Genomic DNA, 72,089 nt, shown 5'->3' with positions numbered 1-72,089 from the left:
TGACCAAAGACTTTCTTGGCTTCTATAGAGCTTAACATATACATGATTATTTCCAAATCTTTACATGACTTGACCTATATAGAGTAGCTCAGTCGCAATATTGACCAACTGACTCTACCTTATATATGACTAAGTGTTTAAGAATAATAGACAACAATACTTCGTGATATCAATAATATCACCCTTTGAATTAGTCGCAAAAAAACTATATCATGATTGCATATTTATAGTACAAAGATAATAGTACTCAAAAATTTTCCTTTACAATACAATACAAAATTTACATGACTCAAATAGTTTGATTGCAACTTTGTCATACCTTGTCTACTTTTTTTCTCTCTGAATCTCATCATTCCCTCATAATCATCTATCCCCCTTTATTCATTCATCATTAATCATCTATCCCCCTTGTTTTTGACACTTATGTCTACTACTTTGGTTGCTAGGGTTGTGAGGGTGCTAAAATCAAACCATATTTATCAATAAATGGTTTGTGAATTTGGTTGATCATAGAAAGTGCATGATCCCATGTGATTCTTGCTGATTTTAAAACATGAATCTTCAATTCCAAATTTATTATGAAGTTAATCAAGTTGTTAGCAATCAAAAGATTTTGATCTTTTTGTACTAGATCATTTGTTGAAGTTAGTTCTCGTTGCATAACCTCCAAATGAGGTATCAACATTAACTATATAGAGATCAATTTTGCTCTCATTCAATTATCTATTGTATTTAGCTTAGCCAATCTTCCTTAGGAAAACAACAATCTATTATAGTGCATTGAGCTTGATTCAACTAACTGAGAGATAGATGCTCCTGACTGCTTCGTGTCAGCTTGAATCCTCTGTATGTTTGCCTAAAATTCATTTGAAAATCTTGGCACATCACAAAGTATATTGTAGAGATCTTTTACTTACTTTACAAGTTCTTCAATGTTTTATACAAGTTATTATCATTCCACTTTTCTAACTGTAATGGTAGTAGAAACTTGTTCCAATACTCTCTTCTCAAATTTCTCTTCAAACTAGGCCATTAGTTTTTCATTTGCCTCAATATCTGTAGTGTTGTCCTTTTACATAATTTGTACCCACTAAGATATAATGGGGTCCTTCTCATCACTGTTATAAATGTTAAATGCATTAATAAATATGTCTTTGATATCATTCAACACTTTCTTCTACTTTTGTTCTCTTTTCATTTCTCCTTGCTTCTTTTTCTTTGCTAATCTATCCTATAAGGTGACAATTTTCTCAAAAGTGCTTGATTGGCTAGATCCCATTTTGGCATATCAATTACTTCATCTAGACTAAGATATTGTCCTTAACCTTATTTCCCTTTTTTTCTTTGGAGTGCTACTTCTTTGCACTGCTGGAGTAGGTGATGGGGTGTCACCACTCGGTCTTGCTTGAACTTCACTACTTGGGACAATAGCAGTAGCACTCAGCATGATATTCTCTTTTACTATTTCCTTTTTCCTAGTCTCCTTATCTCCCTCATATTAAGTTCTTGAGACATGTGGTCCTTCTTTACCTGTAGTATAATTTTCTACATTTGTTTCCTTGCTTGGTTCTTCTTGCTCTTTCTTCTCCCTTTCTAGTTCCTCTACTTTTGAGGTCCTTTTTGTTCAACAATGAGAGTTTTAGGTCTGGTGGCATGAATAGCTGATATTTTTCCTTATGGACTCAGTACACCTGATATTTCTTTATCACTTTGATCATATTCAATAGTCACTATTGCCACTTCTTTCTCCTATTCAACTACTTTATTAGCTAATCCAAAAATGCTCTTCCATCGTAACTCATTTTGTTGTACAACAACCTCAATCTTATTCTATAGAATCATGAATGTTCTAAATTTAGGAACAAATTTGTTCCTATGCTTCTCCAAAAAATTTACTTTTATTTGTTTGATAATTAGGCATAATCTTGGTCAATGTGCCTTCTCATATTTGTTTCTCTATTTCTGATGCCTATTCCCATCTTCTATCTAGTCTACTATACAAATCACTCGAAATATTATTTTCCAATTTAATAGGGACAAGATTATTATTAGCCATCATATTTATTATGGCATCCTATACTTTAATTCTATCAGCATTCCTCAATGTATCATACTTCACAAATCTAAAACTTGATGGACCTGTAGAGCTTCTGATGTTGAAACATGCCTTGTCAATATTTCTTGGCTTGGTAGGTATGATGACTCAGTGATTTCTAGGTAGATCAGACTTGGTCTTCTCTAAATCCTCATATTCAACTTCTTTCTTCTTTACTATCCTTCTTCTCTTTGGTTGGCCTTTAGTGTCTAGCACTTTCCTTTTCTCTACACTAGTGCCACTTGGTTTGGTGATTTTAATCACTCCTTTCTTCACTAGTGTCTTGACACTTATATCTATTGTTTCCATGGTCCTTGATGTTTGTGGTGCAAGAGGAGAGAGGGGATTGAGAGTTGTCTTCTTTGTAACCTACTTCACCTTAGGCTTTTTTATTTTCACTAATTTAGACTTCTTTGTTGGTGGAGTAGCTAGTGCTAGGTCTTTACCCTATTTCTCTATATTTTTGTCCTCTTCCTGATTACCATGGTCATCTTCTTCATCCTCTCCAAGACCTTGTGTTAACTTCAAAGGTTATTTTCCTTTTCCTTGTGTGCCTAGATTTTCTTCTAGGTCTTCAATCATTTCCTTTCTCTTTTTTCAGTAGAAGAAACTTTGATATCAACTATTATACTTGCCTTTGCTTCGTCAAACTTTCCAAGGGGCTTTGCCTCTATATCAATTTCTTCCTTGAGTAGTACAACAATGCTTATACTCACATCATCACTTTCAACTTCATAACCAAAATATTCAAGCCATGCTTTCATAGGCTTAACTCCCTGTACAAATGTATTATCTATGTCTACTAAAAAACATACATCATTATAATGTTTCATCACTAATGATGTTGGGACCTGCATTCTTTTTCTCAGATTTTGTTTGAATTCCTCAAAATACATATCCATAAAATTTTCAATTTTTTCTCCCAACTATGTTATGTACTCATTAATCTATTTTGTGATTGATTTTCCTTACTCCCAAATAACATTTCCAATAGTAGGAAAATAATTTTGACTATAGAATAAAATACACATAATTAATGATCCAAACTTACACATTGAGTTCTTCATCTTCTTGATAAATGTGAGGTTCTCTATTGGTTGAGACCTATACAATTTGGAAATATTATATTTTTAATCCTTCATTACAATCTTCCATGCTTGGTCAACTTCCATACATGACATGTTATTCAATCTACTTGACTGATATAGTTTGTGAGAGATGACTCTCACTACAAACTCAATCATAGGATCTGTGATGGTTGAAATAGACAATCCTCATCCATTCCACTTAGATTTTGTATTAGCCTCAATTTCTTCTCAACTTAGACAACACATAGTCTTCTTCTTATCTATAATTATATACCCAATCATATTATGAATCACTTACTCTGAAATCTTGATAGGTCCATTTTCTAACCACAACGTCATATCATGAATTTTGCTCAACGCAAATTTAATCCATTCAACCTTAAAATTTCTCAAGAAATCTAGGGCACAAGTTAACCCTTTCCTCTCAACAATTTTGAACTCATCCTTCAGTATACCTTCATCACATAATTTCTTGTATGGCACATGAATCTCATAATCACCAACTTTTCCAATTTTGCACATATAGAAACTTTGTACATCATGTATCATGATAACCTTATGTGGTATCGATGATAATGCACTCATTGAATCTTATTTCATAGCAATATCTAGAATAGGATGAAACATAGGTGAAGGAAAAGTGTCACTCATCACCAATTGAACATTTCTTACCTCTATTCCTTAATTCTTTATTACAAATGATGAAGATTCCACATTCTCATGTTAAGGTTTTGAAACTTTTCTTTATGAATTGTTCAACACAACTAAAGATCAATACTCAATCACTCTTTCATTGTTGCTTTCATTACTTTTGAAATCTCTTCACTAATTTCTCAAATAACTCTGTGCTCTCAAAATTTGAAAGCAAAGTGTGTGAAATACCTTTAAAAAATTGATATATGCCTCGATTCATTCAATTTAGGGTTTCCATAAATGTTGTAATCTATGTTAGGTAGAATCTAGTTGTCTTAGTTGATATAGACACTTTTTAACTCAGTCTCCATTATACAACTCAATTTATGCCATCTAACTCAACCTATACATCATTCTACCATTGGGGTACTTGGTCCATATTGCAATGCTCAGTCAATATAGAAAATTTTACTGATGTTTTACACCTATCATGTAAATGATTATTTTGCAATATTCTTTCCATAAATCTATTCTATTCTATCTTTTCTTATATAGATATGAACTTTTTCACATTTTATGTTAGGAACTTACGTAAGATAAATCATTAAGTACATAGTTCCTTACATACCTTTCTTGATCAATTTGAGGTGGTGTGATCACCTTCTCCATTGGATTAATCTCAAACTATCTCCACTACCTCCAATCTCCACCTTTTTCTTCTAAGTTTGATTCATCTCCATCTTTTTTTATTCAGCATCCACTTTTCCTTTACCCTTTTTGTGTTCATTTTTTGGTATTGGTGCTTGCATCTTGCAATTCTTATTCACAATTCCAATCTTGTGAAAATTAGAACAAGCTTTCATTTTTGTTCAATTCAATTTTTCGTATTATTTTCATTCTTATGCTCTATGTCCAAACTTTTAACAATTGTAACGATGACCTTCAAATCTAGGTGCAATAGATGTATTCTTCATTCTTGATCTATACTCATGTATTTGATGTTCTTGATTCTTGCAATTAAAACAATAACTAGTTAACTTAGCTTTAGGGTATTGCATACCATTCTTACTTCTACAAATGTGTGTCCAAGTTTACCATAATGATAGCATGTAGGTTTTCCTTTTGACTTTACATTCCTCATGTCTCCACTCTTAGATGATTCTCCTTCTTTAGTAGATGAATGCTTCTTTGTATGTCCTTGTTTAGGGATGTTGCTAGATGACCTTAGCAATTTCATTAGTTCTTCAAAGTATTTTAATGAGTCACTAGGTTTTTTCATCCTTTTAACAAGTTTTTTCTTTGATCTTAACTCATTCCTCAATAGTTCAATCTATGATATCATATTTTCTATCTCTATTTCTTTCCTATTCAATTCCTAATTTGCAAGCATCAATTGATTCATCATGTCTAGTTGAGTGTTTGTAAGATTTTGCACATCAGATGTCCTTTTTATTGATTTATGGAGGAGTAAACTAGATACTGTGAGGGGGAGTGAATCAAGATCTATAACAAATTATATATATTTTATCCAATTAATCTACATCTAATAATAACTTGTGCATGCAATACCATAAATGTAAACTTGTTGTAACATGTAAATCAATTCAGTCACATACATAAAATTAATAACACATAACACAATATTTGTTACCCAGAAATCCTCCAAGGTGAAGGTAAAACTGGGTTGGGGATGAAACTCACAAATCTTCACTACTAAAGTAATATACTTGACCAATTAAGGTTACAATGTTTAACCATAATATATGATCTACTTTGTGAGGAATCTGTCCTATTAAAGACTTAAGAAATAGTTAGGTTTCACCTAGTTAGAGGATTTAATACTTACAACTAAGTAAGAAATCTATTAGGAGATTTACAAAGATCTGCTAAGATCACTCTGTTAAGAGATTTACCATGATTCAAGTCTATTAAAACTAAGTCAGTACTTGACTCTCTGTTTGCTCTACAAGCTTATTTTGAGTCTTCTCCTTACTAACTAATCCTCTCCTCTGATCTGATACTCTTTTCTTTCCCTTCCCCTTTCACTTCTTTTGAATAAGTAACTTGTTCTGTTAGATGATAATAGACCCCTTGAATGACTCCTAATCTCCTTCTTTATTCTTCACATGTACGCATACGACCACTTTCTCAGTTCTCACATTCTCTCAATTTAGGTTAATATCATTGTTTTATAAAGATTCCAAGAAGATTCTTCTAGATGTTTCCATGTTTTTCCTCTTCATCTTGATTATTGAACATACACATGGGGATATGTAATCTACACCATGTGAATATTATGTAACAACCTCAACAAGTATTAAATGTATAACAACCTCTTCAAAACTTAAATATTCCTTCCAAGTCGGCCTAATAATCATTTTTCCTAGAACTCTATTCAATTCCTAACTTTTATAAAACCTCTACATTTCTGAGCCTCTATTGTTTCTAGTGCTTGGTATTTCCATTTCTTGGCCTTTATTAACTTCCTGATGCTCAACATATACTATGTATGAGACACTATATCACTTGGTACTTATATCTATACTTAGTCACTAATAACTTGATCGATCATTGAATGATCTTGGTCCATATACCATATAACTTTACTTGGCTTTTGTACAATTTCTCTATACATACTAGCTTATGTACATGACTTAGTCTATGTAAAGTGGTTTGGTCATAGTAATGACCATCTAACTCTTCCTTGTAAATAACTAAGTGATTGACACTAATAGACAATAGAGATTAGAGATACCAACAAACTCCCCCTTTGACATTAGTGGAAAAAACACTTTGTCATATCGATACAAAATGATCTCTCCCCCTAAGTCTTATGACTTGTGAAAAAAGAATAGAAAAATTCATTATAGCCTTTATTCATTACCTATACATGATTCTCCTATACTGTTCTCCCTTGTATAAATTTCTCCCTTTTTTGAACATGTAATGTCCTTACTTCTGGGGTTGAAATATTTGAAGTAATCCATATGTTTCAATCAATTCCTGGTGAACTCTGGTAATCATGGCCAGTGCATGATTCCATGTGATCCTTTTTGTCTCCAAATTTTGATTTTGTAGTGTAATCTTGTAGCTAAATCAATCAAACTCTTAGCCATTCATAATTTATGATATTCTAGAATAAGATCCTAGGCTATTTTTAGTTCTCTCTATGTTACCTCCAAATGAGGTATCAACATTGCCTAAATTGAGATCAACTTGGATTTCATGGTGTTATCAACTACCTAAAGCTTAGCCATTGTACCTTGATCATTCAATAGAATATTGCAGTGATCTATTCTAGATCCTATTGGCTCTGAGATGACACTATTAGATGCCTTCATCTCAGCCTAAGTCTTATCTACCTATGCCTAAATATCATATGTAAATCTTGGCACATCTAACAAAATTGTGTACACCTATTGTACCCTCTATACAATATCCATCATTACCTATGATTTTTATTGTAATAGCATCTTCTTCTCTACTATAGTTATGAAAACATTATCCATAACCTTTGTCTCAACTCTTCTTTTTGACCAATCCATCAACTTATCATAGGTCTCAAAGTTTTCTAAACTAACTTAATCAATGATATGTACAAGTTGATCAATAATAGATTTTTCTTCATCTACATTCTATATATCAAAAGCTTCAACAAAAATATGTTTTTTGTATCTTGCAATGTTTGTTGCTACTTTAGCTCTATCCTAATCTCTTCTTTTCTCTTTTTCTTTTTCAAAATTTCTTGTAGCAAGAAGTTTTTCTACAAGGTGATATTTTCTAGATCAAATTATAGCATCTCAATATGTTCATCTAGATGAGCTTCAATATCTAGTGACATGTCCTTTGTTTCTCTTCTCTTCCTTTTCAATGAAGAAGTGTTGCTACTCGGCAATGCTTAGGAGTTGGTGAAAGGGTATCACCACTTAGTCTTACTTTTGCATCTATGCTTGAGACAACAATAGTAGTACTTGGTTCAATCTTATTTGATTCTATGTTTACCTCAATTTTAGGTGCTGAAATAGTATTGTCATTTTTATTAGTTTCATTATCTTCACCATCTTCTTCTTCATTTGTGAGCCTTGACTACTCGACTTTTGGAGTTTTATGGGTGTTGGCATGTATAGGAGACATGTCATCTTGTGGACTTGGCACACCTAAGCTTTCTCCACTACTATGTTCATCATTAATATTCACAGTTTCTATCTTCTTATTTGTATGCCCAAAAATCCTTTTCCATAATAATTCACTCTTTTGTCATACAACTTCATCTTTATTTTGTAAAATCAAGAAAATTATGTATTTAGGAAAAAAAATTCTCCTATGTTGTTTCATAAATTTATCCTTTTGTTCTTGAGACAGATTAGGCATAACTCTGACTAGTGTGTTAGTTCTTATCTAATTTTTTGTTAATTTAGCCTGCTACCATTTCCTTTCTAATCTATCAAGTAGATCCTTTGGTATCTTGTTCTCTATTGCCTTAGGAGTTAGCCTTTGATTTGCAATCATTTATACCATAGCTTCCTCAAACTTTATTTTTATCATTATTGTCTAATGTATCATATTTCTCATATTTGAAACTAGTTAAACCTATAGATCTTCTTATGATGTCACATACCTCTTCAATAGTTTTGATCTATCTAAAAGGTGGTCCTCTAACCAATCTTCTCATGGTTGAAGGTTCACTTGGCTTAGTAGCCTTTTCTATTTCATCTTTATAGACTACTTGACAATAGCAATTACCATACTCCTTGCCTTAGTTGGTGGTGGAGGTGTTGTTTCCTTCTTCTTCTTCTTTGACCTTTGAGGCTATTTACTCAGTGGCATAACAAAAACTAGGGCTTAACCCTTGTAAAATTCTTCCTATTTTTCTTCTCCTTCCTCTTCACTATTCTTATGTTCTTAATCTTCACCAAGACCTTGAGTCAATTGCAATGGTTCTTTACTCTTTTTTGTGGTGCCTAATTTAGCTTCTAGGTCTTCAATCATCTTCTTCCTTTTCTTTTGTTTGGAAGAGTCTCTATCTTGATGTTTATTGTAATCCTTTTCTTTGCTTCTTCATATCTTCCAAATGCTTCTACCTTGGCATCCATTTCTTCCTTCAATAGTGCATCAATATATGTGGTCACATCATCACTCTCTATTTCATATCCAAAACTTTGTAGCCATGCCTTCCTTAGCTTTATAGCTTGCAAAAATGTGTTATCTATATCAACAAGAAAAAAAGTGTCATTGTAATATTTTGTGACCAATTCCTCTAGAATTCTCATTCTCCTTTTCATTCTCAACTTGAATTCATCAAAATATGTATTCATTGCATTATCAAAATTGTCTCCTAATTGAGTACTACACTCATTAATTTACCTTGTTATCAGTTTGTCTTGTTCCCATACAACATATCCTATTCTAGGAAAATAAATCTGAATATGAAAGAATGTATAGACAGTTAGGGAACTGAACTTACACATTGAATTCTTTGGTATTCTTATTCATGATAGGTTTTTTTCTAGTTGTATCATTTGTAGCTCGAAAAGATCATACTCATGATCTTTCATCACAATCTTCCATGCTTGGTCCACAGCCATACTTAGCACACTATTTAATCTGCTAGATTGATAGAATTTGTCAGCAATGACTCTCACTAAAAAATCTATAAGTGGATCAAAAATTATTTTAATGTAAAAACCATGTTCATTCCACTTGAGTCATGTATTAGCCTCAACTTCTTCTTGGCTCAAGCATCGCATCATTTTCTCCCTATCTAGGGTTGGATAGCTAGCAACCCTATGCATCATCATCTTATTTATTTCTAATGGTCCATCCTTTAGCTAGTAATTCATATCATGAATTCTACTTAAGATTAATTTGATCCATTCTATTGTAAAATTTCTTGGAAATTCTAGAGCTTGAGTTAACCCTTTCCTTTCAACAATTTTGAACTCATCCTTCAATGTTCCTTCATCACATAGCTTTTCATAAGCTTCTCTAATTTGATTGTCTCCTACTTCTCCAATTTCAAACTTGTAGTTGCTACTCACATCATGAATCATGATGACTTTAGGTGTTATCAAGGATAAAACACCCATTGAGTCTCCTTTAACAATTTTTTTTGGAATAGCATGAAATTTAGGTGGAGGATAGGTGTCATTCATCACCAATTGAATTTTACCTATCTTTTGGCTTATTCTAGTAGTCGATGAAGCTATCATGATTGTAACTAGGTTTTGATGTATTTTCTTCTTTGGATGCTCAACACTCTATCACACTTCCATTCAACCCTTTTGATCAATTCTCTTCTTGAGATCTTTGATAGTTTCTTGAATTTTTTTTATCACTTAATCATGTAATTACTCTAAGCTCTTCAAAAATATGTATGCAAGGTATGAAATAATGTATTTGAAATTTGTTATATACCTAGCCTTTTGATCAATTAGGTTCTCCATTAATTATTGTGTACTTCATTGAGTGGAATCCAACTAACATAACAACTCAACCTCTTCAATAGCCTTTAATCTCAATTGTAATGCTCAGTCAATACAGGAAAAATGCTGATGCTTGGAAACCTTTTATAAAATTTGTTCCTTTGAATCTTATATATGTAGATATGAATTTTTGGCATACATTTATGTAAGGAATTGATGCATGATGTACCACTTAGGCATTTAATTCCATACATACCTCTTTTTCTCAGTTAGAGATGATATGATCACCTTCTCCATTGGATTGGGTGGCCTCAACTCCATTAACTCTACTATTTCCATTTTCTAGTTTCTAATTTCATTTCTAGTTCATTTCATCCCTCACTTTCTCAATATGTACTTTTCCTTTTCCTTTATCCTCTTTTTGATTGTCTAAATGTACTTGAGTTTTGCAATTCTTGCTTTGATGTCCAAACTTGTGACATTTGGAACATCCATTGTCAGGTGCATAATTCTTCTTTCTTTGATTTGGCCCATAGGGTTTTTTCTTTGATATGTATTCAAATTCTCTTTGCCCATATTTATAATAGTTGTAGTAGTAACCTTCAAATCTAGGTGTAGTAGGTGCATTCCATAATCTTGACCTACACTTGTGTATTTGATGTCCCTTTTTCTCGCAGTAAAAATAGTAACCAATAAACTTAGGTTTATAGTTTTGCATACCATGTTTGCTTCTATAGATATTAGTAGTATGACCAATTTTTCCACAATGATAGCAAGTTGGCTTGTTCATTGGCTTTGAATTTCTCATTTCTTCATTCCTAGATGATTATCCTTTCTCAGTGCATGAGTGTCCTATCCCATTGGAATAGCTTGATGATTTCATAACTTCATCAAAATATTTCATTGCTTTCTTTGGTTTGTTAAACTACTCCATAGATTCCTTCTCATTCTTTAGTTCATTCTTTAGTATCTCATTCTAAGGTTTCAAGTATTGGAAGTACTAAGATAGGCTAAGTTACTAAGAGGGGAGGAGTGAATTAATAACTTATAAAACTTAATCCTTAATTAGCAATTAATCCTTCATGTGTATTATGATCTAATTGCATGCATGAGAAATTGAAAACATTAAAGCATTTTTGACACTCAATTTAGTGACCTAGAAACCTTCCAAATTGAAAATAAACTTGGGGTGGGGATGATACCCACAAGCTTTAGTACTATAGAAGTTGGCCTATTAAGGCTTACAATGATCACTTTCGATGATCTACCTCGTTAAGAACAATAAGGACTACTAGGTCCACCTTACAAAAGGATTTACAAATATACAATGAAGTATGCACTTGGTAAAGAGATTTACACAAGACTATTAGGTCTACCTTGTTAAAGGATTTAACTAGTCCACCTGTTAGCATGAAATAGTAGCTGATCTCTAATCTACAACTTGGTTTGTCAAATGATATTCCTTTGAGTATAGAAATCACCTTACTATGATAGATAAATTTTTGTTGCTCCTTATACTATTATAGCCTTTTTATTTTATTTATTGTGTTCCTCTACTTTTTATATTGCATAATACCATCATATTAGATGGGATACAATACATTACATATATACCAATCCAATTTATAACTTACAAAGTCGACCACAATACAAGTTTACACAAAATACACAAAGTTGTCCCAAATTAAAAAACTCAAGTTTTGAAGACTAGCTCGATGAGGTTCTAATACTCAACATCCACAATCAATGCTTAGCATTGTAATTCACTCAATATATGTAGTAGCTTAGTCCATACTGATCACTTCCAAGTAGTCTTGAACTCAATCTGCACTAATGACTTGGTGAATACTATGAAACTCAGCATATAAACTGAATCACTTGATTCATATTGCATAGCTTGATTAGTGCTATTACTATGAGCTTGATATTGTTGAAAATATAAGAAGAGTAACTAAGAGGGGAGAGGTGAATCAGTTACTACAAAAATAAAATGTAAATAGATAACTGAATACTACTAAAGCTTGGTAAACACAGAATGTTGTAACTCAGTAATAACTAGATTGTCTTGGTAAATGATTAACAAATAAATATTCAGGTGTTATATGTGATTACCATTACTTTAACTTAGTTCCAAACACATAAAATAAAATAGCATGAACACATTTGACACTAGGATTTAACATGGAAACCCAATTTGGGAAAAACCATCAATTGCAACTAGTTACTGTTTTTCACTCTTCTAAAGTGAGCCCTGTAAGGAACCAACCCTATTAAAGGTTAAAAAACACACTATTAGGTGTGAACCTATTAGAGGATTTAATCACCTTGTTAGGAGTGTCCCTATTAGAGTTCTTAATCTCAATTCAATGGAATTTCCACCTTATTAGAGGATTTGAAAATAGTTGTTAAGCCAACTCTGTTAGGAGATTTAGATCACTGCTACAATAGTTAAAAAGTAAAAATGAGATGACTTGATTTGAATGCAACTAATTTTCTGATTATAGATCTATGTTCTAGCTTGTACTTGATACTTCCTAGTCAAATATATCTTTATTGTTCCACAAGGATATTCTTCTTATCCTTCAAATTTTCTTCCTCTTCTCATCATTAGATCTTCAATCACATCACCATCACTTTCACTTTTTCTCATTCTTTGAAATCACAACTTGACCTTATAGTTATAATAAATCAGCTCAAATACAACTTAGAATAATCAATATTTATCACTTTAGTCGACTAGAATAAATAGATAAATCAATTAATCTTAATACAACAAAATAAGAAACTCCTTCGTTAGTTGACCCATCATTGATCTATATGTGGTCTTATCTACTTCTTTGGATTCATCATTTTTGGAAAGCTTATGTCCAATAGACATGGGGGTTCCAACAGGTTTTGAATCTTCCATTCCAAATTTCCTCAGTATCTCCTTGACATATTTGGATTAAGTGATGTAGGTTGTTGGAAATATAGATGTAGTAACTGAGAGGGGGGGTGAATTAATTACCTCAAAAACTATTCCATAGATCCCTTAGATGTCTTAAAAATTAATTACTATTATCACTCGGTAGCCACATAAAAAAATGTTGTAACTCAATAGATGTAATGTAAGTTAACTTATTAGTGATCTTTAAACATTCAGAAAGATTTAGCATGCATGCATAAAAGAAATAACATGAATACAAGAGACACCAAATTTAATGTGGAAACCCAATATGAGAAAAACCACCAAGTAAGTAGCTACCAATTTTTACTCTACTGAAGTGAGCCCTATTAGGAGCCAACCATGTTAAAGGTTATTAAAACACACTACAAGGTGTGACCTTGTTAGAGGATTTAATCACCCTACTAGGAGTGGCCTTTCTAGATGACTTTAGAACAATTCAGTGCAACTATCCACCTTGTTAGAGGATTTACAAAATGGCTATAAAACTAACTCTATTAAGAGATTTGGAAATCACTACTACAATTGTAAGAAAGTAACTGAAATGTCCCTTTTTCTGATTTTACATGGTATTTCCAACCTTTAATCAGATCTTTAAGATCAAACAACTGATATCACAAAGATCCACCAAATTTCTCCAGAAACCCCAAATCGGGTATGCCGAAAATAGTGCCAAAAAGCTTCACAGCTTCACCTGTTATTAATAAATCTGAAAGTAGACATTTTTACAGAAATTTGAGCAGCATAAAAGCCTATAAAATTTCATTTCCAGATCTATATAGCCTTTACAAAACAGCTCACAAATGTAGGACAAAAACTATGCTCATCGGGCTCCCGAAATTAACACAAAAATGCCCAGAAACACCACAAAAACACTAATAAACTATCTCAAAATTTTAATCACATCCCAATACATATATTCAGCTCTATTTTAACAGCTTAAAGTCTGAAATACAGCAGCAACCAAAACTGATATGAAATGCTCAACTAAAAACACCAAACTCATGCAAAAAACCACACCCAAAAACCCACAAATCTACATTGTTCAGCACAAAGGAAAACTCTGTATGAGCATGCACATGGAATGGCTTCAAACTCCTATCCTTAGCCTTCCTAGAAACCTACAAACTCCCATTCTTGGGTCTCCCTGGAAACCTACAAACTCCCGTTCTTGGGTCTCCTTCTTCACAGGTTTGGCAGCCTCTAAAGAATAACAAAGAATGAGCAAAAATCAAGTTCTGGAATGAGCCCAAAATGCCTCCAAACCCCTTAAAAGAGGGCATAACTGTAACTCACATCCAAGAGAGGTTAATGAAACTTATTTTAATAATAATTTTCATTTATTAGTCCAACAATTTCCAAAGATTGACCCCCTTTTTTCGAAACTTCACTTTCTTGGGCCTGCCTGCCTTAGCAAAGATTTTCTTTTTTAATTATTTGAAAAGGGGACATGACAGTAACAATGAGTTGACCTGAATGAGATGCAACTAAATTTGTTGATACAGATCTCTATTCTACTTTACTAATCCTCCTCTGATTAAATTACAACTTTTTTGTTCCTTAAGGATATCTGATCCTTCTTCAAGTTCACTCATGCTTTCCTCAACACACTTGCATGCTCACTCATTACACTCATCCATAAATTAGAATTCACGACTTGACCTCTTATTTATACCTTATAAATTATCTAGTCAACTCATTTACAAGTTACAATTACCAATAATCATAACATCAGTCGGCTATAATCATCACATGAAACAATTAAACTTTATTTCCCAAAACAATGAAATCCTTCATTGACTAAACCTACTCAGTAAACACTGCTCTAGAAATGATTTCCAGTGTTAACCAACTGAAGCTCGATAAACACTGTGAATTTACAAAACCTTTGGAGACCGAGTTAACTTGATAAGCACTAACTTTCCTTCATGAACCTTGTGAGCTTGGTAGAAATTGAGTTCTGCCACAAAAACCTTTGATGCCCGAGTGAGCTTGGTAGAAACTTTTTTCCACAAAGTAGCTTTTAGGAATGCTCGATAGACTCTAGAATTTTCTTTTTTGACCAACTGAGCTCGGTAGACTCTATCTAATAACTGATATGACATTTGTGTAACATTAAAGACAACAAACAATTGAACAATTATATCCAACAATCTCCCTCTTTGGCATTGATGGCAACACAACATGTCATAGTAGATGAAATTTGACAACAACTCTTTTCTTGACAAATAGAACATTTTTCCTTCTTAGATTTTATGCCACCAACTTCTCAAATATAGTAATCTCCCTCTATGAAAGAATTACAGCAAACTCTCCACAAACAAATTCAAATTTCAAAAAGATATGATAGTATACACTCCCTCTTTGACAAAACATGCCAAATACAACACAACACAAACCAAATGAGTAACAATATACCTTAAGAATTGATTCATATGAAATGTTTCCAAGACTATGCTACATTAACTAATAGTTCTTCAACTAGGTTTTTGTTGATGCATCACTAAATCTTCATTTTAGTGAACTTTAGATAGGGGAATGACCCCTAACTTACCTCTTAGATACAGGAATGCGTCCTTAGGTAATGGCTTAGTGAATATGTCACCAATTTGTTCTTTTGTATGGATATAATTCAATATGATGTTCTTATCTTGCACCAATTCTTTGATAAAGTGATACTTTATTGCTATGTGCTTGGTTTTGGAATGCATCATTGAATTTTTGGATATATTGATTGCACTTGTATTGTCACAAAACATAACAACTGGTTCTTTGATCTCAACCTTCATGCCTTCCAATAACTATTTAAACCAAACAATGTTAGAATGGCTCATTGCTACAACAACATACTCTACTTATGTTATAGATTGGGATGTACAATTTTACTTTTTACTTGTCCAAGAAACCAACCTCTTTCCAAGAAAGAATGCTCCTCCACCTGTACTTTTTTTGTCATCAATTTTTCCTACCCAATCAACATCAATAAGCACTTTCAAGTCTAAATTACCTCCAAATTTGTAATACAATCCATAATCTTCAGTTCCTTTCAAGTATCTTAAGATCCTTTTGATTGCCATCATGTGATTTTCTCTAGGTTTTGTTGAAAATCTTGCTACAATACCAACTGCAAGAGCAATATCAGGCCTTGTATGAACTACATACTGCAATTTTCCAATTATTGATCTATATAAGGTCTGATCTACCTCTTTTGATTCATCATCCTCGGTAAGCTTTAGTCCAGTACACATGGGAGTCCCAACTGGTTTACAATCTTTGATACCAAACTTTTTAAGTATCTCCTTGATGTATTTATAATGAGTGATGTAGATACCATTCTTGTTCTATTGAATTTGAAGACCAACAAAGAATTTGAACTCACCAAACATTGACATTTCAAATTCCTTGTTCATTTGCTCTAAAAATTCTTTGCATAAATCATCATTCCCTATAAACAAAGTATCATCCACAAATATTTCTTCCAAAACAATCTTGTTATATGGTCCTTCCTTGATATACAAGCTACTATTATCATTAGTTCTCTAAAAGCCAATCTCAATAAGAAAGTTATGCAATATTTCATACCATGCTCTAGGGTCTTGTTTCAGACCATACAATGCTTTGTGTAACTTGCAAACCATGTCCTTCTTGTTTGGATCAACAAAACCTTTAGGTTGTTTAATGTAGACTTCTTTATCTAGAATACCATTGAGAAATTCATATTTGATATCCATTTCGTATACCTTAAATCCTTTGTATGCAACATATGCAAGTAGGGTCTTGACACTTTCCAGTCTTGCAATAGGAGCAAAAGTCTCTCCATAGTCTATTCCTTCTTCTTGAGAGTAGTCTTTACATACCAGTCTAGCCTTTTTTCTTGATACCTTACCATCTTCATTTAACTTATTTCTAAATACCCACTTAGTTCTAATCACATTTTTATCTTTAGGCCTAGGTACAAGAGTCCAAGTTTTATTTTTCTCTATTTGCTCTATCTCTTCATTCATAGCCTCAATGCAAATTTCATTTTTCAATGCATCTTTAACATTCTTAGGTTCAAAATCAGCTAGTAAACAAGTACCTTTTAACTTACTTCTTGTCATATTACCTTCAGATTTGTCTCCAATAATCTGATCTAGTGCATGATGTCTGCTTACATATTTTGCTAATATAGATTCCTTACTTTTTGATTGAATTCCACTATCTTCATTTTAAATTTCAATTTCGAGCTCTGGCTATTTTGAATATTTCTCAAGTCCTTCAAACTCAATAGGTATTGGCTTGGTAGCATTTGAATGTGACTCAAGTTCCTTCAACTTGATTTGAACTTCTTGTAACTTGGTGACTGAAGACTTAGGAGTAGAAGTTTCTTGACTAACAGATGTATCTAGCACTGTATTAGGTTCAATGAAAAAAAATCTCATGTAATCTTCTGGTTCCTTTTTGCTTTCTTCTTTAGTCCTTTTTGCAAACTCATCAACTTTCACATGTGCACTTTCTATGACTTTGTGAGTAGATTAATTCAAACATCTAGATGCCTTACTCTTGCAACAATATCTCAAAAATATGCCTTCATCACCCTTCACATCAAATTTTCCTTTCATAGATTCTTTCAAAATGTAACATTTACTTCCAAATACTTTTAGGTAACTTACATTGGGTTTATATCCATACCATAACTCATAGGGGGTTTTGAATGAGTCCTTCTTAAACTGTATTCAGTTCAAGGTATGAACTACAATGTTGATAGCTTCCTTCTAGTATTTAATAGCAATGTTCTTTTCAATCATTAGATTTCTTGCAAAATCCATGATAGATTTGTTCCTTCTTTTAGCTATTCCATTCTGCTCGGGAGTTCTAGGAGTTGATACCTGTCTTTTGATTCCTCTTTCAATGAAGAAGTTATTAAACTCATGGGAGATAAATTCACCACCTCTATCTGACCTCAATCATTTTAGCCTTTTCCCTATTTCCTTCTCTACTCTGGCCAAATAACATTTGAACTTCTCAAATGCTTCTGATTTCTCTCTTAGATACATGACAGTCATCATCCTAGAGTAATCATCAAGAAAAAGAATGAAGAACTTTTCTCTAGTATAGCTCTCAATTCCAATGGATCCACATAAATCAGTATGCACAATTTCCAAAAAATTTTCAAACTAATAATTTTTACTTTTAAAGATAGTCTTTCTCATTTTACCAATCTGATAGTTCTTGCATAGACCAACATCAGGTTTCTTTATACTAGGAATACCTCTTACTTTCTTGAATTTGGTTATTTTCACCATGTTATCAAAATTCACATGACATAACCTTTTGTGCCGTAACCAACATTCTTCAACTTGAACAATAAAACATGAACATTCACTAAGTTCAAGATAGAACAAGTTACCTTTTGTTTGTATGCTTGATCCAATCAGCTTTCCTTTGTCATCCAACAGTCTTATTTTATCATGCATGAATTCCACTTTGAATCCAATATTGATTAGTTGTGCCACACTCAATAGATTTTTTTTTAGACCTTCGACCCAATAGGTATTATCACATACAAGCTCTTTGGTTAGTGAGATTCTTCCTCTTCCTTTTATGCAACAAGGTTCATTATTACCAAACCTCACACTACCACCATCATAGTCTTCAAATTGTTCTGGTGCAGGAGCACCTAGGCTAACCTCTACTAGTTAGTCAATTTTTGCTTGTACTTGACTCTAGCCAAGTTAAGAAGTTAGTGTAATTTGGTTGAGGACCTTAGAAGGTCTTGTTTTATGTTGGCTAGGTGAATTAGTCACTAAGACTAAGGTGACACAAATAGCCTTTGTTAGTTGTCATTTAATTTCTTAATGTTAGAAGTTAGGGAGATTGAGTCATTAATATGTCTTAGGCCTAAGAATGGTTAATGGTTATTTTATAAATATGATGATCATGAATGATCTTGGATCCTCAGAATATGTGAGGATAAGAAGCCTATAATATAGGATTAAGGCATCTATCAAAGTTGCCAAGTGTTGTAAGAATGTTGTCATAACAGCATTTTGCACTTATTGCAAATATTCCATGCAACATGGATAGCCTTGGATTCCTTTGATTGTGGGAGGTTATTTTTGACCAAATGGGACCTAGAATAGTGGAGAAGACACCTAATGGAGTTATGGCTCGAATCTCCAAGCATTGGTTGTATATTTGTAAAAAAGTTTTGAGTTAATGAAGTGCTGGAAAACTCTGTTTTTGAAGTGATATTTCGGTTTTTGAAGGAACAGTCATACTTGAAGCCAAAAACATGTTGATACAGTGGTTGAGGCATGTTCTATAGTCATTTTGAAGACTTTTTCATTTTATGTGTTAAGGGTTTAGAGTAGATTTATCATAGTTTTCAAGTTGTTTTAGTTCAGGCCTTTCTTTTGGTCACACTGTGACAGATTTTGTAAAAATGGCTCCCACATGAGTTTCAACCATGGAAACACTGAATAAGTGGTTGAATATTCAAGTGGGGCCTCTGTACATATTGTATCTAAACTTAGGAATCATCATGATCAAGGGAGCTAGCTTTATGATCAGGCCCTAGGCGAGTTTGACATACCCGGTTAGAGGCTTGACAGGGGGAAATCAAATCATTTCATGTGGGGAATGGGAAGTACAGCACGTCCCCAGGAATTTTTATGGTAGGTTTTCATGTTATTCATCCATCCTAAGCATTGGGAAGTCGTACCAGTCCATTAGGATAGGTCTTGAGCATTTTTCATCAATCCTAGACAAACTGTCCTAGAAACTAGGCCTTTTAGCCCTGTTTCTCCTTGATATTAGGAAGGAGGCGTACAGTCACTTTGAGACCTAGAACCCTTAATGAAAGTTTTAAAACTTCCAAAAGGGTATCCAAATCAAGTTTTATTTTTCTGAGTTGTTTGGGAAAAGTTTACTAAAAAGGGGAAAAACGGACTGGTAAAGGCTACTAGAAATAGGCTTATTTTTAAGATCTCTTTTGATGAAATCTTGAATCTGATAAACCCATGAGCCAAGAACCTTCCCAAATCAGTCAAATGGGATGGAATATGAATGAATTCAATGTGAAGAAGGTTCCCACAATGAGGTTTGAAATTTGTGAGGTTTTAGTGGATTTGGCACTTAGATCCATCTAAGTGAAAGTGAGAAAGAGAACCAAAATTAAGGTGTGGATCATCCAAGGTGGAGTTTTCGAGGTGTGACTCTTGTAGTAAAGAGTGAATAGGATTTAGTTAATGATCTAATCCTATTAGGAGATCCTATAGAAGCATAGGATACTAGGAGATAAGAGAAATCTCTTGGTGGGAGTGGAAAACTAAGCCTAGGAGTTTTATCTTACACCATATTGGTATCAGAGCTTGGTTGATCAAGCTTGTGGATAATGCATCAATATTCTGAATCAGTAGGAGAGAATACACCAGCCCAAGCCATGGTGACTAATGCTGAACTAGCAAAGAAGGTTGAGGAACAAGAAGAGGATAACAAATTGTTAAGACAAAGAATAGCTCAAATGGAGCAGCTCTTGGGTGAAGTCCAAGACAAAGTTGATAGGGTCAAAGAGAAGATTGACCTTAAAGAAGAAGCTGAAGCAAAGGAGAATGAATTAGAGTTGGAGGAAGAAGCACTAACTCCTGATCCTGTTCTTCTTGAAGAGCCATTCTTATAAACCCATGAGGCAAGAACCTTCCCAAATCAGTCAAATGGGATGGAATATGAATGAATTCAATGTGAAGAAGGTTCCCACAATGAAGTTTGAAATTTGTGAGGTTTTAGTGGATTTGGCACTTAGATCCATCTAAGTGAAAGTGAGAAAGAGAACCAAAATTAAGGTGTGGATCATCCAAGGTGGAGTTTTCGAGGTGTGACTCTTGTAGTAAAGAGTGAATAGGATTTAGTTAATGATCTAATCCTATTAGGAGATCCTATAGAAGCATAGGATACTAGGAGATAAGAGAAATCTCTTGGTGGGACTGGAAAACTAAGCCTAGGAGTTTTATCTTACACCATATCTTAAGCCTAGGAGTTCTTAACTTGGCTAGAGTCAAGTACAAGCCAAAATTGACTAACTAGTAGAGGTTAGCCTAGGTGCTAGAGCTATCTTAAAAGTTTTCAAGTTATTTTAGTTCAGGCCTTTCTTTTGGTCACACTATGACAGATTTTGTAAAAATGGCTCCCACATGAGTTTCAACCATGGAAACACTGAATAAGTGGTTGAATATTCAAGTGGGGCCTCTGTACATATTGTATCTAAACTTAGGAATCATCATGAGCAAGGGAGCTAGCTTTATGATCAGGCCCTAGGCGAGTTTGACATACCCGGTATAACATGTTCAAACTTAGTTTTATCACTAGTCATATGATGGGAGCAACCACTATCTATGATCCATGTATCATTTTTTCTTACATGAGAGATAAGTGCCATCTTATCTTCCTCATCATTATGAGATTCATCTTTCACAACAATGTAAACAATCTCATCTTCACTATTGTCAGAATCCTTAGCCATGAAACATGTTTTCTTACCTTTGTCCTTGAATGATTTGAAGTCTTTCTTGCCATTACACTTGTGACCTTTCTTCTCATCCTTTTTTTTCTTGTTTGGGCACCTAGCAACAATATAAAAAATTTTCTCACATGAAAAACAGATCAAAGGAACCCTACCTTTGTATTTTCCTTTGCCTCTAGAATATTTTCTTGCTAGTAAAGCTTCAACCAACTCAAGATCACTATCAGAACTCTATTCTGATTCTTCTTCACTTTCTAACTGAGAATCATTTATCTTCTTTCCCTTTTCTTTGAGTGAAAGCTTGGCTTCAAATGTTGATTCAATTTTCTTTGAAGCTGGAACATAGTTGTCATAGTTATCTAGCTCAAATGTAGTCAATCTTCCTACTATGGCCTCTAAATTTATCTTATGATTTTCTCACATCTTCTTTCTTGAATTGTAGAAACTCTAATTGCATAAATGGGAAGTAATGTTCTAAGAACTTTACTTACAACTGTTTCTTCTTTGATATCTCCTCCAGAAGCCTCGATTGCATTGACGCTTGCTTTGACTCTTTCAACATACTTGATAATGTTTTCATCCTCATCTAATCAAATTTTTCTCTTAAACTTTCTGCTTTGGCTCTCCTCACATTATCATCACTTCCATAGATATCTTTTAGCTTGTTCCACATAGCAAAGGCAGTTTTATAGTCCTTGATATCATCAAATTCTTTATAGCTTAAGGCAGATGCAATGTCTATCATCATGGTGTTATGAGTCTTCTTCTTAGCAATGTCATTAACAAATAGTCTACTAGAAAGAGTCACATATTCTTCATCAAGATATTTCAATCATTTGTCTCCAATGGAAGCTATATGGAGTCTCATGAGACCTTACTGTGTTGAAAAGTTATCCCTGTTAAGCCTTGGAATTTCCTTCTTGTAAGACATCCTGATCTTTAGCCTAGATCCTTAAAATCCTTCCTGCAAGCACCAAAAGCTTTGATACCAATTGTTGGAAATATAGATGGAGTAACTGAGAGGGGGGGTGAATCAGTTACCACAAAAACTATTCCACAGATCCCTTAGATATCTTAAAAATTAATTACTGATGCCACTCAATAGCTACATAGAAAAATGTTGTAACTCAGTAAATGTAATGTAAGTTAACTTATTACTTATCTTTAAACATTCACAAATATTTAACATGCATGCATAAAAAAAAAAACATGAACACAAGAGACACCAAATTTAACGTGGAAATGCAATATAAAAAAAACCACCAAGTAACTCACTGCCAATTTTTACTCTTCTAAAGTGAGCCCTATTAGGAGCCAACCCTGTTAAAAGTTACAAAAACACATTGTGAGTAGTGACCTTGTTAGAGGATTTAATCACCCTACTAGGAGTGGCCTTGCTAGAGGACTTTACAAAAATTCAATAGAACTGTCCAACTTGTTAGAGGATTTACAAAATGGCTATAAAATTGACTCTGTTAAGAGATTTGGAAATCACTACTACAATTGTAAGAAAGTAACAATAAGTTGACCTAAATGAGATGCAACTAAATTTTTTGATATAGATCTCTATTCTACTTTACTAATAACCTCTGATCAAATTACAACTTTTTTGTTCCTTAAGGATATCTAATCCTTCTTCAAGATTCGCTCACACTTTCCTCAACACACTTGCATGCTCGTTCATTACACTCATTTATACATTAGAATTCACAACTTGACCTCTTATTTATACCTTACAAATTATCCAATCAGCTCTTTTACAAGTTACAATTACCAATAATCATTACATTAGTCAACTACAATCATTACATGAAAAAATTAAACTTTATTTCCCAAAATAATAAAATCCTTCATTGGTCAACCTTGCTCAGTAAACACTGCTCTAGAAATGATTTCCAGTGTTAACCAATGGAAGCTCGATAAATGTTGTGAACTTTGCAAAATCCTTTGGAGAACAAGTTAACTTGGTAACAACTAACTTTTCTTTGTGAACCTTGTGAGCTCAGTAGAAACTAACTTCTACCATAGAAACCTTTCATGCCTAAGTGAGCTTGGTAGAAACTATTTTCCATAGAGTAACTTTCACGAATGCTTGGTAGAATTTGAAATTTTCTTTGTTGACCAACTAAGCTCAGTAGACTCTATAATTTTCTTTGCTAACCAACTGAGCTCGGTAGACTCTATTTGATAACTGATATGACATTTGTGTAACATCAAAGACAACACATAATTGAACAATTGTATCCAACAGTAGATACCATCTTTGTTCTATTTTATTTGCAACCCAACAAAGAATTTTATTTCACCAAACATGTACATCTCAAATTCTTTACTCATTTCTTCTAATAATGCTTTTCATAGGTCATCATTTCTTGTAAATAGAGTATCATCAACAAATATTTATGACAACACAATTTTCTTGTCTAGTCCATCCTTGATATGAGGATTAATATTATCATTGTCCTTTAAAAACCAATCTATACCAAGTAATTATGTAATCTTTCATACCAAGCTCTAGGGGCTTGTTTGAGACCACATAATGCTTTGTGTAGTTTCCAAACCATGCCTCTTTTGCTAAGATCTACAAAATATTATGGTTGCTCAATGTAGACTTCCTCATCAAGAATCCAAATTTGACATCCATTTGATATACTTTAAATTTTCTATGTGTTGCATATGCTAGTAAAGTTTTAACACCTTCTAGTCTTGCTATAGGAGAAAAAGTTTCACCATAGTCAATACTATCTTTTTGAGAATAACCTTTTCATACTAATCTTGCTTTATTTCTTGATACTTTTGCATATTCATTCATCTTATTTCTAAATACCCACTTTGTACCAATTACATTTTTATCCTTGGGTCTAGTAACAAGAGTCCAGATTTTGATCTTTTCTATTTTTTCTATCTCTTTGTTCATTGCTTCAATGCAACTTTCATTTTCTAGGGCATCTTTAACACTTCTAGGTTCAAATTCAACAAGCAAATATGTACTTTTTAATTTTCCTCCATCTGATTTGCCTCCAATGATTTGATTAGGTGCATGATGCCTTCTAATATATCTCACTAACATAGGCTCTTTCGACTTTGAATGAGATCCACCATCTTCTTGAATTTTAGTTTCAAGCTTAGGTCCTTCTGTCTATGACTCAAGTCCATCAAGCTTGGTTTTAACTAGCTCAATAACCTCTGATTGTGACTCTAGTCCTTGTAGCTTGGGTTCCACTGTTTGTAGCTCAGTAACTATAGGAGTTTCTATGGACTTGGTAGATGAAAATTATTTTCTCTTAGATAGATTTGGTAGAGTATTAGTTTCAAAGTAAAAAAATCTTCTATATTCTTTAGGTTCCTTATTTCTTTCTTCTTCACTCTTTTCTATAAATTCATCAGTTTTGACATGTGCACTTTCTATAATTTTGTGAGTAGACAAATTCAAACATCTGTATGCTTTATTTCTGTAGGAGTATCCTAGAAATATGTCTTCATCACCTTTTACATCAAATTTTATTTTTCTTTATTCTTTCAATATATAACGTTTGTTGTCAAATACTTTCAAGTAACTTACATTAGGTTTGTAGCCATACCATAGCTGATAAGGTGTTTTTCTTGAATCTTTCTTTAACTGAACTCTGTTCAAGGTATGAACTACAGTGTTGATAGCTTCCTTCTAGTATTTCAGAGCAACATTCTTTCCAATTATTAGGGTTCTTGCACAATCCATGATAGATCTATTTCTTCTTTCAGCTATCCCATTATGTTGTGGTGTACTAGGGGCTGATACTTGTGTTTTTTTTCCTCTTTCAATGCACAAATTATTGAATTCATGGGAGATGAATTCACCACCTTTTTATGATCTTAAGCATTTAAATCTTTTTCTACTTTCCTTTTCTACTCTTGCAAAATACCACTTGAATTTTTGAAAGGCTTCTGATTTATCTTTTAGATACATTAATGTCATCATTCTAGAATAGTCATCAACAAAAAGAATAAAAAAAATTTCTTCACTGTAACTTTCTATTCCAATAGGTCCACATAAGTCTATATGAACAATTTCCAAGACTTCGACTAATAGTCTTTGCTCTTGAAGCTTGCCTTTCCCATCTTACCAATTTGGCAATTCTTGCATAGACCCATATTAGGTTTCTTCAAAGTAGGAATGCCTCTTACTCTTCTATGTTTGCTTATTTTGAACATATGGATGCTCTAATTGGGAGATGTGATCCAATCCTATTTTTTTATTTGGATCACATCTCTTTTCTTGAATAGTAGACACTCTAATTGCATAAATAGGAAGAAGATTTCTGAGCACTTTACTTACAACACTTTCCTCCTCATTGTCTCCTCCAGATGTTTTAATTGCACTTACACTAGCCTTGATTCTCTCCACATATTTTTTAATATTTTCATCTTCTCTCATTCTCATTTGATCAAATTGTCCTCTAAGGCTTTTTTCTTTGGCTCTTCTTACATTGGTATCTCCTCTATAGATATCTTTCAATTTGTTTCACATTTCAAAAGTAGTTTTGCAATCTTTTACCTCATCAAATTCAACATAATTGAGAGTAGATGCAATGTCAATCATCATGATATTATGATTCTTCTTTTTAGCAATATCTTTGACTAATAAAGTTTTGGTGGGAGTATTTTATTTAGCATCAAGATACTTGCAACTTGAGTCACTGATGGTAATCATATGTAACCTCATAAGTCCTTGACATGTTACAAAATTGTCTATGTTCAGCTTGGGAATATCTCTTTTGTAAGACATCTTGATCTTTAGCTTAGGTCCTTGAAACCTTCTCTGCAAGCACCAAAATCTATGATACCAATTGTTAGAAATATAAGAGGAATAATTGAGAGGGGAGGGGTGAATCAATTACTAAAAAATAAATCCTAGATCCCTTAGATGTTAGTACAAAATGCAAATAGATAATTGAATATTGTTGAAGCTCAATAAACACATAGAATGTTGTAGCTCGGTAATAACTGGATTAGATCGATAAATGATTAAAAAATAAACCTTTAGATGTTATCTTTGATTATCATTACTTTAACTTAGTTATAGACACATAAAATAAAATAGCATGAACACATTTGATAGTAGGATTTAATGTGGAAATCCAATTTGGAAAAAACCACCAATTACAACTAGTTACTATTTTTCACTCCTCTGAAGTGAGCCCTATTAGGAGCCAACCCTATTAAAGGTTACAAAACACACTATTAGGTGTGACCCTATTAGAGCATTGAATCACCCTATTAGGAATGGCCTTGTTAGAGGTCTTGAGAATAATTCAATGGAGTTTCCACCTTGTTAGAGGATTTACAAAAAGTTGTTAAGCCAACTCTGTTAGGATATTTAGAGCATTGCTACAATGGTTAGAGAGTAACAATGAGATGACCTAATTTGAATGCAACTAATTTACTGATTATAGATATTTGTTTAGGCTTGTACTTGATCCTTTTTGATTGAATATATCTTTGCTGCTCCATAAGGATATTTTGCTTATCCTTCAAATTTGTTTCCTCTTCTCATCATTAGATCTTCAATCACATCATCATCACTTTCACTTTTTCTCACAGTTTGAAATCACAACTTGAACTTGTACTTATATCTTCCACTTTGTCAAGTTGGCTCAAATAAAACTTAGAATAATCAATATTCATCACCTTAGTCAGCTAGAATCAATAAATAAATCAATTAATCTTAATACAACAAAATAAGAAAATCCTTTGTTAGTCAACCGAGCTTGGTACAAACTAACTCAAAAATGATTCCTTTTGTTAACCAACTAAATCTCACTTAACATTGCAAACTTACAAAAATCCTTTGGCAACTAAGTGAGCTTAGTTAGCACTGATTCCATCCAACTTTCCTTCATTAACTAAGTGAGCTTGATTAACACTTACTTCCTACAACTTTTTCTTCGATGCCCAAGTGAACTCAATAGACACTACCTTCTATACTAGGAAAACATAGGAATTCTTGGTAGACACTGAGAACTATCTTTGCTACCTGAGTGAGCTTGGTATATACTCACTAATAATGATATGCCATTTTTATAACATCAAAGACAAGACATAATTAATCAATTATATCCAATGGATATAAACTGAGCCACTTGGTTAACACTGAGTAGCTTGGTTAACACTAGACTCGCATCACATCAACTATGAACTCAATAAGTACTTCATAATTCAATTTGCACTGATGAACTCAGCATACTCTGTGATGCTCAATATACACTACTGGTCAACAACTTTGTAGTAACTACTCAGTATAAACTAAATACTCTCCAAGGGACTCAATAGCAACTGAAATTCTTGGTTAACACTATTAATAGTACAATATGCTCAGCAAATACTTACAATCTTAATAAGTGTATGTCACTAATAATAAACATGACTGGAATTTCAACAATCTCTCCCTTTGGCATTAGTGGCAAAACACTTTATCAGTCAGAACTGAATTCAAAGTATTTAAGAACACCTTTATCCATCACCTTATGTCTCCAATGTAGTAGAGTATATTGTAAGAGATTTATTTTTGTACATGAATAATATAGTAATTCTCCCCCATACATCGTACATAGTATGCTTTACATCTTTTCACATCTAATATATACATTTTCTCCTCTTTTCTGTACATCTTGTCCTTTTTCACAATAAATCTATTTACATCTTCTCCCCCTTTATACAATATACATCTTTTTTATATTCAATATACATCTTTTGAGACTTTTCAAAATTTGTTTTGTAAGAGATGTATTTTTGTACATGAATAATATAGTAATGCTCCCCCATACATAATACATAGTATACTTTACATCTTTTCACATCTGATATATACATTTTCTCCTCTTTTTTGTACATCTTGTCCTTTTTCACAATACATCTATATACATCTTCTCCCCCTTTATACAATATACATATTTTCTATAATCTTTAATCTTCTCCCCCTTTTTGACATTAATGCGAAAGATTTATGCTATATATACTATATAGTAATGCCAAAATGCAACAAGAAATTTGAATGTACCTTCAAGATAAGTGCCAAAGTCTTGTCCCAATTTTCTTGTAACACCTTGCATGTGTGTAATGTAATCTACACTTCTGCTAATAGCTCTATCATATGGTCTACAATGGAGAAGTTGTTTTCATAGATGAGCATTTTAGCATGTGTAATGTGTTTCTACAATGTGCCCATGTTTGGGAGAATCACACTCTGTATATCTATCATTGTAGCTCTTTTTCTTGCCTCTTCTCTTAGCAATTCTACCTACATATCTATCAAGAATATGATCTTGGTGTAATGGAAAGAGTTGTAGCTTGGGTAAAGTTGCAACTATTGTGCACTTGCCTTCAAATCCTCATCAATCTTTAATAGTTTATCTTTTATTCCTTAGTGAAAATTGGTATATCATAGAGTTTATCGAATAGTAAAGACACATTGTTGCAAGAGGTCTCTAGTGAGCCTAGAATAGTAGATAATTCTACTTGATGGATAACAATTTGCTAAGCAATAAGTTCTAAAACTTTATTCTCAAATTTATTCTCAGCTTTCTACAACAATTTGTCTTTTCCATTCAAATCATTATTGAATTTTTGGACTATTCTACTAACTAATTTAAAATTCATTGAGAAGTATCAACCTCTATGTTTAGAGCCTTTGTAAGGATATTATTTACATCCTAAATTATCTAGAATTCATTATTCCTTTCTTCTCTAAGCCTCTGTTGCTTGCATTTTTTTTGAAGAATTTCTCCAAAAATATGTATCTAATCAAGATTGAGATTTGAGATGTCCCAATTAGGAATAATAATCTCTTCATCAAGGTCTATGTCTTCTTCCTTCTCTTTTCCTTTACCCAAAAATCTTGTGCTTGGTTGAGGCTTGGTCTTAACTCTCTTTGCACTTATTAATTGTATTCTAGGAATGGAAATAATTGTAGAAGTGGTAGGACTCACTAAAAACATCTAGATACTATACTTATTGCTGAAATATAATTAGTAGAAATACCTACAGTTACCAAAAATGGTGTAGTGAAAAGTGTTGGCTTCTTGGTAGATGAAGTGCTTGTCTCTTCTGTCACTGTGGTACTGAGCTAGATGGGTGCAAAAATTGATTGAGTGCTTGTGCTAACTATGTTTTTTGCAATCAATCCTCCTGAAGATTTCTCTAGGCTTGATGTTTTCAATGCTTTTCTTGGAGAATGAGGAAGTGAGGCTATGACTACTACAAAAATTATCATTGGGTCAATCTCCTCAGTATCTTGTACATCTTCCTTGGTAGCTTTCTACTCTTGTTCCTCTTCATCATCATCTACATTATCAAAATGTGTAACTTCTTTAGCATCAATTTCTTCATCATTTTCTAGTTCATCGTCATCATCTTTGTCATTGACACTAACTACAAAATTACTAGGCTCATGAAGAAGATAAACATTCTTCCATGTGTTTATAGAATTCTTTACTACATGATCAATGTCTTTCAATTGTACAAGACAAGCATTGAATCTCAAAGTAAGCTTTTCTTCATTTTTCTTCAAAGATTCTTTTACCTCCTTGTCATCCAAATTTGGCATGAGTTGCCTCAGGGTCTACTCATATATATCTAATGCATTTTTCATAGCATTTTCCCATCTTAGTTTGACCTTCTCCATTAGAACATTTAGAGTCTACTAAGCAAGCTAGTCTGGGGAGTAGTTCCACTTATCCATTTTAGTTATTAACATATCTTCTATTTTCTTTTTCTCTTCTACAATCTTAGATTCATACTTTAGTGCCTTGAAATTTTTTATGCCAAATCCTTATTCTAATTCATTCATCATTTCCTCAAAAGTAGGTGGAGGCCTCTTGAAGATTACATCTCCTCCTCCTTTATCTACTTTATTCCTTGATGATCTTCTAGTAAACATAGTAGTATATGTCTTGGTAGGCTTGATAATAATTACCTTGTCTTTCTTCTTTAGTGTCTCTTCATCCTCTGATTTTTCTTCATCTTCTACTTCTTCATCTTCTCCTTTTCCTTTAGTCAACAAAAGAGTGGAATTGTTTTTTAGTTTGGTAATTCTCTTCTTTCCTTTGTTAACAGCCTGATGGAGTTTGATTTCTAATTCAATTCTAGCCTTTACCTCATCATAAGTGCCAAAGTATGCATCTTTAGGATCGACAAGCTCATTGATCAATGCTTTAATAATGTCCTTGTTTTCATCTATGTTTACCTCATAACCTAGAGGTTTTACCTATACTATCCTTGGTCTTACTACCTGAATGTACACCTTGTCACTATCAACCATGAAAAAAACATCATTTTTGTAGTCTTCAACTAGTTTCTTAGAAATCCTAAATCTGTTATTCATCTTCTCTTTGAATGCATCAAAGTAGTTATCCATAATACTTGCATAGTTCTCTCCCATTTCAACAATATACTCATTAATCTAATAAAGAAAATGTACATCTTTCCTCCAAACTACTATACCTTTAAATGGGAAGAAATTTTACACATAGAAAAATAAAAAATTCAAAAGTGAATCGAACTTACAAGGATTATTCTTGGAAGTTCTTATACCCTCCATGTTTTTATTGAATTAGTTCAGCATCAACTCAGCAAGTTCAAGTGACAGGTTATTCTTGACCACCATGTATGCCAAATCCACTACTTCACATGATACATTATTTAATCTACTTGAACTATATATCTTGTGAGTGGTGACATGTATCCCAAACTTTAGTTCCATGTTAGTAACCTAGCTGATCTTTATTCCCCTTCCATCCCACTTAGCAAGGATTTTATTTTCCAATTCAACCCAACTTAGGGTTTTAGACATTTTCACTTTTGTCAACATGGGAAGACTAGTGATCCTATGGATCATCTTCTTGGTTATCAAAATAGGCTATTCCAACCATAGCTGACCATTATGCACATGACTAAGAATATATCTTATCCATTTTACTTGAAATTCCTATGGCATATGTGGAATGTGTGTTAAATCTTTAGTTTCAAGATGTTTATGCTTAGGTTTCAACACACCATTAATGCATAGTTCCTTCAACGATTCATCCATCTCCAATATTAAAATGTCTTGAATAGCATATTTGAAATGAAAATGAATATCATTAATTAATAGTACCTTTGGTGGAATTTACAATTGAGCTCCACTTGGATCTAGAGTTTTCGCAATGGCAAGAGTCAACTTAAAGTCTGGTGCCCTCCATTCCATGCCTTGAACTAACATGTTTGAACCTTTCTTTGATTTGTTACTAGTGGATGCCACCTTCACTTGGTAGAGTATCAGAGAATACAAAAATCTTCAATAACAATTCATTCAAATTGCTTGAATACTCTAAAAATTTCTTTGCACAGATAGCTCTCAAAAATTTGTGGTCAAAAATGACTTCAATTTCACCCTTTTTCATCAATTTTTTCCATAAATTCTTGGTATGATTGTTCTCTCAAATGACAAACTATCATCCACTTCATTGAATTCTTTGTGGTCTTTCTGACTGGATAACCATATAGAACTTAGTTACTCCTAACCTTGCTTGGAAGGGACCCAACCTCATTTGGTAAGATAGTAACATAACCTTACTCAATAAGATAGTAACCCAACCTTGCTTGGTAATTACTAGCATCTTTTACTTGGTGATCCCTTTGCATCTTGAATGATGATTTGGATCTTAACACCTACTAACTAGAATTGATGTGAGATGTTCTCTTCAGAATCCTAGCTCTAGTTCTCCTATCAGAGATCAAGTGGAGATGATAGAGTCACCCAATTCTTCAGTGACATCTTCATTAGTGCTCAGACTTGTATTTTTAGAAGATTTTGGAACCCATTGTTGTCTCATCTACTTTCTAATGTTATCAGCTTTAGACTTCTTTTCATCTTCAATTCTTCTAGTATTCATATAGTTCTTAGCAAGATGACCAAGTTTTGTACAAATGAAACATCTTCTAATAGTATCTGTTATCCTCATATGATGTTTTACACAATTCATTCCAATTTGTCCAAATTCTCCATAGTAATGATATCTACACCAAGCGTTATAGTCCCAACCAAATATAGCTTTTATAATTTTCTCTGTTGGATTCAATATCTTAGTTTTGCATTCTGATGACTTGTGCTTGTGCTTCTTACAATTGTGACATTTGCTTTCATATTTAGGTTTCTCTTTGCATTCATTTGCCCCATGTCCATTCTAATTACAATTGTAGCATTTTTCATTGAATTTTGTTTTCCCATTGCTCCAACATTTGTTTGATGTATGACCTATCTTACCACAGTGACTGCAAGTAGGTCTTTGATTCTTTTGAGCTCCTTGCTTGGATGATTCACCTTCTTCTATATATCCAATTCCTACTTTTTCCTTCTGTCTATAATGACTTTGCTCATTCAACTAATTCATGTTTTCTTGAGATTTCATCATTCTCTCATTTTTTTACCTTTCAATGTTTAGATTATTTTTCATTCTTTGATCTTAGATTCATGATTTCTTTATTTGCATTGGTGAGTTGATCAATGAAGTCTATCTACTAAAGGGATAGGTACTAAATTTTATTGTTCTTTCCTTCTATCTCTTCTTTTATCTTGTTTTTCTCTTTGATAGCTTCACACAATCTTACTAGCTTAATTTCTTGCTCTCTTTTTAGTTTTCTTACTTCTTCTTGAGGAGTATTATTCTTTAAAAATAGTTCTTTGATTTCTTCATCAGCTTCATCTGAGTTTCTTGAGTGGATGTCTTCAATTCTTTCTTCAATGTAGAGTTGATCATTCATATGGATTGCAATATATTTTCTTCCTTTCAAGGATTGAGAGAGTTTCTCTTTTTCTTTCTTGAGTTGTTCAATAGCCAATTCCAAATATAGCTTCTCATTGTCAATAGCCCTGTCAAGTCTGAATAGCTCCATAGCCTTTGATCTTTGCTCAAGCTATTAAATTTTTTCTTTGAGAACCACAAAGATCTAATACCAATTGTTGGAAATATTATGATAGGATAAGTTACTAAGAGGGGAGGGGTGAATCAATATCTTATAAAACTTAATCCTTAATCAGCAATTAATCCTTCATGTGTATTCTGACCTAATTACATGCGTGAGAAATTAAAAACATTAAAGCACACATAATACTTTTCACACTCAATTTGGTGACCTAGAAACCTTCCAAATAGAAAGTAAAACTAGGGTGGGGATGATACCCAAAAGCTTTAGTACTACACTATAATTTTAGTTTGTTAAGGCTTACAATGTTCACTACTAATGATCTATCACATTAGGAGCACTAAGGACTACTAGGTCCACCTTGTAAAATGATTTATAAAAATACAATGAAGTATTCACTCAGTAAAGAGATTTACACAAGATTATTATGTCTACCTTGTTAAAGGATTTGACTCATAAACCTATTGGCATGAAACAATAGATGATCTCTAATCTAAAACTTAGATTGTTGAATGAGATTCCTTTGAGTATAGAAATCACCTTGCTGTGATAGATAAATCTTTGCTGCTCCTTATACTTTTGTAGCCTTTGTAATTCACTTTACTGCTTTCCTCTACTTGTTATATTACATCATACCATCATATTGGATGTGATACAATATGTTACATATATACCAATCCAATTTACAAATTACAAAGTCAACCATCATACAAGTTTACACAAAATACACAAAGTCAGCCCAAATGAAGAAACTCAGGTTCTAAAGACTAGCTCGGTGAGGTTCTGATACTTAGCATGCAATATCAATAATTAGCACCATCATGCACTTGGTAGACATAGAAGCTCAGCCCATACTAATCACTTCCAAGTAGTCTTGAACTTAGTCTGCACTAGTGACTCAGTAAATACTATGAAACTTGACATATAAACTGAATCACTTGATTCATATTGTATAGCTCGATCAATGCTATCACTATGAGCTTAGTATAAACTAAGTCACTTGGTTAACACTAAGTAGCTCAGTTAACACTAGACTTACATCACATCAACTATGAACTTGGTAAGCAGTGAACAACTCAGTTTATACTAATGAACTTGGCATACTCTGTGATGCTCAGTTTACCCTATTGATCAACAACTTTGCAGTAACTACTCGGTGCAAACTAAACACTATCCAAGGGACTTGGTAGCAACTAAAATGCTTGGTTAACACTGTTAACTATGCAATATGCTCAATAGATACTTACAATCTAAATAAGTGTATGTCACTAATAAAAAACATAACTGAAATGTCAACATCAGCTTGGCAATGTCCATATATTTATGATTTAATGTATGATTTGTAGTTATTATTTGATTCATTAGATTCACTTGTGTATTTGTAAGATTATGCATATCTAATAACCTTTCTTCTAGTCTAGTTTTCATTACCCTCTTGTCATCTTTTGTCATTGTTTTGTCTTCTTTAGCTTTCTTTCTTTGCTTAGTCACTTCTCATAGGCTCATCGATTGGCTTTCATGAACTCTCTCTTCAGTGCTCTTATCTCTTCATTGAGAAGCTTGTTATTTTCTAGTATTTTAGAAGATTCTTTTTCATTAGGATTGATCAGGTCAAATAATCCTTTAGATTCAACTTCTTCATAAGAGAATTGCTTCATCTGTATGGTAATTTCATTTCTCCTTTTTAGGGAATCCTTCAGATCTTGTCTTGCTTATTCTAACTTTTGTAGTGTGAGTTGGATGTTGATAACTTCATTATTAATAGTCTTATCCAACTTGGAATCCTTCATCTTCTAAGACCTAATCTCCAACCCTTTAAGCTTCCTTTATAGAACCAATGCTCTAATACCAATTGTTGATTTATGGAGGAGTAAACTAGATATTGAGGGGGGTGAATCAAGATCCAAAACAATTTATACATTTTCTCCAATTCATCCACATCCAATAATAACTTATACATGTAATACCATAAATGTAAACTTTTTGTAACATGTAAATCAATTCAATCACATCCATGAAAGTAATAACACATAACACAATAATCATTACCCAGAAACCCTCCAAGGTGAAGGTAAAACTGGGGTGGGGATGACACCCACAAATCTTCACTACTATACTAATAAAGTTAACCAATTAAGATTATAATGTTTGACCATAATATATGATCTACTCTATGAGGAGTCTATCCTATTAAAGACTTACTAAATTTTTAGATTTCACCTAGTTAGAGGATTTGACACTTACAACTAAGGACTTTGTTAGGAGATTTATAAAGATCTATTAACACCACTCTAATAAGAGATTTACCTTGATTAAAGTCTATTAAAAATGACTCAGTACTTGATTCTCAATTTTCTCTAAAAGCTAATTTTGAGTCTTCTCCTTGTTAAATTATCCTCTCCTCTAATCTGATACTTTTGTCTTTCCCTTCCACCTTTACTACTCATGAATAAGTCTCTTATTCTGTTAGATGATAATAGAACCCTTGAATGACTTCTGGTCTCCTTCTCTACTCTTCACATGCATGCATATTTCCACTTTCTTAGCTCTCATATTATTTTAATCTAGGTTAAGATCATCCCTTAATAAAGATTCCAAGAAGAGTCTTCTAGATGATTCCATGTTTTGCCTCTTCATCCTAATCGTTGAACATATACATAGGAATATGTGATCCACACCATGTAAATGTTTTTTAATGACCTAAAACTCTATTCCATCCATGACTTTTATATAACCTCTACATTTCTTGGCCTCTACTGCTACTAGTACTTGGCATTGTTGTTGCTCAACCTTTATTAACTTCTTGATGTCCAGCATATACTTTGTTTGGCACATACTATATTACTTGGTACTTATATACTTGGAACTATATCTGGTTGCTAATAACTTGCTCGATCATTGAATGAGCTTGGTCCATATACCATACTTTGCTCAAGTTCTTTACAATTCCTCTATGCATACTAGCTTATGCACATGATGTTTAAAACATATTGATACAAGTATGAGAATGTGTTTCAATCATTAATTTGTCATCGATGTCAAACCTACTACTTGCTAGTAAAACAACTACTTAGATGATTTGAGTACTATCATTTTTTTGATTGTTGAAGAGGATTTGATCAAATGAGGTAAAAATAGCACCTAGAGGAAAGGTTTAATTATGATATGGAAAAGGAGTATAAGGATCAATTAAGATGGTGATGTTAAAGTGCATTGATTATCTACTTAAGCTTGCAAAGCATGGATACATTGATTAAGTTTAGAAGAACAAGAAAAATGAATTAAGTCTACTAAGCTTAACAATCTGCATAGTAGGTGCTAAGCAATGTTAGTGCAAGTTGAGTAGAAAATTAGTTGGAGCCGAGAAAACTCAAATCTTAGTATATGTCAAGTGATACAGTGTAAGTTAAGTAAAGTTTAGATGATGTCAAGCACCAGTAAACTTTAGTTTGTGCTGAGTGATTTGATAGTGGATGTTGAGCAATGTAGTATGTGCCAAGCATCAGAAGCAAGTTAATATTGAGTGTTAGCATTATGAGAAAGATCATGAATTTGATGAATCTGAGATGACAAGTTTGATTTCTTAGATTGTGTGAACCATGTGGAAGATAAGCATGATGAACTGGTGGCTAAAAATTCAAGATATACCATTTTATGGGGAATTCAAAGAGGATTGAAGGAGAAATTTCTAGAAGGGAATAAAATGATAAGATGGGTAGATTCATTGAATCTTACCTAATCCTACCTAACCCTAAAATGGATGATAGAGGTTGAATGAAAAAAATCTTAATTTTCTATTCATAGAGATGGCTGGTCAAAAGAAAAGGTTTTCATGTGTGATAACCTAAAAAAGACAAAGAGTCTAGGGTATTTCTTCATTCAATGACCAAAGAGATGAGATTGTTATTAGAATGCAAAGAAAGAAGGCTTAAGGGTATGGATGCCTGATGGGTTAACAAGCTATCAAAGATGAAGTGTGTGAAAGCCAAGAAGAATGGAGGACTGAAAAAAGATCTATACTCTACAAGTATGTTGTAAGTTTTTATCAGATCAAGCCTTACTATTACTTTATAATCATTGTACCAAAATAAGGAAAATCCTTTGGATTAAGGTTGACCTAATAGTCATTTTAAAATCCTTTAACCAAGTGACATTCCAAGTAAATGATTTAAAGTCCTATAACAAGGCTCACTCCTAATAGGGTGATTGAAATCCTCTAACTAGGTTAGATTTAACAATTTGCATTGTAACCTTTTATAGGGTTGGTCTTTCACAGGGCATCACTTCAGAAGAGTGAGAATGAATAGCATGTTACTAGTGACCTTTCCAAAATTGTGTTTCCACATAAAATCATTGTGTTAAATGTGTTATTGAATCTATTATGTTTCATGCTTACATTTATTCAAAGTTGATTTGATAGTAACTTACAAGTTTAAGTGATTGTATGATCTAATGGATGCATGCATGATGAATATGTTTTATGGATATGGGTTCACTAAGATATGAAAAGTTTTATTTGTACATCTAGACCTTGGATATCTAATTCACAAACCCCCCCTCCCCCCCCCCCCCCCTTCTCTTAGTTAGTCTAAAGAATTCCAACAATTAGTATCAGAGCCATTTACTTAAGAGGACTAGTTTGAAGTTACTAGAAGAAAAAGATCAAAATGTCAAAAAGAGAGGTACCCAAGCTTAATAGAGATAACTTTCTTGCATGGAAAAGTCTAATGAAGCTACACCTAAGAGGTCTTGGAGATCATACAAAGTCTACCATCATCACAAAGCATGTTGATCCTACTAGAGCCCTAATTGTTGAAGATCTAAAAAAGAAGAAAGAACACAACCAAGCCATGTTGGATATTGCTTCTGCCCTAAGTTATGTCAAGTTTGATGATGTTAAGGATTGTGATAGTACAAAGAATATGTGGGATGCTCTTCATACCATTTATTGAGGAGACACAAATGTTCTAAGAGCCAAATTTGAAAGTCTTAGAGGTAAGTTTGATGATATGAGAATGCAAGAAGGTGAGAATGTTGCTCAATATTGCTTTAAGATAAAAGATGTCGTTACTATAATAAGATGAGCTACTACTAAGATATATGATGAAACTATACTAAGAAGAGTTTTGAGAACACTGTTGCCTATTTATGCTATTAGAGTTTCTTCAATACAAGAACTCAGATGTATACTAGGTTCTAATCTAACTCTTGAAGGTCTAGTAGGTAGGCTAACTACTCTTGAGCTATCTAATTTAGATAACTTCAAACCTGAAAATGTTGAATCTACTTTCAAAGCTAAGTTGTCATTGAAGGAACTTAATGAGAAGAACAAGAAAAAGGTAAAATAAGTTTCAATGACAATGATATAGATGAGGATGTAGAACAACTTGAAGCACTACTGGCAAGGATATTTCATAGAGGTAAACAAAAATTAAAAGGTAAGTTACCTATCATGTGTTTCAATCACAATGAGGATGGTCATACTGTTGCTAGATGTCTAGAGAAAAAGAATTATAGAGGTGGAGAAAAGTACAAAAATAGAAGAGATGAAGACAAAAAAGATTACAAAGGCAAAGCGAAGAAGTCTTGCTACATTGTTGAAGAGGAAACTAAAGATGGATCTGATGATCATGATGATGAAGTGGTGTATGTTGTAATGAAGGATGATTCTGATGAGGATAAGGCAATTTCACTAGTGTCTTACGTGAACAAGGATAATAGATGGATCATTGATAGTGGATATTCACATCACATGACTAGAGATAAATGTAAGTTCATTACCTTGAATTATTACAATGGAAATAGTGTAAGGTTTGGTAATGATGCACCCTATCTGATAAGAAGAAAAGGTTCTATCAAACTCACAAAAAATATTTTATGTGACAATTCTTATTATGTTGAAGGACTTAACTATAATTTGTTGAGATTGTCACAGCTGAATAGTTCAGGTTGTAAGGTTGGGTTTGAGAACAAGATTGCTAATATATATGATACTAATGGAAAACTATTTGGAAAAGGTTATCAAACTAGAGGTAATATATTCTATCTTGATATAGATGATGCTACTTGTCTAAATTTTATAGAATTTGATGATGTGTGGTTATGGCACAAGAGGTTATGTCATGTTAATTTTGATAACTTGGCTACTATTAGTATCATGAGAAGAGTAAGAGTTCACCTCAATTCAAGAAACCTTACAATATAATTTGTAAACAATGTTAGTTTGGAAAAAATGACTAAGTTAAGTTTTAAGAGTAAGACTCATACCTCTAAAGGAATTTTGGAGATTGTTCATGTTGACTTGTGTGGATCAATTGATGTGCAAAGCTACAAAGGTGATAAGTACATTATGCTATTTATTGATGACTATTCTAGGATGATGACAATTATGTTTTTGAAATAGAAATTTGATGCTTTCTAAATGCTTAAGTGGCACTTAGCAAGAGTTGAAAAGGAAATAGGAAAAAGTATGAAATGTTTGAGATCTAACAGAGGAGGAGAATTTACATCTAATGAGTTTGAGATATTTTGAAATGACAGAGGAATCAAAAGATAGACATCTACCCCTAGAACCCCTCCACAAAATAGAATTGTTGAAAAGAGTAATAGATCTATAATGGATTGTGCTAGGATACTCATGATGGAGAAGAATGTTGTTTTTAAATACTATAGAGAAGCTTTAAGTAAAACTATTTATACCTTGAACTGTGTGCAAGTCAAGAAAGGTACTCATTTAACACCTTTTGAACTATGGTATGGAAACTCACCCAATGTAAAATATTTTAAGGTGTTTGAAAGAAAGTGTTATATTCTCAAGGATTTTAGGGATGGTAAGCTAGATGAAAAAAGTGAAGAATTTATATTCCTTGGTTATTCTACAAGAAGTAAAGCTTATAAGTGTTTAAATACTAACACTAACAAGGTTGTGGAAAGTGCAAACATTAAATTTGATGAATATATAGAAGTACATGAGGATGAACCTATGAAAGAACCAAGAAAATACAAATTATTTGTATACTTTTATGAAGGTATGCATGTTGATGAAGATGATGTAAATCAAGTTGCAAATCAATAGAAAGTTTAAGTGACTAACAAGTCATATACTATGAGTGTCAAGTTCCATTCAAGAACCAAGCTACATTTAGGTGCTAAGTTACAGAATGAAGTTGAGACACATTTTGATTCTAAGATTAGTGTAAATGAAAGAGATGTTGAACTATCTAATAGAGACATACATAGCAATTTAGAAGTTGAAAAACCAACTACAAAAAATAGAGAAGAACCAAGATTGCCAAAGTATGTCAAGGGACATCACCTTGCACAAATCATTGGAGATAAAGATGCAAGACCAATGACAAGGTAACAGTTGAGAAATGATACATGTTTTCTTAGCATGCATGATCCTAAAATGGTGAAATATGTCTTAGAAGATGTGGACTAAAGTAAAGCCATGAAAGAAGAGATTGAATAGATTGAGAAAATAACACATGGACTCTAGTTCCTAGACCAGAAGATAAAAATGTGATTGACACCAAGTGGGTGTACAAAACAAGCTAGATGAAAATGGTGAAGTCACAAGGAATAAGGCAAGATTAGTTTGCATATACACAAGAAGAATAGATAGACTATGAAGAAACATTCACTCTTGTTGCAAGATTGTAAGGAGTAAGAAATCTATTTTCTTGCTTTACACACAAAGGTTTCAAAGTTTATCAAATGGATGTTAAATATGCATTTTTGAATGGCATATTGGAAGAAGAAGTTTATATAGAAAAACTATAAGGATTTGTTGATGCTAACAAAAAAATCACGATATGTAGACTACACAAAGTTTTATATGGTTTGAAGCAAGCACCAAGAGCATTGTATTAAAGGCTTCATAATTATCTTGTGAAAATTAGAATTGAGAGGATTGATGATAAAAGAAATATGTACTTGAAGACAAAGAAAGGCAAAGATATTTTACTATCTGAAATTTTTGTTGATGATATCATATTTGGAGGTCAAGATACTTTATGTAAAGCTTTTGCAAATGAAAATGAAGAAAGAATTTAAAATGTCTACATTTGGAGAGGTCAAGTTCTTTGTGAGTTTGCAAGTACATCAAATGAAATATGGTATATACATCTCTCATTCAAAACATGTAAAGGAGATACTAAAAATTTTTGGATTGGAAGATTCCAAGCTAGTAAGCACACCTATGGTGAAAAGACATAAATTTTCAAAGAATGATGATTCAATTAAGGTGAATCCAATATTGTGCAGGTCTATGATTGTCAAATTACAATATGTAATACATAGTAGACCTAATATTGCATTATCTATTGGGATAGTTGCAAGATTCTCTACTAATACCAAGGAGATTCATTTGATAGTTGTTAAGAAAATAATGAGATATTTGAAAGGAATAGAAGACTATGGTCTATACTACAAGAAAAATGAAAATTTTGAGTTGAGAGCGTCACTTATGTTGATTGGGTTGGAAATATTGATGAAAGAAAGAGCACTAGTGGAGGGGCACTTCTTTTTAGGAATAAGACTGGTTACATGGACTAGCAAGAAACAAAATTTCATATCTCAATCTACTACTAAAGTTGAATATTTTTCTATTGCAATAAATTGTACATTGTATAGATCAAATAGCTACTCAAAGGTATGAAGGAGGAAATTAGTAAACTTATGATACTTTATTGTGATAATATAAGTGCTATAAATATATCAAATAATCTAGTTATGCATACAAAGACTAAGAAAATTACAATCAAGTATCATTACTTGAGAGAGTTTGTTCAAGATAGAGAAGTAAAGATAGAATATGTTAACACAAAAGAGAAAATAGCTGATATCTTCACAAAAGCATTAGTTAAGAATTCTTTTGAGTATCTAAGAGGTAAACTAGGGGTGATACCCCTATCCAAGGCTATTTAATAAGCATGAGAAGTGTCTTTCATGAAACGAGATGGTTAACATATGTTACACATTGATGCAATGGATCTTGCTTTAGGAACTTCCTGAAGTAATCAAAGTGTTGGAGCTATGAATTAGTCACAAGCTAGATGATAGAGGGAGAAACTAAAAATGTTCAAATCTAAATATTAAAATGACAAGTCTTTGGCATTATTTTCAAAGAGGGAGATTATAGAAGACATAGGGAGAAAGATTATAGAAGATACAAGGAGAAATATATCCAAGGGAGATAGAAGATATAGATAGAAGAAACATGGAATATCTACTTAGAGGGAGATAGTGTTGAGGGAGATATAAGATGTAATCCAGAGGGAGTCATAATGATGAGTTGATTGTCTGTCGATCATAATAGAATTTTGTAACCTATACAAAAGATGAAAGTTGTTGATAGAGGGAGAGATTTCAATACAAGGAATTTTTTTTTTTTGTGTATTATTGTTGGTTGTACTAGTTAAACTAGTTTTCCATCAATGCCAAATAGGGAGATTATTAAACATAGATTGATACAAGTATCAGAATGTGTTTCAATCATTGTTTAATTGTCACTGATGTTAAACCTGCTACTCGCTAGTAAGAAAACTACTTAGGTGATTTGAGTACTATCATTTATTTGATTGATAAAGAGGATTTTATCAAATGAGGTAAAAATAGAACCTAGAGGAAAGGTTGAGTTATGATATGGAAAAGGAACAAAATGATCAGTTAAGATAGTGATGTTATAGTGCATATTATCTACTTAAGGTTGCAAAGGATGGATATACTGATGAAGTTCAAAAGAAAAAGAAAAATGAATCAAGTCTACTGAGCTTAGTAATCTACATAGTAGGTTCCAAGAAATGTTAGTGAAAGCCAAGTAAAAAATTAGTTGGAGCCGAGCAAAGTCAGATCTTAGTGTATGTTGAGTGATATAGTGTAAGTCAAGTAAAGTTTAGTTGATGTTGAGCACAGTAAACTTTAGTTTGTGTCGAGAGATTCGATAGTGAATGTCGAGCAATGCAATATGTGTTAAGCATCAAAAGAAAATTAATGTCAAATGTCAACACTATGATAAAGTTCATGAATTCAATGAATCTGAGCTAACAAGTTTGATTTCTTAGATTGTGTGGACTATGTGGAAAATAAGCTTGATGAGTTGGCATAGAATTCAAGATGAACTATTTTGTGGGGAATTCAAAGAGGATTGAAGAAGAAGTTTATAGAAAGGAATAAAATGAAAAGACGGGTAGATTCATTGAATCCTACCTAATCCTACCTAACCCTAAAATGGATGATAGAGGTTGAACAACAAAAGATCTTAATTTTCTATTTATAGAGATGGTTCATTAGAATTACTAGTTGTCATGTGTGAGAACCTAAAAAAGAAAAGGAGTCTAGGGTATTGCCTCATTTAGTGACCAAAGAGAAGAGATTTTTATTGGCAAGCAAAGCAAGAAGGCTTAAGGGTATGGATGCTTGAAGGTGAACAAGCTATCAGAGCTAAAGTGTGTGAAAGCCAAGTAAAGTGGAGAACTAAAATAGAGATCTATGATCTATAAGTATGGTGTAAATTGTTATTAGATCAATCCTTACTATTACTTTCTAATCATTGTACTAGTCTAAGGTAAATCCTTTAGATTAAGGTTGACCTAATAGTCATTTGTAATCCTTTAATTGGGTGACATTCCAAGTGAATGATCTAAAGTATTTTAACAAGGCTCACTCTTAATAAGTTGATTGAAATCCTCTAACTAGGTCATATTTAATAATGTGCATTACAACCTTTAACAGGGTTGGCCTTTCATAGTGCATCATTTCATAAGAGTGAGAATGAGTGGCATGTTATTGGTGGTTTTTCCCAAATTAGGTTTCCATGTAAAATCATTGTATCAAATGTGTTATTGAATCTATTAGTTTCATGCTTATATTTCTTCAAAGTTGATTTGACAGTAACCTACAAGTTTAAGTGATTGTATGATCTAATCGATGCATGCATGATGAATATGTTTTATGGATATGGGTTCACTAAGCTATAAAAAGTTTTATTTTTACATTTGGAACTTGGATAACCAATTCACCCCCACCCCCCCTCCCACCCCACAGTTATTCTAAAGAATTCTAACACATGACTCAACCTATGTAGAGTAGCTTAGTTGTAGTGAAGACCATCTAACTCTACCTTGTAAATGACTAAGAGATTGTTAATCTCATATTGGTTTTAAAAAAATAGTGACAAAACACTTAGTCATTATCTAGCAACAGTAGAGTGCATGTTGAGCAATATGACAATTAGTGTCAAGCACTAATAGATATCGAGTAGTTAGTGTGTGCAGTATTGAGAGCCTTTGGATGCCAAGTGAATAGTTTATGACATAGATGTTTGTAATGGCACAAACTTTTATTTAAACCATTTTTGGGCTGACATAATTATATTTTATGATTATTAAAGATAAATTTGCAGTCATAATATGAATCCCTATGCATTACATGCAACCAATCAAATTGAGGGAAGCATTAGGTGGCAATAAGAATCAACCTTAGTCATTGATTCTTACCTAATCCATCACCACCAATGTTTATAAAAGAAGGTAAATCCTAAAAGGTTTATGTGTGTGCAAGGAGATGAATGCTAATAGTTCAAAGAGAGTTCATGGTGGCTGAGATGGCTATGAAAGAGCTATGCATTATAGAATTAGTTTGAGAAGAATAGAGTAAAGAAGTTAAAGGATAGAGGAGAGATATTTGGTCAAGGGGATCAAGGTATAAATAGTAAGTAGAAGATCTAGTATCAAGAAGAAAGGTGCTAACTAAAGGATCATGATGTTGAATCATTCTAACAGGTGATACCAAGAAAATATCTTAACTAAGTAGTCCTAACTGTTGGATACAATTGACTAATTTTGTGTTGTCTTTGATGTTACACTTAGTAGAAAATTTGAAGGATTAGTAGGTATCCTTGTGGAGTAGAAAATTTTTATTTGATCAAGAAGGATCAAGGATGAAGCAAAATAGAGATCTATAATCAGCAATTCAGTTGCATCACAATTAGGTCATTTCATTGTTACTCTTTAACCATTGTAGTAGTTATCTAAAATCTCTTAACAGTTGGTTTGATAGCCAATTGTAAATCTTCTAACAAGGTGATATTTCCATTGAATTTTTTTCAAACCTCTTGCAAGGCCACTCCTAATAGGTTGATTAAATCCTCTAACAAGGTCACACCTAACAGTGTGTTTTGTAACCTTTAACAAAGTTGGCTCCTAACAAGGCTCACTTCAGAAGAGTTAAAGTAGTAATTGGTTACATTAGTGGTTTTCCAATATTGGGTTTCCATGTTAAATTCTAGTGTCTCATGTGTTCATGTTATTTCTCTTATGCTTGCAAATTAATCACTATTAATATTTTAAGTTTAGTCAAAAGTAAATCACACTCTACATTTACCGAGTTATAGAATTTTTATGTGTTTACCAAATAATAGTAGCAATCAGTTTTATTATTGACATCTAAGGGATCTAGGATTTATTTTAGTGGTAACTAATTCACCCACCACCACTGCCCCCCCTTGCCCCTCTCTTAGTTACTCCTATATTTCCAACAATTGGTATCAAATCTTTTGGTGCTTGCAGAAAAGGTTTCAAGGACCTAAGCTAAAGATCAGGATGTCTTACAAGAGAGAAATTCCAAAGCTAAATAGAGACAACTTTTCAAGATGGCAGGAACTCATGAGACTTCATCTGGCCTCCATTAGTGATTTAGGCTTGAAATACCCTAATGAAGAATACACAACCCCTACTGGTACATTTTCTATTGGAAATATTGTTGAGAAAAAGAACAATAACACCATGATGATTGATATTGCATCTACTCTTAGCTATGATGAATTTGATAAGATCAAGGATTGCAAAACTATTTTTTATATGTGGAACAAGCTAAAGGACATCTATAGTGGTGATGACAATGTGAGGAGAACCAAAGCAGAAAGCCTTCAAGGACAGTTTGATCAAATAAAAATGAGAGAAGATGAAAATGTTTCCAAGTATGAGGAAAGAATCAAAGCTAGTGTCAATGCAATCAAAGCTTCTAGAGGAGAAATCAAGGATGAAACTATTGTAAGTAAAGTTCTTAGAAAATTGCTTCCTATCTATGCAATTAGAGTACCTAATATTCAAGAAAAGAGGGGTGAAACAAATCACAATATAACTTTGGATACCTTAGTAGGAAGATTGATAGCTTTTGAGCTAGACAACTATGAAAATTATGTTCCAGCTTCCAAAAATGTTGAATCTACATTTGAGGCCAAACTTTCACTCAAAGAGAAAGGCAAGAAAATAAAGGACATTTAGTCAGAAAGAGAAGAGGGATTAGAGAAAAGTTCTGGTAGTGATCTTGAAGTTGTTGAAGTTTTACTTACAAAGAAATATTCTAGAAGTAGAGGAAAATACAAAGGTAAAGCTCCCTTAATCTATTTTTCATGTGAAGAAATTGGTCATATTGCTGCCAGGTGCCCAAACAAAGAAAGCAAGGATGAGAAGAAAAGTCACAAGTGCAATGACAAGAAGAATTTTAAAAATTAGAAATCATTCAAGGACAAAGGTAAGAAGACTTTTTTTATGGCTAAAGATTTTGATAACAATGAAGATGAAATTGTATACATTACTGTGAAAGATGAATTTGATGAAGAAGAAGATAAGATGACACTTATCTCTCATGTCGATAAAAATGACACATGGATCATAGATAGTGGATGTTCACATCATATGATTGGAGAGAAAATAAAGTTTGAACATTTTGAAGACTATGATGGTGGTAGTGTAAGATTTGGAAACATTGAACCTTGTTGCATAAAAGGGAAAGGTTGAATCTCATTGACCAAAGAACTTGTATGTGACAATGCCTATTGGGTTGAAGGACTAAAACATAATCTACTAAGTGTGGTATAGCTAATAATATTGGATTCAAGGTAGAGTTCATGCATGGCAAGGAAAGACTACTTGATGACAAAGGTAATCAAATTGGATCAGGCAAACAAACAAGAGGTAAACTATTTTATCTTGATCTTGGTGATTGTTCATGTTTTATTGCTCAAATGGGAGAAATTTGATTATGGCACAGAAGATTATGTCATGTAAACTTTGATAATATAGTCAAGATAAGAAAATTCAGAAAAGTAAGAGGTATTCCTAGTTTGAAGAAATCATATGTTGGTTTATGCAAAGGTAAAATGGGAAAGACTAGTTTTAAAAGTAAAAGCTATCATTCTAAAAATGTCTTGGAAATTGTGCATACTAACCTATGTGGACCCATTGGAATAAAAATCTATAGTAGGGAAAAAAAAATTATTCTTTTTGTTGATGACTATTCTAGAATAATGGTTGTTATGTATCTTAGAGAAAAGTCAGAACCATTTGAGAAATTCAAATGGTATCTAGCAAGAATAAAGAAGGAAATACAGAAAAGATTGAAATGCTTAAGATTAGATAGAGGTGGTGAATTCATCTCCAATGAATTAAATAACTTTTTCATTAAAAGAGGAATCAAGAGATAGGTATCACCCCCTGGTACTCCCAAGCAGAATGGAATACCTAAAAGCATAAATAGATCTATCATGGATTGTGTAAGGACTCTAATGATTGAAAAGAATGTTGATATCAAATATTGGAAGGAAGCCATCAGCACTACAGTTCATACTTTGAACCAAGTACAAGTGAAGAAGGACTGATATAAAACTCCCTATGAATTATGGTATGGCTACTAACTCAATATATGTTACCTAAAAGTATTTGGAAGTAAATGCTATATCTTGAAAGAGTCTAGAAATGGAAAGTTTGATATAAAAGGTGATGAAGGTATATTCTTGGGATATTCTTGTAGAAGTAAGACATATAGATGTTTGAATTTTTCTACTCATAAAATCATAGAAAGTGCACACGTGAAGATTGATGAGTTTGCAGAAAGGACTAAAGAAGAAAGCAAAAAGGAAACAGAAGATTACAAGAGATTTGTTCACTTCGAACCTGATACATTGCCAAACACATCTATCAATAAGGATACTTCTACTCCTGAGTCTTCCTCAATTACCAAGTTGCAAGAAGTTCAAACCAAGTCACAAGGACCTGAGTCACATTCTAAAGCTACCAAGCCAATGTCTACCGAGTCTAAGCAACCAGAGCCAGAAGTTGAAATTCAAAATGAAGACAATACAATTGATTCAAAAGGTAAAGAACCTATATTGGCCAAGCATGTCAAAATGCATCATGCACCTGATTAGATTATTAGAGATAAATTAGAAGGTACTATGACAAGAAGTAAGCTAAAAGGTACATGTTTACTTGCTAATTTTGAACCAAGAAATGTTAAAGATGCATTGGAAAATGAAATTTGGATTGATGCTATGAATGAAGAGATAGAAAAAATAGAGAAGAATGAAACATGGACCCTTTTTCCTAGGCCTCAAGAAAAAAATTTGATTGGAACAAAATGGGTATTTAGAAACAAGCTGAATGAAGATGGACAAGTATCAAGAAATAAAGCAAGATTGGTGTGTAAAGGCTACTCTCAAGAAGAAGGAATTAATTATGGTGAGACTTTTTCTCCTATTGCAAGATTAGAATATTTTAGGACTCTTCTTGCATATGCTTCTCATAGTGGATTTAAAGTATATCAGATGGATGTTAAATTTGCATTCCTCAATGGTATATTGGATGAAGAAGTCTACATTGAACAACCAAAAGGTTTTATTGATCTAGACAAAAGGGACATGGTCTAAAAATTACACAAGGCACTATATGGTATGAAACAAGCTCCTAGAGCATGCTATGAAAGGTTACACGACTACCTTGTATAGACTAGATTTTAGGGAACTAATGATAATAGTAGTTTGTATATCAAGGAAGGACTAGATAACAAGATTGAATTGGCAGAAATATTTGTGGATGAAACTCCATTTATAGGGAATGATGATCTATGCAAAGAATTTTTAGAACAAATGAACAAAGTGTTTGAAATGTCTATATTTGGTGAGATAAAAAAAAAATTTGATTATAGATACAGAAAAGAAAGAATAGTATCTACATTACTCAATCTAAGTATATCAAAGAGATATTTAAGAAATTTGGAATGGAAGATTCTAAACCAATTGGAACCCCCATGTGTACTGGACTGAAGCTTACCAAAGATGATGATTCAAAAGAGGTAGATCAGACCTTATATAGATCACTGATTGGAAAATTATAGTATGTAGTTCATACAAGGCCTAATATTGCTTTAGCAGTTGGGATAGTGACAAGATTCTCATCTAAACCCAAAGAAAATCATATGATGGCAATCAAAATAATTTTGAGATGTCTAAAAGGTATTTAAGACTATGGCTTATGGTACAAACTTGGAGGAAACTTAGACCTAAAGGTATTCACTAATGCTGATTGGGCAGGAAAAAAGAGTACAAGTAGTGGAGCATTCTTTCTTGGTAAAAGGTTGGTATCTTGGACAAGGAAAAGTAAAATTGCATATTCCAATCTACAGTACAAGCATAATATGTTGTAGTAGCAGTGAGTTTTTCTAATATTTTTTGGTTTAAATTGTTTTTGGAAGGCATGAAGGTTGAGATCAAAGAACTAGTTGTCATGTATTGTGATAACACCAATGCAATTAACATATCAAAGAACCTAGTGATGCATTCCAAAACTTAGCATATTGCTATCAAATATCATTTTGTTGAAGAATTGGTGTAAGATAAAGAAATGAGATTGGAATATGTTCACACAAAAGAAAAAATTGTAGACATATTCACCAAGCCATTACCTAAGAATGCATTCCTGCATCTAACAGGTAAGTTAGGGGTCATTCCCCTATCTGAAGCTCACTAAATAAAGTTTTAGTGATGCATCAATAGGAACCAAGTTGAAGATCAATCAGTTGTTGTAGCATAGTCAAAGGAAATATTACATATGGATTAGTACTCAAGGTACATTGATACTAAGTTGGTATGTGTTGTCTTTGGCATGTGTCATCAAAGAGGGAGAAGATTATTGTCATATCTTTCTAAAATTTGTTTATATCTTTTGAGGGAGAAGTATACCATCATAGAAGTTATGTAATTCCTTCATAGAAGGAGATTATTGCATGAAAGAGAAGACATTTTTGGTAAAAATTCAAGAGGGAGAAACTTTCTATCAGAGAAAGTCTTATTCTCAAATTTCATTGTGCTATGACATGTTGTGTTGCCATCAATGCCAAAGAGGAAGATTGTTGGATACAATTAACTAATTGTGTGTTGTCTTTGATGTTACAAAAATGTCATATCAGTTGGAAATTAGTGCTTACTGATCTCAGTTGGTCAGCAAGATAGTTTTCCTTATCTACAGAGTGTTCCTAAAGATTACTCTACGAAGACAATGTCTACCAAGCTCACTCAGGCATCGAAGGAATTCAGGCAGGAAACATTGTTAACCGAGTTCTCATGGTTTGCAAAGGAAAGTTGGATAGAGTTAGTGTTCACCGAGTTCACTCAGTTGCCAAAGGATTTTTGCAAGTTCACAATGTTAACAAAGTTTTTGTTGGTTAACACAGGAAATCATCTTAGAACCAATGTTTACCGAGCAATGTCAGCCAATGAAGTATTTTGTTGTTTTGGCATAAGAAGCTTATTTATTTTAAGTATTGTTTCTAGCAAACTATGGTAATGATTATTGGTTATTTTAATTTTTAATTGAGCCGACTTGATAATTTGGATGGTATAAATAAAAGGTCAAGTTGAGATTTTTGGTGTGTGCAAGTGTGTGTTGATTGAATTAAGAAAGAAAGAGTGAGAGAAAACTTGAAGGATAAGTAGGTATCCTTGTGGAGCATAAAAGTTTTATTCAATCAAGAAAGATCAAGGATGAAGAAAAATAAAGATCTATAATCAAAAATTTAGTTGCATCACAATCAAGTCATTTCATTGTTACTCTTTAACCATTGTAGTAGTGATCTAAAATCTCTTAACAGAGTTGGTTTAACAGCCAATTGTAAATCCTCTAACAAGGTGATAGTTCCATTGAATTTTTTTAAGACCTCTTGCAAGGACACTCCTAATAGGGTGATTAAATCCTCTAACAAGGTCACACCTAATGGTGTGTTTTGTAATATTTAACTAGGTTGGCTATTAACAGGGCTCACTTCAGAAGAGTGAAAATAGTAACTAGTTACATTGATGGTTTTTTTCATATTGGGTTTTCACGTTAAATCTTGGTGTCTCATGTGTTCATGTTATTTCTCTTATGCTTGCAAATTAATCACTGTTAATATTTTAAATTTAGTGAAAAGTAAATCACACACTACATTACCAAGTTACAACATTTTTATGTGTTTAACGAATAACAGTAGCATTCAATTTTATTGTTGACATCTAAGGGATCTAGGATTTATTTTACTGGTAACTGATTCACCCCACCTTCCCCCACCCTCTTAGTTACTCCTTCTATATTTCCAACACTAAGAGGTTGTTGTAGATCTCTTAACTAGGTGCTTTCTTTAATGTAAGTTTAAATCCTCTAACAAGGTGAGATCTATCAGTCTTTATAAGCCTTTAATAGGTCAAACCTATCACAAGTTAGATCATAAATTATAATCAAACATATTGTAGCCATAATAGGTCACACTTTACAATTGTAGTAGTGAAAATTTGTGGGTGTCATCCCCACCCCAGTTTTACATTCTCATTGGAGGTTTTATGGGTAACCAAATTTATTGTGTTATGTGTTATTTACTTTATGTTATGGATGTGATGCATGTTATGTTATTTTAGTTTACATGTTCAGTTATGAGATGGATTTTGGTGATATGTTTTAAGAGGAAAAATTATTAATTGTTGATTTACTACCCCCCACCCACTGCCCAGAACTTACTTTCTCATTGTTATTTCCAAAAATTGGTATTAGAGCTTTGTTCTCTAGAAAGGAAAGTTTTACAACTTTGGAGGTAAGATCTTGAAGATGCAAGTCTATAAGTTGGGAAAGACTATTGAGAACCAAAAGATTGAAACACAACTTGGTCTACATCAACTCAAGGAGGAAAGAGATGAATTGTAGTGTTCATTGAAGAGAAGAAGGAATTGGTTATTTAGCAAAATGAAACTCAATACAAAGAAGAAGACACTACTAGATTGTTTGAGGATGGAAACTCAAATAAATTTGATATAGTTTTTGCAGATCTAATGGAAAAGAACAATGCCCTAACTCAAGAGGTCAGAAATCTCAAAAGAGAACAAGAATTCCAATTAGTATTTCTATGTGAAGTGACTAAAAAGAAAAATAAAGTTAAGGAAGACAAAGTCATGATTGAAGAGGACAAAAGAATACTAACTAACGAATTTGAAGGGAATATATCAGATGTGAAAAAACTTTCTAAAATGAAAAATGATAAAATGAATTAATTAATGCTTGAAAACCATGAATTGAGTAGAAATAACATTGAGATCACAACCCTAAAGTCATATAATGATCTACTAGAAAAATGAGCTAAGAGTAGAAAAGAAATTCATTGAAAGATTCAAAAAACCAAGTGAAGCCAGAAAACACTTTGAGAAATTGATGGAATCACCAAGACCTAATAATGATATTGTTGGATTGGGATACACTAATACTAAAGATGGAGAATTATCTAAAAGTGGTGAATAGAGGAATAAAAAAGGTAAGAACTACAAACCCACTTGTCATAATTGTGAAAAATTGGGTCATACAAGAAATGTTTGTAGGAAAAAAATTGTCAACCAAAACCCCAAGTAGAAATATAGAGGATACTACTACAACTAAAAAAAACAAGGACATCAATTAAATGAATGTAGGAACAAGACCATGATCACTCAAAGTTTTGAAGGATACTACTACAATTGTTAGAAGTATGGATAGAAAGCATATGAATGTAGATCTAACACCAAGTGAACATCAAACAAGCAGAAAAAGGTACACCAAAATGGAAACTCCTATGATTAGGATTATAACACAAGGTACAGTTATCACTATTGTCAAGAATATGGACATGATCTAGAAAATTTTATAAGGACACATTTAGAGGCAACTATAATAGATGATTGAGTGAGATTATGTGCTTTATTTGTCTCAAGACTAGTCATGTCATCAAAAACTATCCAACTAAGTCACCGGCACTAAGTAATGAATCCAGTAAAGGAAAACAAAAGGTCAATGTTGAGAAGCTAAAGGTGCAAATGAAAAAGACATGAAGAAAGAGAGAAGAATGTAGTACATCAAGCTCAGATGAGGTCATTTCATCCAATGGATCAAGTGATCACATCACCCCTAACTGGGCAATAAAAGGTATGTGTGGAACTGACATTTGAAAAGTTATATTATGCATCAGTTCCAAATATCTAAGATCTAAAAAGAATAAATATGCTTGAATCAAGATGCAATGAAGAAGTTAAGAGTGTGATTTATTCTATAGACATATTGTTTTCTATTTTGTTGCCAAGCATGGAAGAAATTGTTGTTATTGTTGAGTGATGCAATCAAGGCTAGTATGAGTTGAGCTTGCTATGTTTGTTGACCATATTGGGAATTCTATTTTAGATGAGTGTGTTGAAAATCCTATATTGGCTAAGCTTACAGCTATGTAAGCACTGAGCATTTATTGTTGAATATGAAGGGTTATATAGTCAATTTTTGACTCATTTTCACTTACTAGAGTTTGAAGAGCATGAAGAGCACAAAGGAAAATTGTGAAAGGAGATTCTAGTATTTTTTTATTAGATTTAATTGCTACTCAACAACATTCTATGAATTCAAGAGATATTCAACTTGTGTCGAGTTATGATGTCTCATTTATTGCAAACCCTAGTAAAGTAAAATGGTAGCTAGTTCTTTGCCAAATGTTAGAAAATAGGGGAAAGAGGTTTTCAACATTTAGTTGATAACCAATGATGTTAGGAAACCCCCATTCCAAGAAATCCCTAAGATTGGATACAAAGGAGATTCGTCTAGTGCACTATCTATGATACCACCAAAGGATCTCATGATCCAGGATGTTAAGTGTTGCTATAATGGAAAGATTGGAGAAGTAGGAGATATGGAGATTAATGACACCTATAGTAATATTTGTGAAAATGGAGTTTTGAGGGAAGAGAATAAAATTTTTGAATGAAAAGGGTTAACACGTACCCTAGATTTTTCTCAAATGTTTAAAATTGATTGGGTTTATATTGTTCTAAGCCATATACATGACAACAAATTTGTTTGGAAGGTGGACCAATCAAGATTTCTAAGAAGATTATGCAAAGGGTATTAGGGTATCCTACCCTTGACCAACCTAAAAGCATGAGGAGTGATGCAACAGAGGTTATAGAGAAGAATACATGTGTCATGTGGACTAAGAGAGGGATTTCAATAGACACTATTTCAAATCCCATTATTGTGTTTGTAGTTAGAGGCATTGCCCATAATGTCTTTCAGTCTAGCTGACTAAACAATGTTTCATGTATGGCAGTGGACTTAGATTACAAAATTGTGAAGAGATACCATTCCTATGACCTTGTTGAGTTACAAATACAATAGTTATTTGAAAATGTGGAAGCCATTAGGAAAGCCAAAAGTGCATCTTGCAAGTTTGGTTCTTTGATTGTTTGCATATTTTTCTATGTGAAAAAAACATTCCCCACCTTTGGCAAAGTTTCTTGGAAGACCAACAAGTCAATTGCACAATAGATTTCAAAATTTATTGAGCAACTTAGAGACAACTTTAAGTCAGTGATGACTAATTATTTTGAGGATTCTTGTATCTTTAGTGGAAAAACATTATAATGATGTGTGTTTCCTAGTTGATGTAAAGAATACTTATGTGCAAGCATCGATACCCAAGGTTAGATGGTTAAAACCCTTGCCACATGAGATCAATGTGGATGAAGCCTTTGCAGTAAAACATTACTGGTAGAAGATATTGATAAGATTCTACATCTTTTGGTAACTATGATGAAGCCAAATCTACAATCACTATTGATTTAAAAATAGCTATAGTTCTAAGGAAGAAAAATAAACTAGTCAAAAAGCTAAAGGAGAGATTTGGTGAGAAGAAGAAGAAGAAGAAGAAAGAACCATTGGAACTAACCCAAGGACTAGGTGAAGATGTTGAAGGTGCAAAGGGAGAAGAAGGAAAGGAAGCACCTAAAAGAAAGAAGAAAGGGAAAGAAGATATTCAAATAGTGGAGAAACCTAAAAATCTTGTAAAGAAGTCATAGCAAAAGCTAGTTGTACCTATAACTAGGTCAAGCATAAGGGCAGCCACTATACATGCTAAGGAAGAGACAAAAGCTAAAGGAAAGATAGTTGGTACTACAGTAGAGATGATCCAGCCTACTACAAGACTTTTAAGAGATTAAGGAAGAAGTACACACCTCAGAAGGATTCAAATGAAGAGAAGATCGAGTTAGATGACTTGATTCAATACAAAGTGGTAAACCACAATCCCTCTTTTGATATTGACAACTTGTGTCAAAACATTAAAACCAATGCAAATTTGTCAAGTTTTACACATGTTGATTTTGATAAGCTAGGGAGTGTTGATAAGAATAAGGTCTAAGAGGCCATATATGATTTGATGGCTACTTTCAAGAATACTCCACTAGAGATTGCCAACTCTTTACCCAAAAATCTTTATGAAAAAGTTGAGAAAAAGTGGCAATACATGTAGTGCCTCTAATGTTTGCAGTCTGTACCTAGTTGTTTATTTTGATTCGAGAGATACTTGATACTCTTATTTTTTACCTTTTAATGACCTGAGAGTCAAATGTAATACTTTGATTCAGTACCATAGATACTTTACTGCTATGTTGTTTAGTTTATCACATTTGCATGTTGATGCTATTTTGAGATGACAGTAGATCTATGAAGATATCTAGTTATATGGTTTAGTGGACATAATTGTTGATTATGTTATGAGATGAATTTTATGCTATGGTTATTTACTTCATTCTTGTACCTTTATGCTTTCTATGAACATGAGTGATGTAAATGGATTAAATAAGTATTTTAATACATGTTTCTTTGACAGTGATATTATATGCAATTACACTTGATCGTGTATCTTAGTGTGCAGGAATTATATCCTCGACAGTGATACATGTAGTTAGTGATTCAACTATTCATATTTTACCAATGTCATCCTTGTATGGTCAACATATCCTTATTTTAATTGTTCTAATTAAAACCTTTTAGTGATTAGTAAATCTAAACTCATCTACATTATGTGATTAGACTAGTAAGTGTGTCTGTGCATTTAGAGGTTCACTCTATCATGAAAGTGTTAAGTGATTTTCTATGATTTTGGGTTTTCGAGCTTTAAATATTTTTGGATTTAATTTCTAGAAGCTTTACCTTAGGTGAATTTTCATTATGGATAATAACCTATTTTTGTTTGGGCCAATTCAGAGTTTAGCTACTCCAACTGGCTATTTTCCATAGTTGACTATTCACTTGAAAAGTGAATAAGTATTGAAAAAGTGAATTCATTATTCACTTCTCACTTTTTAGAAATAGAAATTTGAGAGCTATTTTGGAAATACTCTTCTAAAGGATTCATTTTCTGTTCATTCTGGGAGCTGTGAGCATGGGATTTTAGCAAGATCAATCTCATTGGATTAGGCTCGAGAAGGCCTTTCTTTGCCATCACTTTTGACAAATTCAGTGTGGTATTTTTTTTATGTAGCTATTTTTAATATTTTCCCCTTTGTTGTTAGGTAGGGCTTTCTTGTTTTATTATTTTTATTCCATTTCAGCTTATTTTTCTTGTAGCAATATGCCAGGAGGTTGAGAACTAGTGTTCCCCTCAGTTTCTATTTGTTGGTTCTGCTAGTTGGTCGGGTATGAACATTTTCCCTATTTTCAAGATGGGGGTTTGGGTTTTTGAGTTGTTATGCTGGCCATTTTTGCATACAGTGCCCAATTTCAATTTTTTTGGATTTTTGGAGTTTTTACACCCAAAGGCCAAATGGGTTTTAATTTCAAAAGATTTCCAAAATTTGGGGTTTTTACCTCATTTTGTGTGCCACCCTATTTTCTTGAGTTTTCTTGACACAATGTGGTTCATGGACCTAGATGATCCATTTCGATATCAATCATACCACTATTGCATCTTTCTATTGCATTGGGATGCATGTTGCATCAATCCTTCCAAGTTTGTTTCAATTGAGTGACTTTGTGTTTGTGTTCTCATCTAGTCCTTGTGTTGATCTCCATGATGGTGATGTGCCACACACAAGTATATATGTGTACTATTTTTGGGTGACCTGCAAGGCCTTATCTTCCATGTTTCTTCCAAAATTTATGATCATTGGGGTTGGGTTGGGAATTTGCATGCCTATGGGCACTCATCATTGGATGAGCATGGGTAGGGTAGGATAGCATATGGAGGGGGCTTTTATCTCACAGGCTGGTGACCTTGTCCCATAGGGTTGGCATGAAGAAGTTTTAAGTAAGTGATAATTAAATAAAACATTGGGTGGTAATAAAACTTAAGATAATAAAATGTATGTGCGGGGCCCTCCATTAAGGAGTTAAAATGCACGATCCGAGCTTGGCCTTGTCGATGCCAAGAAACTCTCCATGATGTTAGCCCCTACTTAGTAGCCTATTGAGATGTATGACTAGGACCTATAGTTTATGCATTATCTATGTCTTGGATTTAGTCATCATACTTCTTGGCATGTGTGTTAGCTATGGATGTTGTTTTTGTGTGTTTGTGGTTGGATCATTATCTCCATCAACACGGTGGGTGTGGACCTACAGGTGCCACATGGTTGGGAGGCATAGCTACCTACACCATTGCTAGGAACCAGTGTACAAAGATGGTCTATTTTCCTAGTGTAACCGTTGTTGGATTTGTTTACTTAGTACTTCGAGTTCCAGAGTATGTATTCTTGTGATTTATGCTTTCATTGGGATGCTTGTTTATCATGTTTGATGATGTTAGTTTTGATGCATTTCCTTATGATTTTGATTAGCATATCATAGATGATGTTATCTACTTATAAGATTATCTTATTCTTTACTTCTAGCATGTTATATTTCCTTATGCTTGTTGTAGTATGTTTAGTAGTGACATCCCTATTATGATAGTACCAATGATCTGATAGATGGCTTGGGATGTTATGGACTGGGGATGGCTAGGTCCCACAATGGTCTTATGATGCCATTGATGGTTGGGAGGAACCACATACTTAGTTGGTTATTTTTCTCATTGCAATGTTAATTATGTTTAAATGGGATGTTGCTTCCAATACACTGTGATGTTTCCTCTCTGTACTTTTCCTTCACTGTTTGTTAGATGGTTAGATTTCAGCTTTTTGTCTTTCAATTATTCAGATATAGTTTGAGTGTTCATGCCTCAAAATGTGGATCTAGTACTCCCTAGTGTGGAGGTTTTATACTTTATTTTACCTTCTTCTTTGTCTTTTTTAGTGTTTCTTGTTTTACCTGGGCAACCATGTGTTAGCATGGTGTGATACAATAAAGTATCACATGCCCGTTAGGATTCTATCATGCGATACTAGAAAGTATCACGCCCCTTAGAATGAAATATCATGTGATACTAGAAAGTATCACACCTCCTTTGGAGAAATATCATATGATACTAGAAAAGTATCACACACCCTTAAGAGAAGTATTGCTCAGTCCTTGAAAGTGTCACCCTTCTTCTTTAGAAATATCGTGCGATACTGGAAAGTATCGCCTAGTGTTGTAATAAAGTATTGCCTAGAAATTGCAAATATCTATGCAGGTAGGCAGTGGGCACTTTCTAGTTTGGTCCAAACTTTCTAGGAACTATTTCAGATACCCTCTTTGGTGTTCTTCATTCCTTTGGTGTTTCATTTTGAATTCAGTATATTTTCTTTTCCTTTGGGGTTTAAAATATATCATTTAAGTATAAGTTAATGTATATTTATGTCAACTTATACTTAAGATATATTTTAATATATGCATCGATTCATTTGAGATTGGTTCCAAACCTCTACGAGCTAAGATAAAGATTCTAGGAAATTTTAGGGCTTAAGAAATTTAAACTTAGCCAAATTTCAGAGCTTCAGGATTTCAACCTTAGCCAATTTTTAGGAATCTTCTTTTGTCTTTCAGCTTGGTTGATCTCTTATGTTTTATTGGTTATGTTTTAGTTAGTGGTGATGTTTGGAGATCCGTTGGTGTTTGGATGTTGGTTAGTCTTTTGTTGTGATCCTTATGATCTATGTATGTTGTTGTTTTGTGCACTTACACTTATAAAAAAAATTATCTTGCTTGTATTTCATCCTTGTTTACAAGGATCTTTGAGTGACGCATTACAATATAACTTACAAACTGAAAGAAAAAATAGGGAAACAACACAAGCCTAAGTGAAGCCTAAATTGGATAAAAAAATGATTGCTAAAGTTACAGAATATCATAAGGTAAATTTTCCCCAAATACAGAGCTTTCAATATTTTGAAAAAGAATATAGAAGATGTGATAAACAAAAGTACATCAATTTGGAAATCATTATATAGGTTATCCACTCGAGCCATTACTGAGAAAGGTGAGCAAGATGAGCAAGAACCTGAGAAGAGTGAGGAAGAGATGGAAAAAGAGGTCAAAGAAGGAAATGTGGAGGATACTAAAAATATAATAGAGGAGGCAATAGCTAAAGAAGAGCATCAAGATGTGCAGGACACACACATGTTGAGTGCCAGTCCTCCACATAATGACCAAGAAAGTCAATAGGACTCAGTGAGCATCATGGATGTTCTAGATAAAACAACATAGAATGTAAATCCTTTGACTAAGGATTACTTGAAGAAAATTTTGCAAGACTCCACCGATGTGGCACTATTATTAGGTAACCCTATATTGGTGAGAGTAGATGAAATTCAATAGGCAAAAGGTGTATCTACAAATAAATAGATCTAACTATCAATAACATTCATGAAATGTAAAAACTTGACAAAAAATATTTGGTTACCCCAATACCCTCCAAGGTGAAGGTAAAACTAGGGTGGGGATGACACCCATAAATCTTCACTACTATAATAGAAAAGTTAACCTGTTAGGGTTACAATTTTGATCACTTCTAATGATCTACCCTATGAGGGTTTTACCCAACTAAAGGTGTTTAAGATTGTTAAGTCTTACCTTGTTAAAATATTTTACACTTACAATGAAGTAAGGAATTTATTAAGAGATTTGCAAAGGTCTATTAAAACCACTCTATTAAGAGATTTTCCTTGATTCAATTTGTTAAAACTATCTCAGTACTTGATCATTTGGTCTACACTATAATTGTTGATGATTATGGATCTCCTCCTTCCAATCTCTAATCTAATCTTCAATATAATATAGCTTTTCCAGTCCTTCACTACTTCATAAGGTCACTAATCTCTAATCTTCACAACTTTATCATGCATGCAACATCCAAAACTTAACTTGTTCACTTCCTTTGCTCACTTCATAATTTATTATATAATAGCACACTCCACTTGTATGATAATAGCATAGTTGTCACTTACTATTTTTTATTCTTGGTCATAACTATTCTTTGTTTTGTTTCTTGGCCTTAACTATACTCAGCTTCTTTTTTATAACTCGGCATCTATGTGCTCTATCTACTTGGCATTCACTAGGCTCAACTTGTACTAAAAATACTTGGTGACTAAAGACTTGCTTGACTCTTATAAAGCTCTCCATATACATGATTATTTACAAGTCTTTACATGACTCGGCCTATATAGAGTAGCTCAGTCATAGTGATGAATGACTAACTCTACCTTTTATATGACTAAGTGTTTGACAATAATAGACAACAAGACATAGAGATATCAATAGGTTAGGGCATAAGAGATTTTTTCATATCAATTTTGATTATATTGTGAAGGTTAGTACTACATTTGCAATTAGAGATTTTTCCAAGATTGTGAAACCTACTAACATGATGTATAAAGAATGTGTGATGGAAAAATAGAAGAAAAGTTATTTTCCAAGTAAAAAGCATACTACTTTAGTAAAATTAGATATTGTGCACACATATTTGAGTGGTCCTACAAAGACTAGAGCATTCTATTGAGAAAAGTATTTTATGATTCTTGTTGATGATTTCACTAGAATTATATGGGTTGCATTTTTTAGAGAAAAATCTGAAGCTTTTGAGAAATTCAAGATATTAAAGTGTATAGTTGAGAATGAATCTGGGTTGAAAATTAAATGCTTGAGATCTAAAAAAGAGGGAGAATTAATTTCAAATGAGTTCAATAATTTTTGTGAATACAATGGTATAAAGAGACAGCTTTTAGCCCCTAAGACACATGAGCATAATGGGATAGTAGATTGGACAAAAAAATAGTGGCTGAGGTGGCAATAAAAGTGATGTTGGAAAATAATGTATCACACATCTTTTTGAGAGAAGTAGTGAATATAGTAGTATAAACTATGAACAGGGTGTAGATCAGACAAAGCACTAGCAAGAACCCCCTATGAACATTAGTTTACCTACTGTGAAGTACTTAAGAAATTTTGGACATAAATGTTATATTAAGAGAGTTGATAACATTGAAATTCTATTCTAGAAGTGATGAAGGATTGTTTCTTGGATATTCATTGAAAATAAAAGCATATAGATGTTTTATTCAAAGATCAAAGACCATTTTTTAGAGTGATAATTTGAGAGTTGATGAAAAGTTTAGAATTTAGGAAAGGACAATTTATTATAATTCTAATGAAGAGACTAATCCAAGAACTAACAGGAAGAATGTTGATCAAGAATTTTTTTATGAAATTTACAATGATTTGTAGACTAAAATATAAAGAGAAGAATAAATAGAAGAGCCTAGATTTGAACCTAGAGCATAAATTAGAGTTGAGACAGTGGCACCTAATAGGAATGTGCCAAACAATCATCTTGCTAAATAGATCATTTGAAGTAAGGATAAAGGAGTCATGATAAATAATATGGTATATGAAAAATTGTGTTTAATTTACCAAGTTGAACTTAAGAATTTGGTGAATTTGTAAACATGATTATTGGGTAAAATATATGAAAGAAGAATTAGATTAGATTAAAAAGAATAAGACTTGTGAATTGTTTCCTAGACCTAAAGATAAGAATGTTATTGGAACTAAATGGGTATTTAGAAATACGATGAATGAACAAGGTGAAGTTGTGCAAAATAAAGAAATATTTGTATGTAAACATTATTCACAAAAAGAATGAATTGATTTTGAAGAAACATTTGCACATGTTGCCAGACTAGAGGTAGTAGGAATTTTTTGCAATATGTAGCTAATAAGAACTTCAAATTTTATCAGATAGATATCAAATTAGCTTTTCTAAATGGATAACTTGAATACAAAGTACACATTAAACAATGTGATGGTTTTCCTTTGACAAATAAAGATCATATAGTTTACAAATTGAAAAAGTTGTTGTATAGATTGAAACAAGCACCAAGAGCTTGGTATGCAAGATTGGACAAATATTTGACAAGTTTTGCATTTGTGAAATATAATACTGATAGTAATTTGTATTTGATAAAGGATAACAATGGCCTACTGATTCTTTAAGTATTTGTGGATAACATTATTTTTTGGAGGTAATGATGAAGCAAGTGAGACATTTTCAAAAGAAATGAAGAAATAATTTGACACAACTATGATTGGATAGATGAAATACTTTTGGGATTGCAGATTATCCAAAATTTTGATGGCATTTTTATATCACAAATAAAGTATCTTAAAGATTTGCTGAAAATATTTGGATTGGAAAGTTGTAAACTTGCTAGAACACCTATGGTTATTGGATGTAATTTATCTAGCAAAGATGAATCCTCTACTTTTGAATAGAAATAAATACAAATCTAGGATTAGTAGACTATAGTATTGACACACACTAGACCTATTATAGCTAATGTACCTAGAATTGTGGAAAGATTTTAGGTAGATCATAAAGAGACACATTATGCAACAGTAAAAAGAAATTTAAGATATTTTAAAATCACACCTAATTATGGATTATGGTATGATAGATAAAATGATTTCACTTTACATGTATACATTGATGTTGATTAGGCATGAAGTTTCGATGACATAAAGAGCACTAGTAATGGAGCATTCTTCTTGGGAAGAAGATTGGTTTCTTGGCTATGCAAGAAATAGGATTGCATTTCACAAAGTACAATAGAAGTAGAGAATGTAGAAGCAACAAATAATTGTAATTAGATTTTTTGGAGGAAGTAAATATTGAAAGATATAAGGATAGAGTTTACTGAACCTATTATCATACCTTATGATAACACAAGTATAGTAAGTATTTCAAATAATCTATTATTACATTCAAAGACAAAGAATATATTTATTAAGTATCACTTTTTGAAAGAGAAAGTTGGAGAGAAAGAGATCATATAGAAGTATGTTAGCACAAAGGAATAGATAGAAGACATATTTGCAAAACCTTTGGTGAGAGACACATTTGAGTACTTGAGAGGTATGCTTGGGGTTATGCCCCAACCTACTTCAAAGTAGTTTATGTAAAGATTTATTTAGTATAGATGGTAGAAAAATAGTATTCATTTATCTAGACTAGATGCTTGATGCTTCCTCTATGGTAGAGTGTTTGTGCTTGAGCTGAGCCATTAAGGACTCTTGGTTTTGGTATTCTATAGTGTCTTTGGACACTGGAGCTTGAATAAAAAGTTTTCGAAATGATTGAAATTTGAGAGTTGGCATAATGATATGTGTGTGTGTGTGGGGGAGTTTGGTGGAGGGGGGCGGGAGGGTGAGGGAGAGATATGTACATTTTACTTGATACATCCTTTGGGAAATTTCAGATATTTTAAACTCACATCCTTCCATAAGGAATGGTATAGAAGATATTTGGATAGTGAGTTCATTATTTGATGCAGGAGCATCCAGAGGTATAAGGGCAATCCTGTGTCACCCAAAAAAAAATGTACTTAGACTTAGTTTTTGTTTCATGTCTTTACATTTTTGGATACCCATTTGGGCCAAATAAAGGTTCCAACTCTCACAGTTCCACTATCAGTGTGTTTGAAAATCCCAAAAAAATAGGAGCATGCAATTTTGCCATCATTTTGGTGACCTAGAGGGTGTGAATTGGCCAGATGAATGTAATTGTGATTTAGAGCATTCCAGAAAAAGAATCAGGTCAAAAGGCCCCACAGTTTGAAAGTTATTGCAGTTTTTTAGGTTAGGGGCATTAAATGACCTCAAAAAGGGCTGAAAATGGGGGATGAGAGAAGCTTGTTCATAGGGCTATAGAGCACTTTGAGAGCTTTCCGAAAATGTAAACGGTTCGTCAATCGGAGCTATGGTTCAAAAGTTATGCCTCCCAGAAGTTCGGTTACCATTTTTGGATTCTTCTAGATTTGCACCGACTTCTAATGACACTTCTGGAACCTTCTATTTGGTCGGTGGATGCCTAATAGCACTTTATAGAATGTACTCCTAGTCCTTAACCCTCTGAGGTCTATTTAAGGAGATTTTTGGCATTGTAAAAGGCAGTTCGGAGTGGAGTTTGAGAGGAGGTACCATAAGGAGAAATTATCTCCAAATTTAAGCTATTGTAAGCCCTTAGGGCATGTTTTGAAGTTTATTTTCCTGTACTGGTTGTACTAGCTTATTTTCTCAGTTAATATAATTTCCCTTTTTCTATTTTTTCCATTCTGTTCTTGGGTTGTGTCCCCATCAAGTGGTATAAGAGCTGGTTTTCTTGAGTGTGTAGACAGAGCGTCGACTGTGAGGCAGTTTGCACCAGGACTGTGTGGTTGTGGGTTCGAGGTAGAAGATGCCTCCACGAAGAGAGCATGGTGGAAGGGCCAGAGCTATTAATCTTCAGGAGGTTAGAGCCCTCCAAAGGCAGGTGCAAGCATTGCAAGAGGAGCTTCATAGAGGAGCAAATATTGCCATAGGTAACAACAGTGAGGATGACAATGAAGAAGAAGTAATGGGACCAGAAGAGGAAGTTGACGGGGAAGTTCTGAATCCTGTAGAGGAAAGGCTTTTTAGGGCCATTAATAAGTTTGGGAAAAGACCTAAAATTGAAGTGGGTGTATTTTTAGGAAATCTAAAACCAGATGAGTTGATCGATTGGATCAATAAACTGGAAGAATACTTTGAGTATGAGGATATCAAACACCCAGATAGGGTTAAGTTTGCAAAGGCCAAACTGAAAGGCCATGCCAAAATCTAGTGGCAAGAGGTTCAATTGGAAAGAAATAGAAGAGGAAAGGAGAAGATCACAAGATGGGATCTCATGGTGGACAAATTGAAGAAGCAGTTCATTCCTGTGGACTACGAGCTAGATCTGTTTAAGAAGATGCATGCGTTAAAGCAAGCAGGAAGATCAGCCCAAGACTATACAGAGGAGTTTTACCGACTCTTGATTAGAGTAGGGCATGCAAAATAAAATAAGGAGAAGGTTGCTCGTTATATCAGTGGGTTGCAACCAAGCATCCAAGAGGAATTAAGTCTAGTAAGAATGACCAGCATTGAAGAGGCATACCAGTTTTCCCTACGAGTTGAAGAGAAGTTGAATAAAAGGCTTGAAGGAAGACAAAGAGGGTGTGGTCAAGGAGGAAGGGGAAGCGGTAGATCATCTGGAGGCTGCAATGAAACATAAAAGAAAAATGAAGATGAGGGTACTAGCAGGAACTAGAGGAATGAGGCTTTCAATCGCTTCTGTGACCAAGACTTTGGAAATCAGAGAGGAAGAGGTAGAGGACATAGAAAAGGAAGAGGAGGCTTTCATGGTACCTATTTCCATTGCAATGAAGAAGGTCATCGTGCCTTTGAATGCCCTCAACAACAAGGAAGGACAGATAGGAGATCTGAGGGCCCAGCTAGGGTTGCTCATGTGGATGAGGATGCACAATCATCACATTTAGAGGATGCAAAAAGAGGAGAGACCTTGGTAAATGAAAGAGTCCTACTAAGTGGTGAGAATGAACTAGGACAACAGAGGAGTTTGTTCCGTACCAAATGCAAGTGTGAGGATAAATGTTGTGATGTGATCATTGATGGTGGTAGCATTGATAACTTGGTATCAGAAGAGATGGTCTCTAAGCTGAAGCTCAAGAGGGAGAAACATCCCCAACCCTATCGGATTTCTTGGGTAAAAGATGATCATAAGGTCCTAGTAAGTGAACAATGTTTAGTAAAATTCAAAATTGGGAGTTACCATGATGAAGTTCTCTATGACGTTATTTTGATGGATGTTTTCCATCTATTTTTGGGTAGACCATGGCAGTTTGATAGACATGCAGTACATGATGGACATGCAAACACATACTCTCTGACAAAGGATGGAGTTCACCACAAATTGAAGCCCATGAAAAAGGAAGGTGAAAAGGTATGTAGTAGTGCTAGGATTTGTCTTGTTGATGGAAGGAAGTTTTTAGATGGCATGAAACATCAGCATATGTGCTATGCTTTGATTCCTCGGAAAGATAAAGAAGGTAGTAGTGAAATACCATTGGAAGTTTTAGATTTACTAGGGGAATTTGGAGATATTATCTCTGATAATGTTCCAGATGGATTGCCACCAGTAAGGAAAATTAGTCATCAGATAGATCTAATTCCAGGAGCTAGTTTTCCTAACAAGCCTGCTCACAGGATGACTCCTACTGAAACAGAGGAGCTAAATAGACAGGTTCAGGAGCTGTTGAGGAAGGGCTTGATTCAAGAGAGCCTGAGTCCATGTGTTGTACCTGCAGTACTTGCACCAAAGAAGGATGGAGAGTGGAGGATGTGTACAGATTCCCGAGCTATAAATAGGATAACCATCAAGTACCGGTTTCCTTTGCCAAGGATGGATGATCTTATGGACTGCTTGAGTGGAGCTCAGTACTTCACAAAGATAGATCTGAAGAGTGGCTATCATCAAATACAAATTTTAGAAGGAGATGAGTGGAAAACAACCTTTAAGGCCAAGGAGGGTCTTTATGAGTGGTTAGTCATGCCCTTTGGATTGACGAATGCCCCAAGCACGTTCATGCGGCTCATGAATGAGGTACTTAAGAAGTTCTTGGGAAAATTTGTTATTGTCTATTTGGATGATATTTTAATTTTCAGCAAGACTTTGGAAGAACATTTACTGCATATTCGTAGTGTCCTTGAAAGGCTAAGGGAAGATAAACTGTTAATTAATCTAAAGAAGTGTGTCTTTGCAAAAAGGGAATTAGTCTATTTGGGGTTTGTTATATCACCTAAAGGTCTCAAAATGGATCCAGAGAAGGTAAAATCCATCTTGGAATGGCCTACTCTGAGGTCTACTGCTGAGGTAAGATCATTTCATGGTCTGGTTAGTTTTTATAGGAAGTTTATTAAGAATTTTAGTGCCATATGTGCACCCCTAACTAATATAATAAGAGGGGATAGAAAAGAGTTCAAATGGACTGTAGTAGCTACGAGAAGTTTTGAATTGCTGAAGAAGAAGGTGACAGAACAGCCTGTGTTGGCACTTCCAAATTTTAGAAAAGTGTTCCAGGTGGATTGTGATGCTAGTGGTAGCGCTATTGGGGCTGTATTAAGCCAAGAAGGTAAGCCTATTGCATATTTTAGTGAAAAATTGAATGATGCAAAGAAGAAGTATTCTTTTTATGATCAAGAGTTATATACAATAGTTCAGGCCTTAAAGAAATGGAGGCACTATTTATTGCCAAAGGAATTTGTTTTGTATACTGATCATCAGGCATTACAGTACCTAAATAGCCAAGGTAAATTGAATCAGAGGCATATGAAGTGGGTAGAATTCTTGCAGAGTTATACATTTGTGTTGAAGCATAGAAGTGGAAAATCTAACAGGGTTGCAGATGCACTAAGTAGGAGACAGACACTGCTTACAGTAATGCAGGTTGAAATAGTTGGGTTTGATGAACTCAAGAATTTGTACCCCAAGGATCCTAATTTTGCTGAAGCATGGAAAGCTTGTAAAGAGCCTGTTGCTATAGATAGAACCAAGTGGTTAGACTATTTGATTCAGGATGGCATGTTGTTCAAAGGTAGTCAATTGTGCATTCCAAGGAGTTCCATGAGGGAAAATCTGATTAAGGAGAAACACAGTGGAGGGATGGCAGGACATTTTGGTCAAGATAAGACAATTACCATTCTTAGAGAACATTATTTTTGGCCTCAAATTTTACAAGATGTGAAGAAGTTCGTACAAAGTTGCCAGGTTTGTCAAGTTTCCAAGGAGTTTAGTCACAATACTGGTCTATATCAGCCATTGCCTGTTCCATCAAGGCCATGGGAGGACATAAGTATGGATTTTGTTCTTGGATTGCCAAGGACACAAAGGGGTAATGACTCAGTATTCGTGGTGGTTGGTAGGTTCTCCAAAATGGCACATTTCATTCCATGCCACAAAACTCATGATGCTATCCATATTGCAGACTTTTTTTTCAAAGAGGTGGTAAGACTACATGGTCTTCCAAAGAGTATAGTTTCTGACAGAGACACTAAATTTGTGGGGTATTTCTAGAGGAAATTATGGAAAAATTTGAGAATAGACTTGAAACTCAGTTGCACACATCACCCACAAATTGACGGCCAAACAAAAGTGGTAAATAGAAGTTTGGGCAATTTGCTGAGATGTTTAGTTGGGGATAAGCCCAAGGGATGGGATTTGATTCTACCACAGGCAGAATTTGCTTATAATAACTCTATAAATAGGAGTACTGGAAAATCACCATTCCAAATTATATATGCAAATAGCCCAAGGACTGCACCAGAGCTAAGGAAGATAGAACAAGGGGAGAGGACAAGTGTTGAAGATGAGGAATTTGCTGAACATATCAAGCGTCTACATGAGGAGGTTCAAGCACACATAACCAAGATGAATCAAGAGTATAAAGCTAGGGCTGATCAAAGGAGATGACATAAGGAATTTCAAGTAGGAGATTTAGTCATGGTATACTTATGAAAAGAAAGATTTCCAGCCAGTACTTACAACAAGCTAAAAATGAAGAAATTTGGCCCCTACAAAATTTTGAAGAAACATGACTCAGGAAATGCATATGAAGTGGAGCTGCCAGATGGTATTCAGATTTCTCCCATTTTTAACATTGTAGATTTAACAAAGTATCATGATGATGGTGCAAATGAGGAGCTGGTGTTAGAGCCATGTCCAATTCCTGCTTCTAATAAGGAGGAGATAGAAGACATTCTAGATCATCGTGTGGGTAAGAGTACCAGAAACAGGCAGTATGAAGAGTATTTGGTCAAATGGAAAGGACGGCCAATCGAGGACTTAACTTGGATTTCAGCAGCTGAGGTTTCCCATTTGGGATTTCCTCTACCATCCATAAAGTGACAGGGTCACTTTTCAATCTACCCTGGGTGTCTGATGCAGGAGCATCCAAAGGTATAAGGGCAATCCTTTGTCACCCAAAAAAAAATTTACTTAGACTTAGTTTCTGTTTCATGTCTTTACATTTTTGGATACCCATTGGGGTCAAATAAAGGTTCCAACTCTCACAGTTCCACTATCAGTGTGTTTTAAAATCTCAAAAAAATAGGAGCATGCAATTTGGCCATCATTTTGGTGACCTAGAAGGTGTGAATTGGCTAGATGAATGTAATTGTGATTTAGAGCATTTTAGAAAAAGAATCAGGTCAAAAGGTCCCACGGTTTGAAATTTATTGCAGTTTTTTGGGTTTTGGAGACCTCCTAAGAATGCTTCAAAGTCAGGTTAGGGGCATTAAATGACCTCAAAAAGGGCCAAAAAATGGGGGATGAGTGAATCTTGTTCGTAGGGCTATAGAGTGCTTCGAGAGCTTTTCGAAAATGTAAACGGTTCATCAATCGGAGCTACGGTTCAAAAGTTATGCCTCCCGGAAGTTCAGTTACCGTTTCTGGATTCTTCTAGATTTGCACCGACTTCTAATGACACTTCTAGAACCTTCTACTTGGTCGGTGGATGCCTACTAGCACTTTCTAGAATGTACTCCTAGTCCTTAACCCTTTGGGGTCTATTTAAGGAGATTTTTGGCATTGTAAAAGGTAGTTCGGAGTGGAGTTTGAGAGGAGGTACCATAAGGAGAAATTATCTCCAGATTTATGCTATTGTAAGCCCTTAGGGCATGTTTTGAAGTTTATTTTCCTGTACTGGTTGTACTAGCTTATTTTCTCAGTTAATATAATTTCCCTTTTTCTGTTGTTTCCATTATGTTCTTGGGTTGTGTCCCCATTATTATTCTTCCTTTCAACTCCTAACAAGGTTGGTGTAACTCCTAATAGGGTTAGAATTACCTAACAAGGACTCATATGTAATGATTGTATTTTATTGACTTGTAAAAAGGTCCATCCTCTAACAAGGAACTTTAATATTAGTACATCATTTTGTGGGTACCATCTCCACTAGGGTTTTTCTCTGACCAATGGTTTCCCTAGTTAATAAAACTAATGTTATTATTCTTGGTTATCTTTATGTGGTTGTTAAATCTACTATTTACATGTTTTATTAATAAAGATATTGATTTTTTTTTAATTGGATAATTAATTCACCCCTCAATTATCTTGGTAAATTTTTCTTTCTAACATAGCTCATTACAAATATAAGAATGATGTTGTCAAGCTAGGTCACTATGTTCATTATTAGGAGTGATTAATAATTATTTACATAATACGTGTGGTAAATCGTTATCAAGATCAATAGTCTCATATAAATAATCAGAATCACTAGGTAGGAATATCATTGTCAGTATCAATAACATTATAAAGAGTATCTTCTTGATTTATGTTAATTATAATAAAATACAAGATATTTATAGCATTGTCATGTTCATCCTTTTTTTTCACATTCACTTCCTCCATAGGCTTAATTATGGGATGCTCAAAGGGAAATAAAGTAGAAAGTATATGAGGTGATGAAGTATTTTGGAAGACACAAGTGAAAGCTTAAGATTTATCTTGACATTTATTTAATGATGGTGACAAGTGTGTCAATTATTTTTGGTTTTTATAGATAATTGAGGTGGGGTAGGATCAATTAGTATCAAGTCCCTTTCTCTTTGTGATAAAAGAACTTATGGAATCAAAATAGGTTGAGAGATGGAAATAAAAAGATGCTTAAAAGGAGGTTGGGACATTGATAAAGGATGAATAGGTGGTATAGGAAGAAGACCATGATTAGGATTAATATTAGGTTGACTAAGCTCAAAAATCTTATTAATTTTGATAGCTTGATAAGATTAGAAAAGATAATTCGGTTGATTTTGTAGTATTTGAGGTATAGAAGGCCAAAAAAAATCAAGTTCAACATAGTCTAGATGCCTAGAACTATGATAAATACTACGGTTAATGGTCTTAACTTACCATCACAAGGAAACTTAAGAAATTTGTGAATAAGAGAATCTATAGGGAAGACCAAGCTTAACTTGAAATGGATTAGAGGTAGAAATAACAATGAAGGTAGTATCCATGACTTTACCACAAAGTTTTATAGATAAAGAGATAGAACCATGAAGAAAATAAAGAAAACCATTGCGAGTTTGATTACATACATCAAATGAAT

The sequence above is a fragment of the Cupressus sempervirens genome, chromosome 3 (assembly GCF_028749045.1).
Source record: "Cupressus sempervirens isolate cs-2001-9-10 chromosome 3, ASM2874904v1, whole genome shotgun sequence".
Lineage (NCBI taxonomy): Eukaryota > Viridiplantae > Streptophyta > Pinopsida > Cupressales > Cupressaceae > Cupressus > Cupressus sempervirens.
The sequence above is the reverse complement of the archived record's forward strand: the minus strand, read 5'-3'. Positions refer to the sequence as shown.